The 72,089-nt window shown below is 37.4% G+C and overlaps 1 protein-coding gene across 1 annotated transcript; it reads left to right on the top strand.

Annotated features, from left to right (window-relative positions):
- Positions 1-4,035: 4,035 nt before the first annotated feature.
- On the top strand, positions 4,036-44,292 carry LOC134747030 (leucine-rich repeat-containing protein 24-like). Its single transcript, XM_063681586.1, has 2 exons — positions 4,036-4,132; positions 42,138-44,292. Exon 2 carries the CDS (start codon positions 42,164-42,166, stop codon positions 43,898-43,900), a length of 1,737 nt encoding a protein of 578 aa, XP_063537656.1. The 5' UTR covers positions 4,036-4,132; positions 42,138-42,163; the 3' UTR covers positions 43,901-44,292.
- The last annotated feature ends 27,797 nt before the right edge of the window (positions 44,293-72,089 follow it).

Raw genomic sequence — 72,089 nt, forward strand, 5'->3', positions numbered from 1 at the left:
AATGAATGTGATTCATCTTCTCTAAAGTCTGAAAGAAAGTTCTAAAGAATCGAATTTAAACTGTCGTGAGAAAGAAAATAAAATAAAAAATAAAAAAGCCATTTATACCTTAATATCGCTACAATATTATAAGAGAATTATCGGATATTAGTGCATGCATAACTTATACTTTATATTTTAAATTCAAAAAAATATACCGTATTAAATAATTATTTTTAAATTTTTTTCATTATTTTGATTTAAATATAATTTATAATTTAATTATTTTATTAAAATTTATTTTTCAATTTGGTATATAAATTATGTCTTGGATGTTAAGGACCTCTCTCGAGTATAGGCCTCATCCAACTCCTTCCATTTATCTCTAGTTTTTGCTTTTTCAATCCAGTGTTTTCCTGCTGTTTTAGTAATTTCATCTGACCACCTTTCGTATGGTTTCCCTCTGGACCCGGCCATGTTGTCACAGTCTTTGTCTACTTGTTGTCATTCATTATTTCTTATTACATGAGACATACTTATATTAAAATAATTATCGCATTGTTAGTGCTTGAGAAAGGAGACATACTCTCCGAAATATGCCGCGCGAGTGACTAAAAAAAAGCACGTGGGTCTAAACCGTAATAATTATTTTAAAGTTCGAAAGAGTTTTCTCCATACATAATTATGCCGTAGTGCATACCTCTTTGCACATTTATGCGCACTGTCTTCACAATAATTTAACCATTTTTTTTAAACCATTATGCAGTGTATGTATGGTCTGCGCCAAATTGATTTCGACAGCCAACGTTGTATCGTAACAATGTGTTGCAGTATGTTTGGCCAATTTGTTCTGTCACTTTTAATTTAATTCCGACATACGACTACTTATAATACTGTACTGTGTGTAGTATGTATTGTTATGTATGTACTGTATGTATGTTCTCTACACCGTTTGTAGTATGTACTGTTCTCTTAAATGTTTACAAAAAGATATAGGAATTCCCGGTTCTCGCCATACAAACTCAGTACCGGGAGCAAACCCTAGTTAGCTGTCTGATGCGCTAACAAATATAGATAAAACACTTTTTAAATTACTTAACTATTATAAAACTTACAATTTCATGTGCCTTTCGAATGTAGGTAGACTAGAGATGCGCTGGTTACAATAGCTCGTGCACAATACACATTACACTTATGTTCATTAGTATGGATTTACTATAGATCACAACACAATTTAAAATATTATACTTTGAATATGTAGGAAATCGATGTTTACTGATCGAAGTTTTGTATTGAACTGAAAATTATAACCAACGAAATGGATTCGAAGGAAGATTTGAATTTGAATGGCGAATTTAGGATTTGTATTGTGCCAGAAATTATAGAGAATTTGGTAATTGTATTGTGCCAATGGAGTATATAGGGTAGCCGTCGGCTACGGAGCCTACAACTTTATGCTCATTTTCTATGGTAAAGTTATGGGATAAAATAATTTTATGAGAATTATTTCCAAGGACAGTTAAAGTGCTGCCACTGTCTAAGAGACTACATAAAGTTAAATTATTTGCTTGGATGTTGACATAAGGTAGTTCATCGTATGGGTCTTGAGTGAAAAGTGCTGATGTGGTTTTATAGAAATACATAAATAATGTAATGGTGTCTAACCAATGTTCCATTCTGTAGCAGTAGTTTTATTTGTTACTTTTCTCCTTTATGCGTTTTTTGAAAAATTATTGTTTTGGGGTCCCTTGCTAAAAAATAGTAGATTGTTAACCAAGGGATGAAAGGCACTCATTTTTGCCGAGGTATTTTGGTGCTCGAACGCAATGAGAGCGCCAATAGTCCGAGGCTGAAATGATGCCTTTCACCCGAGTTAAACACTCTACTTTTCATTTCGAATACGAGGAAAGTAAAGTGCATGTGTTTTTTTTTAAACATGAATAAGTATACATTTTTATAATATTTCTTGAAGGTACTTTCAATTAACAATTAAGGCAAAAGTATCGTTATTTATGGAATGAAAAGTCAAATATCGGAATGGAAATTGTATAACAAATCCATTTAAACTCTAATTTCAATTGTTTATCGTACAAAATATTAAAAAAATCGTACTTCGAACGTAAAATGCTCTAGTGCAGACACGTATCATTTTCTGCACACCTTTTAGAACAACAATGACCCTCTTTCAGAGCATGAGAAATGAAAAATACATTATATACAGCCTAGAAGGGGAAATTAATGATAGGAATTCGGATGGGAGTGAAGGATTATTGCATACCTGTGTGTGAGGCAGACCCGGCTGAAATAAAAATATATTTTATGATTACATTATTGTGTACTATTATTGTAGTAGATCGTCAAAGACATTAAAGGATATTATCAACGGATTTACAGTCTTGGTCACACTGGGTCCCAGGAATTTTAGTAATGTCTATCCATTATAATAAATTATCGCTATACTATCAGACCTCTGAGCAAAACTAGAAATAAAGTTTAACTTTGGGCTTACCTCTCTATAGATGACCTCCATTTTCCATCTAGTTCTGAATTTTTTTCTTCTTTATTCTAAAGATAAGCGTAATACTTAAATAAAATTAATAAAACATTTATCATTTTAACAAACTCAAAAAGAAAGGAGTAAAATATACAAACGGGAGCTGGGAGGTATTGGGTCAGGTCGATCTCCAATTGAGGTGGAACAGGCTGAAATATCGAAGCGCTTAAAGTTAGGAGAGAACGAGGAAAAAGGGAAAGTTTAATACATAATTATTTTAACAAATTTTATTTTAGTATACATACATTTACGACCGGCCTGGAATGTTTGTTCTAAAAAAAAAGAAGAAAGAAGAAAACCAATTATATTAAACTAACTACCATACAAATTTCAGTAATCAAACAGTCAGTTCTGATGATCAGGGAGTGTAAGTACGTTAGGAAGATGAACGGAAAAGGGATACTTACGGCATTTTGCTTTTCATACCGCTTGATAGAAGAAATCCAGCGGCGAATATCTTTAAAAGTGTAAATTGTGCCAATTTTTTTTTACTTTTTCCTAAAAACTCTTGTTTGGCTTTATGCCGCATAATACGGTTTTTGCCCTGGGGATGATCATTATTCCATAAGATGGGAAATTAATTGTAAAGCAGTTGCTTTGCCGGGGGATTCATTTTTTTTGAGAGCAAAAAGATGAAACCATAAGAAAACTGTTGAGAAATATTTAAATGTCCAGCGGAAAACGGTTATGAAAAGTTCATAGCTACCCTATTTTGTCCCTCAGCTAGATTTCCCCTCGGGTCAACTGCAGATGCAGCTGCAAGCTGTGATACCTTATCAATGGGATCTGTTCCGACTGAGTGAAATATCTTAATCAGCCTTGCTGCGAAGGATTCTGTGGTAGGATATTGTTGGGGTTTGTACTATCGCATGTTCAATGATTTCACGATTGATAGCAAGGTTTTGAATATGGTTCTGATGGTTGGAATCTTGGCACAAACAATTCCTGGTGTATCATTGATTGTTTCGAGATCCATTACAGTCATGTAAGCCACTCCAGCTTCTTTCCCTTTCCGGACCACAAAAAACATAGGATCCAATCCTTCAGCAGTGAAGGACAGGCGTCCTACGTCAGAAATATATTCATCGTCAAGAGGGGGATGGAAGCCTTCAACAGCTGTTTGCTCCAAAAGTTGGTAAAGAACCCGAGGTTCGATGGTCCGTATCTGGGTGTAATTTTCTCCCATGATTGTTTTAGAAGTATTATAATTGAGTTTATCAAGAAGGAAGAGAGGATAGCTTATAACAATAAACATAAAGATCTAAGTTTATCGTACAAGCAGTTATTTAATATGTCTCATTCAATGCCATTCTCTTATGTCTCATTCATTTATTATGCCCGCGAAGATTTAAATGCCTCCTAAACCGGAGTAGGTTATCCCAATATGGGACTGGCAAGAAACTAGGCAAAAACAGAAACATGAAATATTTCCTTCCGGTAATCGCCGCTGAAACCAAGGCGTGACTTCTCTGCAGCCTTACAGCAGCTCAGATTGGCGCGAGACTGCGTCTCGGACGCACGCGTGTGTCGACCTGCGGCTAGTCGCGCGACTGACAGTGCAGTGTGTGTGATGTTCTGTGTTTGCATTGGATTTAGAAAGTAAGTTTTTTTTTTAAGTTTACTTACTTAGTTTTGTTTGCATTGAGTTTTCATTCAATACATTCAGTAGTTATAGTTTTGTTTCCACGAGTTTAGAATCGTAAGAAAACACTTATTAATGTGCTAATTAAATATAGTTTTATCTTTTCATTATTTTTTATCAATATGTTAATAATAAAGGTTTTAAGTAATTGAGGTATTTATGTTTCAAGCAAGGAATAATTTAATTTTTACTTTATTTCCAAATACATATCAGAAAACCACCTGTTAAAATTATTTTGAGTAAACTTGACACCTACAACTTCAAACTATAAACTGATTTAAATAAGTCTATCTATGTAATAATGGCAAGAACAAGCAAATTAAATATCAATCGTTAAATAATGTTACAAATGAAATAAAATTAATGAACCATACAAAATAAATATTAGTAAATTCAACTATTTAACATTACTTGTATGAGAAGTTGATCTGAAAAAAAAGTGTATTTATGTTTTTACAATTTTCGATTAACATTAACACACTAAAAAATATTACAATATTACAATATTACGTTAAAATTTGCATGAATTAAATTGTTAATAGATTACATGTTTAATTATGATCTTTTTATATCTACATAAAAATTTTACAACATTAACAAATGTTTAGTTAACTATGTCCTGAATTCTTATAAAAATCCCAAAGTACTTAAAACACAATAATTGACCCTTATTAAAAGAAGACCTATTAATTTTTAATGAAAAACATCGACACGTCTTTAATTAACACAATTAAAAGGGATTACGGGATAAGGCATTCTGCGAACGTTTTCCGAACACGCACTTTTCTCTGTTCCCACCAAATTTGTACCCAACCTTTGTGTAAATAGAGTTTAAAGTTGTTCAGCTTCTATTGATTGATTTTCAGGTTTTTGTGACGTTTGACATGACAGCGTAAATTGGTTGGTGGAGGAATGATTGCAGAATCAGAGGATTGAAAGTGAATGAGTTTTCATTACTGGGGAATACTGGGGCAATCATTTGTTTGCGTCTCCGTTAAATGGGATGAAGCATTTATTGCGTTCTTGTGCCTACTCTTTTATAATCAGATTACGTTTATAATGGAACCAGAATTATTTTTAAATAAATTTATTCGACTGAATTGTAAGCTGCTTTACGATTTACAGCGAAATACGAAAGAGTACCTTTTTAAATTTTACGAGTTTAAGAACAGTAACTCTGCCGTCTGCCGCATGCACCCTGAAAGGTGGGCCAAAATGGTTACCGAGTGGGATCCACGGAACACCATAGATGGTGCTGGCCGGGGTGCAGGCAGGCCGAAAAGGAGATGGCGGGACGACTTGGACGCGTTTTGTCCGAATTGGCGGGACACTACAAACGACAGGGTCGAGTGGAGGAGGCGAGGGGAGGCCTTTGCCCAGCAGCTTGGGCTAGTAAAAAAAAAGAAAAAAAAGAACAGTAACTGTCTTGCAGACTTTTGTGATTTTAAAACTAACACGGGACTTAATCGCGTTCAAACTTACGTTTATTTATGGCCTGACGTTTCGAACGTGACGTTACGTTCGTGGTCACAGGCAGACTCACTCGGAAGATGTCTTAGCGTGTTTTCATAATGGAAATCGGTTGAGGTATATTGGTACAAGACCAATTGGTGGCCAATTTACATTTTCAGACTTATGCACATGTGCTTTGCTACCTTTATATAATTAGGGATGCAATTATAGCACATTAGAGCTTATTTATAACTTATAAAAAAAAATTTTTTTTGACATGTAACGGGTATAACACAAAGAAACAGATTATGAGATACCTAACCATTGTGATCATTTGGAAGCGAGTCCTATTGTTGGATGAGGTAGATAGTCAACCTTCACCTTTTAAATAATTTTTGATTTCAGCATTAGCATACATTCTATATTTCGTAGTAATAGCCGGCTGGAAATAGTACTATACAAGTCAACTTTAATTGTTTGGAATTAAGCATCAAAGCATAGTTCATTTATGTACACAGAGATGGCGTTAGTATGCCATTATATCTCGATTCTGAAACCTGTAAAAAATACAGAACATCATGTAGCATGTTCCAAAAAATATACTGAATGTATCTGTATGTATGTGTAGTCTAAAGTATAAAAAACAACGAGCATGTTTGTACAACTTAACTGTTTACCAAATATCTCACTAGATGTCACTGTACAGCGCGCATGCTGATCCTACATGGCGATGTCAGGATTTTATATATTTTATCTTCAATTTTTGTGGTGGTGACCGAAGAAAACTTCAAAGTAAACATAAGCAGACTTTATTTATTTATTTTACTGTTACAGAAATGAATCTTGCTTGTGGCATGTTACGAGTGTGAGGTTAGGTTAGTTGGCTTTGTCCCTCCCCGGGCCTTTCTTTATCGTTTAAGCCATAACTTATTCACCCTATGCATTTGCACCAAGATTTCCCTTGGTGGGGTGAACCTCAGGGGGCAGAATTTGTAAGGATTGGTAGTCCTGAGTAACCATAGTAGGCGAATATTTGGGCGCTTTCGTGGGCTCCCAGCACTCTTCCGTGTATGTTCCGGAGATGTCTGTGCATATTTTTAGTTCTCGTGAAGTAACCACGGAACACGCACTGTTGCTAAGGTCCTTCCATTGTCCTCGGTGTGCCGGTTGTTGTGGGGCCCTGGAACATCAGCTCCATCTGCCTCCACTCCCTGGTCGTCGGAGTATTTGCCCTTACGGAATTTGGGCTCGTGAGTTCCGTTCCGGAAGATCTACCTTCCCCCGGAGACCATCCACGAGCTTCCCGAATCTTCAAATGGTTCCTCCATAGATATTCCCCGTCGTCGTTCGTTAGCTCTCCCTCCACTTCCAATGCCGGTTGAGTCTCTTCTTCTCTGGGGGAAGGAGCCGCTGCTGTTGGCTGTACAAGTTTTCGTTCCTAAAAATTTGAATACCAACAAAATAGGTGTGAATAGAATGTTTGTATGAAAAACTTCTACTCATTTTCAAAATTAAAGCGTAATTTCGATTGTATGCCGGCGGCTAGGTGACTATTCATTCTTCATTAACAGAATGGACGTTAAACAAGCTATACTATTCCCTAGTCTGATGTAAATTAACAGAAACAATGCCAACAAACTGTTTCGCCTACATTAATCACAATGACAGATCACTTAATGAGAACCGAGATTGATACCCCGCAAACAATACTTGGAGAGTTCTAATAAGTAATTAACTTAAGATATCTCTTTCAATGAAGTATCCTGCAAATGGCTCAAGAAAAGCGATTTGGATTATTGGATTGGTTGATTTAAAAAGCCTCCATTAAAAAGGTTTGCTATGATTAAACTGAATTTTAACCGAATATTCTTTCTTGAAATATGTCTAAGGAGTACCTACTTAAGTTTAAGTAACGATTGTAAGTATTAAATTACGATTGCATTAGTTGATTTAAAAAGACATGAACTGAAAAAAAAAGCAATTTTTTGACTTTTTATAATAGTTAAGTACGCTTTTAATGGAATGCTTTCTTTAAAAATGGATCTGCGGAGTGGTTGCCTACTCGAGCTTAATACGATTATATAGGTAAGTATCAAATGATTTAAAATTATACCTTTTAAACTTTTTTAAATTAAGTAGGTACTATAATGATAGATAATTCTATTATATATTATAATAAGAATATAACCGATTCGGATTACGACCAAATTAGTAACACGTCTTTTTTTATTAGCACTGGAGCCAAGAGTCTCCACAAATTTCCTACCGATTGGTGTTAGCGGCTCTCCAAAAATAGTAATAAAACATCGCATTTTTATTAACTTGCGCTCATGTATATAAAAAGTAATGAGATTGATACCAATTTAACTTTAGTTAAAATGAATAAATAATTGTGACGTCACTACCGGCCAGCCCACCTGACGAGCAGGTAAAAGCGGTCAGGCTTGGAGGGGTGATGATCTAATAAAAGGCCGGGCACCTCATTGAAGAGACGATTATTATCTGAGCAGCCATAGGAGTAAGACCTTAACAGCCTGTGCTAACAAAAGTGTCCTAAAAAGTGTATTATTGTTTTATTTTCTGTACGATAGTGCTACTAATATTACCAAAATAGCTAAAGCGCTGATAGTTAGAAAAGTGCTGTATATAGTTATAAATAAATAAACGATAAATATTAGTGTTTTACAACGAAGTTTCTTTTCTACACCGAAGATAGATAATTCTATAATATATATAATATAATTATATTATATAATTCTATAATATATATGTTAGCGCTCGGATTCCTTTAGAGCGCTATTCGTGGTAATTTGTAGTAAGGGCTAAGGTCTTCGGTGTGTCGTACGTCCATAATATAGTGTCGCAAAGCACGTCCCGGAGATCATAAAAAACATAAGTCTTAAAAGTCCTAGGTCCTAGCCCTCCGTATACCTGATATCTGACCTATGTGACCCCATTTATAACAGAGTCTCACCATAAGGGTTCCTTTTTACCTTTTTGGTACGGAATATCCAGCCTGATTCCGAGGCACAATTATACAAATTCTCTTTAAAATTCCACTAATAGTATTCTAACAATTGAACAAAAATGGAATTAAGACGATTAATTGTATCTGTTCACAGCTGAACGCGTATAAATGGCTGACGAATTTTGACGCGCTGCTGGAATTTTACCAGCAATTATTATTTAAATTAATTAAAATAGTTAAGTTCCACAATTTAAATAATTTAAAGCGTCGGTTTCTCGGAACTCTGATAATTTATGCTCTCATTTTATTATTGATTCGAATTTTTTTGACGGCGATTGCATGTCAGATATTAAATTTAATTTAATGTCTGATTCTTACAATTATTATTTCTCTAAACGAGCCTTTAAAGGGGGCCACTGACTATCAGTCCGCCGGACGATATCGGCCTGTCAGTTAGAACAAAAATTTGACAGTTCTGAACAACTGACAGGCCGATATCGTCCGGCGAACTGATAGTCAGTGGGCCCCTTAAGTCCCCGGCAAGCTCGGCCGAATTTCACCTTCCTATACAAACAGAGTTTCGTTCTCATTTTAAAACTACGTGTTGGTTAGTTTGTGTCAAATGATTTTGTCGTCATTTGCCCGAGCGTCTCGCTTGCGCGTATAATACATGTACGAAAAAGGGCTTTCCTTATTGTTTAACGTCCAATATTAAATAATTTTACGGTTTAGACTCTTGTTTTAGTCACTCGCGCGACATGTTTCGAAGAGCCTAGGTCTCCTTTCTCAAGCACTAATAGTGCGAGCAGCGTTCACGACGACCGTGTATTGCGTACTGCCGCTGCCGCGCGCCGAGAAAGCCGGTTCGGGGCGGTCTTGCGTTATCGTTAGTATGTCTCACAACAGTTTAAATTCGATAACGTCCAATGTTTGGATTTCATGTCGGTTTACTACGAAATTATGTAAAACACAACGTGCTATAATGGTTTCTGTGGCAAAGGTGAAAGACACATTAATGGTTGAAACAATACCCTCCCCACTTGTTACCTCAAGATATCACATCGTGTGAGCGAAGCGAGGTTGAACCATGTTGAACGGTATGGTTGTCGTCTTTCTTGTTTGGTTGTCAGGGTTGTCTGTCGTGAACTGGTCTTAGTTTTTGTCTTGTATTGTCAGGTCGATCCATTCCATTCGATCCATATCTAATCCAGATCGAATTCTAATCCTATAATTAAAATACGCAAGTCTGTCTGTATGTCTGTCTGTCTATCCGTCTGTCTGTCACCAGCCTGTATCTCATGAACCGTGATAGCTAGACAGTTGAAATTTTCACAGATGATGTATTTCTGTTGCCGCTATAACAACAAATACTAAAAACAGAATAAAATAAATATTTAATTGGGGCTCCCATACAACAAACGTGATTTTTTTGCCGTTTTTGCGTAATGGTATGGAACCGTTAATGCGCGAGTCCGACTCGCACTTGACCGGTTTTTACATTCTTTTATGCAATTCATAACCTCGGGTGTCGTGATTAATAACGGCATAAGAAAAATTGCGATTATAAAAAATGACATATTTATCAGTACGGTTTTTACTCACTATTATTTTTAGTCGCTTTTGGCGACATGTTTCGGATTCTTTGGGAATCCATCCTCAGGCACGAGTGTCCGCGGCGGTTGTACGTGCACAAAAAATAATAGTGAGTAAAAACCGTACTGATAAATATTTTGAAATATGTCTCACGGTAGTTTAAGTGCAAAAAATGACATATTAATTATGAACCAATTTAAAAATAACAAATTTATTTCAAGAACCCATCTAGTTAATTTCATGAAAGCAATAAATCTTCCCTAAATTCGAAACACCTGGCTTTAAAATTTGTATATTAAAGTGACAGACGATTATCTACGTCGTTAACCAAATAAATTACAATTTTAGGTTTCAAATAGCATTAAAATATTTGTGCAAAATATAACACAAGTGAAATAGACTTTAATAAATCCTGTGCGATGCCGCGTCGGCCAACTTGGCGATAAATTATTCGTTTTAGGCTCGCATTTAGGTTCTTAGAAAAACTCTTTCCTATTTTAGAAAAATATATTTTTTTTCCATTTCAAGTCGGAATCACGAGTAAATAGTGCCTACTATTGATAATAATAAAATAACCGTGAATTTTTCTTTTTTAGGAAATAAGTTTTTTTGCCATTTTTATCCAGGTTTTCAGAAAAAAATGGTACCATTTACTTTTTTTGAAAAACCAACAACTTTTAGGTTATTTAGACTCAGAATCACGAATACTATGATGTCCCTAGTTTTTCATACAAATTTTAGGTGTCAGTTTTGTAACGGTCCATACAAAATGTATGTGAAAAATGAAATGCGTAAACTGACATTTTTTGGGGACATTTTTTTTCCTTTTTAAATCGATAGTCCTCGTGATTCTGAGTAGAAATAACCCAAAAGTTTATGGATTTTCGAAAAAAGTAAGTAGTACACTTTTAAGTGATAATGCCCAGGTACAGTCAAAGCATTGAATTACAGTAAGTGCCATTTCGTACCGTGTCACAGTGACAATCAATATGAAAGTATCTAGGGACCTCATACTATTATAGTCACGGTGACTAAGTACGAAATGAGGGGGGATTTAAATCTTCTCGAGGCAGTGGTGTAAAGTTAGAGACATTCATAAGCGCATTGTAATATGCCTACTTCAATAATAAAATATGTTTATCTTTATCTTATCTTTATCTTTATCTTATCTTTATCTTATCTTTATCTTATCTTTATCTTATCTTTATCTTATCTTTATCTTATCTTTATCTTATCTTTATCTTTATCTTATCTTTATCTTATCTTTATCTTATCTTTATCTTATCTTTATCTTTGATGGTACTGAAATTAAGTCCTTGAACGTACTATGGATGAAGAATTAAAAACACTTGTGAATGTACATTTATCAGTGAGTTTGTCAAATAGGTACAGAAAAGACATTATGCAAAATTTGTACTGTAATTTAAAGACAATGGATTAACATATATATTGAATTTTTCTTAAACAATAAACATTGGAGTGTTTTCGTTTAGTTTAGTTTATAAGAGGAACGCAACAAGTAAACAATGTCTAGACTTCACCATTATTCATGACCTGCCAGACTAAATACAAAGTCCAGACGTTGTAAATTATGAACAGTTTACAAGCATCACATCACTCTGTTGAATTTTTCGTTGGCATGGTACGTTACACATTCAACATTATAAAAACAGTAGGCACTTATGAAGTAAATTATGAAAACGGATTATATCGCGTATATTGAATTTATAATACATCCCGTTTTCATAGTTTTATTTCATGAGTAACTATCGCGTTAACCGAAGACAATATTAAGTAGGCACTTAGTCGAATACATGACACCTATAATAAAAAATATCCAGGTGAAATTAAAGAAACCATATTATAGTTGTGTTAATAAACTTTTTATTGTTACGGTTGTCCATGGTCGTTTGTTGTCCACGAGAAAAATAACTCCTAATATCCAGGTTTTCATGTAGCTATAAGCCATTTCCACTAGGCCATCTACTAAGCATGTTGGTACAGCGTGGTATAACATTTCTTCTAACAAACTGTGCCACTATTTCTCACTTCGACAACGACGCAAAGTGAAAACACAAAAAAGTTGATCCACCCAATACTTAATTACATTTCCAGAAAACACACAATACCAATTTGTTTTAATAGTTTATTGTAGAGAGGCTGAAAATGACTGATCCAAGCGGGTCGACCTGCTGACGACGGGCGATAGGTTTTAAAGAGAAAAGACATGCACTGCCACAAATACTTGTACATCATGGGGGCAATGTTTTTGATAATTTCTAGACTGAGTTGATAAAAATATTGTTTTATTTATTATTATTTTTTATTAGAGATAAATCACAATTATGAACATTATAACCAGCGGCAACGATGATAAAAGGTCTTCATTTAGCGTTTTGAATACTCCGGATAAATTCAATCATTCCGTATGCTACTGTTTTTGCTTTTACACTGTACATCCCAAGCCTAGCCAAATGGCCGCCACTCCGGGATTAGCAAAGGCAACGACCAACGACCCTATGACATGCCTTTGTTTAGCGAGGCTGGAAAAATGCGCTTTCGTGTTGGCTCGTTGATTAGTATTATTTGAATCCTGGCACGGGACGCATTGCGGACGGCCGTTTTTGTACTCACATACAGGCTAAATACAAATTATTCGTAGCGTAGCGGTAGCACGACGTTCAATTTCCACTGGATTTAACCATCGCTGGGTTAACAAGAAATTTTTCGGAATGTAATACAGCATAATTTTCATTCATTATTCATTTAATCCATTATTATCATGTTCATCAGTACATTAAGGTCTTACATTTTAGTTTTAGTAGGTACATGATACCCTGCTAGGGCATACAATATAGGACATGTTACTTAACAACTAAACTTAATAACTAAATAAATTACAATTAAGTACAATAATTATCATGCAACACTAGGTTTATCGCGTATATATATATCTTTACTTGAAAATAATTGTAGTGTATAACTAGCCTTATGAACCGATTTTGCATGTACAACCAGCCTTAAAGTTTGTAGTCTATGATTGTTCATTATTTTAGTATGTGGGTATTTTTGCACTTTGTAATTTTTCCTCAGTCACCCGTTGACCACGAACGCTGTAAAGGGTTCGAAACGTCGGGATGTATTATAAATTCAATATACGCGATATAATCCGTTTTCATAGTTTTATTACTAGGTTTAAACTTAATTTAAACATAAGAGCAATTTGATAGGTTGTTTTATAATTATATAAGTCGTGCATGTCAATTTGTTTTATATTAAAAAAATAATAATAATAATAATAAAACCGCTCTGACAATGACAGACGTCTCGTAAATTTTTTATTGCTTTAAATATATTTTTATACGTTTTTATTGCAAACTTATTGTGTATTTTACCATCAAGTGCATGTGGAATCTACATCATAATTATATGGAATCGTGAAAGAAATGCGGCTGAAATACATAGAACGCAAATCAATACTCACGCCACTGACGTGACATTTGCATGACATAAATCATAATGTAACACGATAAATGAACGTATAAACTGTAAATAACGTACTTAATATAATGATTACGAGGAGTCGAACACGTGCAGCGGATTCGACAAGCGCACGACCACCACCCCCGCCCGCCTCGTCCAGTTCCTCGTCCACATCGTCGTCAGGCGACGAGTTTGCAACGGCACCTGACACAGACGGGTCCAGTGACGAGAGCGGGCCGCCGCCGCCGCCGCCGCCACGACCACCTGCGCGACGAGGGCGGCCACCGCTGCCGGCACGCTTGGGGCCTGCGGGACATCCTGCCCCGCCCACGGCTCCCGCTGCCGGTGGTATAGTGCGTCGCATGAGATGGTCTCAATCCATTAATGAGAATGTCATGCGCGCCTATTATGGGGCTACAGAGGGGGGAACACAGCTATCTGCGTATCGTTCAAGAATACTGCCACTCTTTCAGGTTCTTGAACCCACCATCACCGTGTCGGAGCAACGATTATCGGATCAGGTGCGCGTCATTCAGAGGCTAAAGCGTTTGGATGATGCGACACTTGATCGGCTTCGCCTGGAGGCTCTCTCTGCTCGCGCAGCCTCCGCCTCGGTGCGAGATCTGCCCGCCACGTCGCCGGATCCGGTGCCCGCACCCGACCTGGCACCGGGGGCGCCGCGGGTTGATTTTAGTACCGACGAGGGGGATTTTGCGAGTCAGAGCGTGAGTACATCTGCCAATGAGCAACTGAGGAGGACTTTGGAAGAGGCGATTACGCAGTATCGCGCCACAGCCAACTCTAGGCCACGATTACCACGTCTGCCTATAAATAGACGCAATCTAGCGCTAGTGGGAGCCCTAAGCGCTTTACTAGAGCCACATTTACGGACTAGTAAAGATTTAGATGATACGCACTCGATCATGTACTGCGGAGCCATCGCGGCGTGCCGTGTTGCTCGAGTCAAGTTTCCGGACGCTGAACGTGCACCTAGGACCGCCGGAGGTGTCCCTGCATGGCAAGCGCGGATTGAGCGACGTATCAGCTCGTTTAGGACTCTCATTGCAAAGCTGATCTGCTTTAGGGGGGGCAACAACCGCCCCCGAGTAATGCGCTTTGTGAACCAGGCGTTCGCGGGGACGGATGTCAGGCCCCGCGACTACATGGCCAATGTCACAGAGCGCATCGACTTTCTAAAGCAGAAAGTCTATGCATGGGCAAACCGTATTCGCCGCTACAGAAAGCGTGTGGATCGATTCCAGCAGAATCGTCTTTTTCAAAGTGACCAAAGGAAGGTGTACCGAAGATGGGAGGAAACCGACTCTCGTGTGTCCGACGTGCGGCTACCGGATGCTACTGCCATGACTGATTTCTGGCGTAGCATCTGGTCAGTGCCTGTGGAACACACGGAGGGCGGTTGGATAGACGTTGTCGAACGTGAGTGCGAGAACATCGAACCTATGGGGGCTATCACCATTAGCCCCGACGACGTAAGTTGTGCCATCCGTACGGCCCAGAACTGGAAAAGTCCTGGACCTGACGGATTGCACAACTTCTGGCTAAAATGGTTTCGATGCTCGCACGCACGGTTGGCAACGCAGTTCCAACAAGCCCTAGAGCTCGGTTCCCTCCCACCTTCCCTAACAACTGGTGTAACCTTCCTGCTCCACAAGTCCGGTAGTACCACGGAAGCGAAGAACTACAGACCCATCACGTGCTTGCCTACACTTTACAAGCTCCTTACATCCATTTTGAGAGCAAAAATTAACGCGCACATTGTCGCTAACAACATTTTGGCCTCCGCTCAAAATGGATGTAGGGTTGGGTCCCGTGGTACTAAAGAGCTCCTCCTCATAGACATGACCATATGCCAGCAAGTTCGGCGGAACAGGGGGGCCCTCTCGGCCGCCTGGATTGACTATAAGAAGGCCTATGATTCGGTGCCTCACTCATGGCTGAGAAGGGTATTGGAGCTGTATAAACTTGATGCAGCTTTAATATCCTTCCTAAGTGCGTGTATGAGGCAGTGGATTACAGTCCTTCGTCAACCAGGAGGTGGGGATGACCGCCCTGGCCCGCAGGACTTTATAAGGATCGAGCGAGGAATATTTCAGGGTGACAGTCTGAGTCCCCTGTGGTTCTGCCTAGCTCTGAATCCCCTCAGCACCCTGCTGAAGGATTCAGGGTTAGGTTGCCAGCTTCGGAGAGAGGGTGAAGTCATTTCTCACCTACTGTACATGGATGACCTCAAGCTATTTGCGCCAAATAACCAAGACTTGATGGTGCTATTGAAAACCACAGAAGTTTTCAGTACCGCCATCAGAATGGAGTTTGGTGTCGATAAGTGTGCGGTTATGCATGTACAGCTGGGGGAGGTTGTAAATTCAACAAATTTACAACTTTCTGAGACAATGTCTTTCAGATCTATCTCTGAATCAGAAACCTATAAATACCTTGGTATGTCACAGTCGTTAGGTATTGAGGGCGAGGGTATTAGACGGTCGGTGAAGGAGCGCTTTTTCAGTCGGCTCACAAAAGTCCTTAACAGTTTTTTGTCAGGAGGCAACAAAGTGCGCGCCTTCAACGCCTGGGTAATGCCCTTACTCATATACTCCTTTGGCATACTAAGGTGGACTCAGACCGAGCTGGACGCCCTGGATCGGAGGGTCCGTCTAATGCTCACCACACACCGTATGCTACACCCACGCTCGTCAGTTATGAGATTGTACATCTCACGGAAGTGTGGAGGTCGAGGCTTCCTTAACGCCAAAGATCTCCACAACCGCGAGGTGTGCAATCTCAGGAATTATTTCCTTAACAACGAGTGTGGTGTGCATCGTGATGTGGTGGCAGTGGACAGGAACTTCACGCCGCTCTCCTTGGCAAACGAGAACTGGCACAAACCTGTGGTACAAAGTGCTGCGGGCCGCAGGGCGATATGGGAAAGTAAGGTGCTACACGGGCGGTTCTACAAGGCCCTCATGGGACCTGATGTAGACCTGCTCGCGTCGGTGAACTGGTTACGATTCGGGGACCTCTTCGGAGAAACCGAGGGTTTTGCCTGTGCAATTGCGGACGAAGTTATGATGACGAACAACTATCGGAAATATATCCTGAAGGACGGTACGGTCGACATTTGTCGGGCATGCCGCCGTCCCGGAGAGTCACTCAGGCATATCATTTCCGGTTGTTCTCATCTTGCTAACGGCGAGTACTTGCACAGACATAATCTCGTAGCCAGGATTATTCATCAGCAGCTTGCTCTTCTATACGGCCTTGTGGACCGCGAAGTACCGTACTACAAGTATTTACCTGTGCCAGTTCTCGAGAATGGTCGTGCCACGCTCTATTGGGATCGATCTATCATCACTGACAGGACTATTGTAGCCAATAAGCCTGACATTGTGATAATAGATCGATCGCAGCGCCGGGCCGTGCTCGTCGACATCACCATCCCCCATGATGAAAATCTCGTGAAAGCCGAGAAGGACAAGTCCAGTAAGTACCTAGACTTGGCTCACGAGATAACCGCCATGTGGGATGTTGATTCGACGATCATTGTCCCGATAGTCGTTTCAGCGAACGGTCTCATAGCGAAGAGTCTCGACCAACACCTTGAGAGACTCTCGCTAGGTGGTTGGATCAAGGGTCAGATGCAGAAGGCGGTGATCTTGGACACGGCGCGGATAGTCCGCCGGTTCCTCTCTCTGCGGCCCTGACCACCGGCAGCTTGGGCCCTGCCCCGCTGCTGGCGGCACCCTAGGTTAGGTTTTTTATAATTTGTTTATATGTATTTTGTATTGTTTTGTAAGTGTTTTTATATTTTACTTTTATATGCATATTATAAAAAACCTAACATGAGAAAAATAATAAATAAAGAGAATAATAATAAATTCATTCTAATCCTCATCATTATGTCATGTTCGCTAAATATTGATCCTCAAAAAATTCATCTATGGTATAATAACATTTTATCTTTACCAATCGCTTCTTGGTTAATGAAGACATTGTGAGGAAACTCGACAGGCCTCAACGAGGTCTAGTTTCTTTCCCTATGTTCACCAGCTATTTAAATCACATATTAAATCACATTTACAATCGGGTCTATCGCGAATTTATTTTGTTACCTTTATTTACCGACTTTTCGACACAGGTTTCACTGGTCGTGGTCGCGTTTGTGTGATGTGTCACAAACCTCTGTTTTGACATTTTGCTGGGACGTCAGTTAGCCGCAACTACGACCAGGAGACTTCCGGTTCGAACGCCATCTTGATAGTAGCCTCGTGATTAATTCCTTTCTTTGTTGCTCATTAAAATTGTTTAAAGTGTAATATCGATAGCTTTATTATACAGTAATATAATTTGGTAGTGTGCAGTGAATGGAGAATTAATCTCAAAGCGTGTTTAACCAACATTTTGGAGTCAACGGCCGGTAGTCCACGTGCTTCTCGTAAAATCCAGCTATCGGTTTTACGAGACAATAACAACAATAACTACCGAACAACGTCGTGCTCTAAGAGCATTTGGTATTTCTACCTCTAACCGTGTCTGGCTAGAGCCCTAGAGGCCCATAATTTTATTTACCGTACACTGGCTGAAGAAAATCAAGAAATATTAATTCGATCCCACGTGGATCCTACTTTGACGTTGGCGAAATCATCGACAGTATCGATGGAGCCATACTACTTAAAGATTGATTGATTGATTGATTGAACTACGACCAGTGAAACCTGTATCGAAACGTCGGTAAATAAAGGTAACAAAATAAATTCGCGATAGACCCGATTGTAAATGTGATTTAATATGTGTTCAAAAAACAATACATTAAAATTGATGTCATATAAAAGCACAGATATAAAAGTTACGAAGCCCTCCATGACGACGAAGTTTTTAGCTATCGCGGCTAACGCTTAATTTTTTTTGTAGTTTTACATGTATGTAAAATGTATAATTATTGGTGCAATAAAGAATATTTACTTACTAGACTTATATTGACCGGGATATAGACCGTGATTACCTTTTGTATTATTTGTGAGCTCCCGATATTTTACCCCGCACAGGAAAATTGCACAATTTCTGCGGTCGCCCAAAGACAATTTTCCCCTGGAAAAACCTGGTGTATACAAAGTTGAGTGCAGCCGCGGTAGTTCGTACATTGGGCAGACCAAACGCACTATTGCCTGCAGAATTAAAGAACACATTGCTGCGGTCAAGAACAATGACGTTCGCAAGTCAGCTATTGCTCAGCATCTCCTTGAGTCGGGTACAAATCACTGGATCGAGTTGCATAGTCCCAAGGTCATTTCGACAGAACGCCACTATATACCAAGATTGGTAAGAGAAGCCGATGAAATTCACAAATACAAAAATTTTAATCGTAAAGATGGGTTTAAACTGTCAAATGTGTGGAATCCTGTGATTTGTTTGTGTAAAAAACCAGTGATATCCGAATCAAACACGCGTAGTGACACCGTGAGTGTAGTGTGTTTGGACAGACCAACGAGTGTGAACGCGACCGGACCAACAAGTGTGAATGCGACCGTTGGTAACGTTGAAAGTGAACGCAGCCGACGCGCAAGAATGAGGGTAGACAGAGCGCTGTCTACACAACTTTGACACCCACCCGCTATCTTCAGTCACCCGTGAACATGATGCATGTAACTGCGTCGAAATATCGGGAGCTCACAAATAATACAAAAAGTAATCACGGTCTATATCCCGGTCAATATAAGTCTAGTGAAACTAACCGTGAATCATTCAAAACTCTAATATTTACTTACTTACTAACACCATGAACTCCTAGACCACCTCGCCACGGCGGAACCTGCCCCAATTTCTAGAAATACTAGGCGTCTGTGAACAACTCTTAAAGGCGTAAGGGCGAGCAGTACGTGCTTGCACCTCCTATACAAATTCCTTATGAGATTAGCGAAATTATACACAAATCTTGTTTCTCGCGCATGCTTTTGTAAGAAAAACTCCAGCTTTCATAACAACAATATATTTCTTGATCACAATATTCCATTACAGTTCAACATCCAATCACCTCTCTTCACAATCGTCCACCCTTCACCTCTGCCCGTAACCGAATGCCCGTTAACCGCCATGCCAGTCGCATTTTTCTTTTCTTTAAACTACCTTCCATTTACAAATGTTAACAATCAGTAACTTTACTTTTAAATTTAATTAATTATAGATTGACAATGATTATTCAACTCTTTATTTCATGAAGTCTTTTCCGAATAATTAGTAATTTTAAAGAATCTTACACTCGCCCATCCTGACATTGTGCATGTCCTCATGCACAGTCATACTAATCACGTTTATCATCTAATCTTACACTCGGCATGTTAAATCATCGGGCATTCAGAAAGAAAATTATAAATACTTCATTACTCATATAATACAATTGCTTTGTCTATCTATATATACATATTTTCTTGTTATCTATTGAATTAATCTATATATTCATATAATTATTTCAAATCGAATGTATCCATCCAAATACATAGTTTTTTTTTAATATAAATCCGACATCACATTCCTTTTTATTTTTATTGTATTAAATATAGTTTTTTTGTTGCATCATTACTTCACATACATCATCATACTTAACATATTCCATTTCAAACTTTTTTTTTTACTCATTTTAGGTGTAGCACATTATTTCTCATGTTTTTCATTCAGTTTTTTTTCTAATGTGCTATTTACATAATCACTCTCTTGACACAAACGTGTCTCATCACATTTTTATTCATTTCCGTTTTTTTGACTCATTTTAACTGTAGCACATAATTTCTCGTTTTGTTTTTCATTCAGTTTTTTTTTTATGTGCTACTTATCAGTCTCATATAACTAATCACAATACTGGAGCCCCCTTCATGTCTCCAATACTGCCTCATATAACTAATCACAATACTGGAGCCCCCTTCATGTCTCCAATACTGCCTCATATAACTAATTACAATACTGGAGCTCCCTTCACGTCTCCAATACTGCCTCGTATAACTAATCACAATACTGGAGCCCCCTTCATGTCTCCAATACTGCCTCATATAACTCAAAGCTTCAATAGTTAAATAACTCAAAGATTCAGTTACCTGTTCAATAACTCAAATATTCAATATCTCAGATTTAAGAATTCAATAACTCAAAGATTTAATAATTCACTCAAAGATTTAATAATTCAATTACTAGGTTCAATATTTCAATAACTCAAATAATTCTATAACAAATTATTCAATAACTCAATAACCCAACGATTCAGTTATTCCATAACTCAGATTCAATAACTCAATAACTAAAAAGTTCAATATTTCAATTACTCAAATAATTCAATAACTCAGATTCAATAATCCCATAACTTAAAGATTCAATAATTCAATCGCTCAAAGATTCAATAATTCAGTAACTCAAATAGTATCGAGTATCGAGTATCGAGCATCGAGTGTCGAGCATCGAGTGTCGAGTGTCTAGTGTCTAGTGTCTAGTGTCTAGTGTCGAGTATCGAGTATTCAGTATTATTGAATTATTTGAGTTATTGAATAGGGTAGTTGACACATGTTGAATAGATAGAAAATGAGGAATTTGTCACAATAAATTGGAAACTTTAAAAAAAAATTAACGCAATAATAAAAAGTACAAGCCCTGTTAAAAAAAAAACAACTACCCAATTATTCGACTTATTGAATTATTTGAGTTATTGAATTATTTGAGTTATTGAATTATTTGAGTTATTGAATTATTAAATCTTTAAATTATTGCATTATTTGAGCTATTTGATTATTGAATTATTTGAGTTATTGGATTATTTGGGTTGTTAAAATATTTGAACCTTTGAGTTATTGAATTATTGAATCTTTGAGTTACTGAATTTTGAGTTATTGAATTCTAAAATTTTTGAGTTACTGAATCTTTGAGTTATTGAATTATTGAATCTTTAAGTTATTGAATCTTTGTTATTGAATAATTGAATTATTGAGTTATTGAATTATTAGAGTTTTGGAATTATAAGCGTTATGGAATTATTTGCGTTATTGAAATATTGAACCTTTGAGTTATTGAATTATTGAATCTTTGAGTTATTGAATTCTTAAATCTTTGACTTAAAGAATGATTGAATCCTTGAGCTGTTGACTAATTTGATCTGAGTTATTGAATTATTGAATCTTTGTTATTGAATCATTTAAGTTATGGAATTAAAAGTCATTGAATTATTTGAATTATTTCAGTTATTGAATTATGTTTACGCTCTGAAATGTTCAATGTGATGAAGATCTTACATTGCTTAACAATGAAAGTCCATATAGCTATTTATATATATAAGCTATTTAAACTCTATGGCGTGTAGTTGTGAAAGTACAGGTTTAAAAAAAGGAAAAAACAACTATTCCTGTTTGAACAAAGTAAAACGATTAATCAACTTCTTAGCAAAGCAAGTATCTGCAAACCTTAAGTCATATTACCTATCCATTTTTAATATATATTACATCTATCCAAACAATTCATTACTTACATACAAAAGGGAGTTTAGCTAAGTTTTTGACTGTTGTCACACAATAATTATGACTTATTTTCATAAAACAATAAACGTTCGTGAGTTACGTTAGTTTCGTGACTAATATGACGTCAGTTCTATGAAACATTAATAGCACCAATTAAAAGCATAGCTTTAGCACTTAATGATGTCAAATATGGGTGTTATCAGAAAAGTTAAACTGTTTTAATGAGGGAAAAAATAACAAACATATTTTTTTCTATTACAATTGTATTAGCTCAACAGCATGCAATTTTTACATTAGTTGTGTAGTGTCATAATTATGTTAGCTGAATTTAGTTAGGTAACAGTAACATGCGAAATTTGACAAAAATTTGTCACTTTTCATTTCGAATAAAACGTCATCTCGACTGATATTAGAGTAGAGGCATAATCAAATTTCTTTTAGGCATAATTAAGTCAGAGTTTTGAATGATTCACGGTTAGTTTCACTAGACTTATATTGACAGAGCGCTGTCTACACAACTTTGACACCCACCCGCTATCTTCAGTCACCCGTGAACATGATGCATGTAACTGCGTCGAAATATCGGGAGCTCACAAATAATACAAAAGGTAATCACGGTCCCGGTCAATATAAGTCTAGTGTAATTAAGTTATCGATTATCGATAACGTAAAGTTTAAAATTACGATGCACCCACAGATACAGGTTTGTTAATATAGGCCGTTAGTTTATCGTTTCTGAATATATTATAGGGAGGTTATAATATTGATGTAGATAGAATACATTATTGTCAGTAATAGCAAACAATTTTGGATCATGCTTCTGAGTTTATACGCAGCTGTTCAAGATAAAGCCCTCTTATAACGGTACTATTTCCACACAATCAAACCTTCATTCCTATTGACCAGACCCAAACTACTTTGAACAAAACTAACAATCCTCTTACTTAAGTTAACTCCTCAAAACTTTACGGTCACTCGTGTAAGACAAATTGACGAGTGATCGGAAGTTATTGTACTAAGCTAACCGTACTCTTAACTGAACCTCGTTGGGTCTTTAGGATAAATAAAAATAAAATAAAAATATAATAGTCTTTATTACTGAGTGAACAATCATTTTCAGCAGTCAAAATAAATGTTTATATATATATATAGCTCCTTGCATGGGCTTACCGTGGGACTTAGTCAATCTGTGTAAGAATGTCTTATAATATTTATTTATTTATTATTATTTATTTATATATATGTTTGTGTAGATGTAGACGATGTAGTCTTGTACGTATTCTAATGATTTGTCGTTGGCAGTTATGCTTTCCTGTATGCTATTAGTTAAGAGCTTTGTTTTATTGCTATTATTTTATAGCCGTTTTCCATTTATGGGATGTTGTGCCAAATTTAGGTATTATTGTGGACGAGGTTATTACCTTTGCCTATCAGTACTAAGCTTTCATATGTGTGTGGTGGTCGAAAATCGTGGGTTCAAGTCTTGGTATATAGAGCAGAAAACTCTTTCTCGACAAAAATGCAAAAAAAAATATATAAAAATTCGGTCAAGATCCTTATCATACCCAGACTAACCTCTCACATAACCTATCAAGCGTTATCATTTTTTATTATTATTATAAATTGATAGTACAGTATTCATTATTTCTCTCGGTCCTTTTACAAGCGCTGAATTTCTTTTGGCTGATATCATCATGATTGGTGGGTAAATGTTATTCAGTAAATCTTGCTTTTGTCCTTATGTTCGTGTAGGTAGTAGAGTATCTATCTTACTCTTAAACTTAATATGAAAAATAGTTGTAAGGAAGCCTATACATAAAATAAGATTGGGTTAAAAAAGTCGAGAAAAATCAAATGTGTGGGTAACCCACTGTATGCCACTCTAGGGGCTACACATGATGATAACGTGACTGGCAATAAAGGACTATTGCCATGGAGACTATATAAAGGAGCCAAATCTCTATGTATGAAAAGTGTCCATCAAAAACAGTAATTAGGCGGCGCCACCATACACCGAAATACTGCCAAAAACAACCTACGTAATTTGGTCGGGTTATTTGTTGCCTTATATGGTTCATGCTATACTCATATCCCAGAGCCTAACTAGCGCCACCGGAGAAATTAGGAACTATTATTTATTTTAAAGCTGAAAGCGGTCACTTTTGCAACAATTCTGCCATAAGAGATTGGTATCCTTTCTATACCATCCATAACTTGCAAAAAAAAGAAATTCGAATAAAGGATGTGTTTATGTCAATCGCTCTTGTTTTATTGGATTGACAGGGGCAGTCAATTTTCGAATTTCGATGTCACGGTAGCCTTCTGTGCGGAGTGTCCGACTACAAGGTCACATTGGAATAGGGAATATTACGCGAAACTGCGAAGGGGGCGCCGCTACCACAATCTGAGGGTCTATCGGGAAACAAGAAAATCGAAATTTCGTTATGTAACATCTCTGTCACTTGCATATTCGAGCGATAAAGAGGCAGATAGCGAAATTTCGGATTCGCGTTTCCCGGTAGGTCCTCTGTAAACAAACCGCCTTGATGCATCAATGTCATATTTAATTATCTCTGAAAACTTGTCAAAAACCTGTTAAAGGTACAGTACGTATGTTATTGTATGGTTTACTAAAAAGGCTTGTGCTACACTCTGGTGACAGAACATTGCAGTAATAGCCCCTATTCTATCTGTGAAAAAAGTTGCCGAGGCCAGGTCAAAGTGCGCGCTACAGTTTGAAAATGGAGTATAGAAGCTATTTAACAGTAAGGCCTGATCGAATTTAACCTTGCAGATTTACTAAAGATTCGTCAATTGAACCGTGAAATCTATTTGTTTTAACTCAAATTAAAATATATTTAAATACAAATAAGCATGACTAACATAGTTGACGAGTAAACAGGCTGTTATAAAATCAAATGAATTTGCATTACAAATAAATCAATCAATCCCCTGGCTTTTATCCCTATTCGGGGTCAGCCCTCCTGATACTTTTTCGCCAAACTTGGCGGTTTTGCGTCATTTCTGGCGTTAAGCCCGTCGTCAGCAAGTCTTTTTGGACTGTCTGTATCCAGGTGGTTGGTGGGCGGCCTCTACCTCTTTTGCCTTCTTCTATGGCCAGTACCTCTCGAGTCATGTGGTCTTCATTTCGGCACATTACGTGGCCGAACCAGCGCAGGCGGTTTTCTTGCATTTTATGCGGTATTTCGGCCACTTTGAACGACCCCCGGATGTATCTATTTTGGATCCTGTCTAGTCTGGTCACACCCCCAGCCCATCGAAGCATTTTCATTTGGTGACATGCATTTTTGCATTACAAATATTAAAATCAAAATCTAATCTGCTATGTACCTACAAAATACATAAAACTTAAATGTTACTGTGGAAAAATCAACTGAGGTGCTTACGAAAAAGAACACATCATGAAACTACTTTGGCTCACAATATAAGGAATATTAACAATGATGAACGTATAAATGTGCTATTGAAGCCTATTTACTAAACAAACAATCGATTGATTTTGAAGGAATTGTCGAAAACAAATATAATAAAAAAATCTATAGGTATCGTATTGAAACTTAAAAAACACTGCACTTCCCTTTATATACGGTTCGAAGGACCATGAATAAAATGTGTTTTTTCTTCGTGTATTTGGTACTAATTTAAATAATAATCCGAAAATTCTATAAAAGAGCTACTTATTTTATTTCCATGATAGATGTGTGTGATTAATGCATGACACAATTCTTTTTAGCTATTCAAATTCAAAATTATGTCATTATCAAATATGCACATTAAAATGTAAAAAGGTTGCACTCTGAACACGTATTTTTAAAATAGGTGAAAGAAGATACTATTAGCTACCATTTTCGATTTGATGGTACGACCTCGCGTCGCATTTTTAGCTCTAAATCCTACTATGACTAACATATATACCACTATGGCAAATGCTACTCTCGGAAAATCCCTGGGAAATGGTCCTTTTGCTAAAAAGTTGGCACAGCGGATCGCACAAGTTTTGATACGATCTGCTTTGACGTAGCTACTAGCTACCAACCTTTGCTTTGTAGGGTTCCGTACCCAAAGGGTAAAAACGGGACCCTATTACTAAGACTCCGCTGTCCGTCTGTCCGTCCGTCTGTCTGTCTGTCACCAGGCTGTATCTCATGACCGTGATAGCTAGACAGTTGAAATTTTCACAGATGATGTATTTCTGTTGCCGCTATAAAAACAAATACTAAAAACAGAATAATATAAATATTTAAATGGGGCTCCCATACAACGGGATTTTTTTGCTGTTTTTTTCCGTAATGGTACGGAACCCTTCGTGCGTGAGTCCGACTCGCACTTGGCCGGTTTTTAGTTTAGCCACTTTGTAGACAATTAGACGAGATGTTTTGAAAAAAGTTTCTAACACATTTCACTGCAAAGCCGAGGTTGATGATTCTAAAAGGTTTTAGATTTTATTTTAAATAGTTTACATTTAATAATATAAAAGGCGACAATCTTATAAAAAGTTGGCTGTAATGTAAGCCGAGCCTGTTATAGTATTTAGTTGAATTTTTATTTAAATATAAAGCCACCAGACCACCACCAGAGATCCTAGAGCTGGCTCATTCCTTGGCCAAATTATCGGAATTGCCATTCAGCGGGGGAATGTAGCCAGCATTATGGGCACCCTTCTGCAGGGATCAGATCTGGGGGACTTTTTTAGTTAGTTCTAATTTATTTTATAAGGTTTTAGTTTTATTTTAATTGAAGATTAGTTATTGTATTTTAAATGTAGTTTGTATGTGATGTAATTGTTATTGTGGAAATTAAACATTCATTATATAATATATATATATATATATATATAAAGCATAAAATATATTGTTTAAAAGACAACGCAAAAGAACTTGGTCTGGTGCAGGATTCGGCAGATTCCTACAAAACCGCCGAAATATCTATACTTCGTAGAGGATAATACACTTTAGAGCAAAAACTATTCCACTCCACTGACTTTCCGAGAGCAGAGTATACTTTTTGTTACCCATTAGGCCCACGTGTAACGCTTATTTATCCTTATAAATATGCTCAAGTAACAAAGGCATGTCGTTATTATATCCCGAATTCTTGCCCAACTTTTTCAAAACAGTGGAATATAAAAGAAAACTTCTACCTTACCTACTCGTTTGGGATTCTTCGCGCAAAATAGCTGTTACTTTTATAAACTTTGTAAATAATATGCCGAGTTTTGTGGCAACTTATGAAATATGCCGTTGGCTTTAAACCTCGGGAAATGGGTGTTTTTGGGCTTATCTTTGGTTCGTTTACGTAAATGGTGCGTTTTGATTGCTCTCTTGCGAGCATGTTTCTTTGCGTTAGTGTTTAAATAAGATAAAATGTATAATAATGCAGCAATACTTAGGTACTCATATAATTTTTATATACCTAGTCTGTCACTAAGTTCTGTTACTAGGTTTTCAACTGATTAAATATAAAATAAAGCTTAAAATAAAAAAAGTTTAGGCACAGTTTAATAGCTTAGTTTGTAATGATCAAAACATGATGATATAATAATATAAAATTCAGGTGGAGAATTTATGGGAATCCTTAGAAAGCTCCAGATTGCCTGAAACATAAACACGCGGTCAATTTATGATACAATCTTGCAACTTTGCCAGAAGGTTTAATTGCTTGTTTCAATGAGGCCTCTATAAGTATTACCGCAAATTTTGTGACCACCATTTTTTTTACTAGTTTATACCTAAGATATTACCCTCCAAACATTGCATATTCTTCAGTTTTGCACGAAAACATATATATTTAGACAATTGTGCAGGTGGCAGGCTTGGAAAACTCTGTAGACTGTATTTAATCAAAGAAACCCACGTAAATTATAAGTATATTATATAAAATATGAGTGATCAAGCTATCGAATTGTGCAAGGCTAATACATCCTTAATATGATTAGAAATAAATAGCGTTTAAAAACGACATGAACAGGGAGAGTACTTTTGTCGTGTTTTTTTACGCCATTTTTCCGTGTGCTATAAGGAATTCTGCAAAACCAGAACAACAATTAATTTTTAACAAGCAGAAACGTCTGCGATCGATGCTATTAAGCTTAGAATAAATTTAAAAGTGGAAAAATTACTGCCTAGGGTGAGACTTGAACTCACGGCCTCTGGGTCGATACTCCAGCGCTCTGCCAACTGAGCCACCAAGACCCGACACCAAGACACTCCGGTGGCCGTTTAAGAAGTGTAACACTCTTACGGTAGATGTCGCTAGGGTCCCCTAGACCCATATAGTGGGAAGATTTGCTGACTATGGATGAGGTCTTGGTGGCTCAGTTGGCAGAGCGCTGGAGTATCGATCCAGAGGCCGTGAGTTCAAGTCTCACCCAAGGCAGTAATTTTTCCACTTTTAAATTTATTCTAAGCAGAACAACAATGTTTATTAGGTTGTTTTGTAAGTTTATCAACATTACAGCTACATATGCAACTAGCGCCAACGGTAGCTACACGAACTAAAGGCAACACGCACACACACACACACACACACTACACTTACACTTCTTACTGCACAAGTTCATGGCCCCGACGGAAGATCACCATTTCGTGGCTTATATTATTTATGTTGTGTTACCTACGTGTTTTCTTCTTTTTTTTGCCTCGAATAAACGCTATCTATCTATCAATATTTATACAGGCTACAACTAGGTGCAATATAAATATCCTTACACGGAAAAGTGGGAAACCATAAGAGGGATAGGTACATTTATTCCAAGCATTTTTTGCACCGGGAATGAAGTCAGACAAGTCAGACAACTAGGAAAATGTTCAAATACTTACACACCTATCATGCACCTAAGACAGAAAACGTTCAGAAATTCAAACCTCAAATATCAGCTCAATCTTACGTAATATTTGTCCCCACGCCACGTAGAATAAAAGTTTCGAAGTGCAATTTTCTCCATAAAATCGCTTTGGCGTCTGGCTGTGTCTTACTTGCTTTTAGAGGTATGACGAGTCGATCGTTTAGATCACACTGACGTTCAGAGCCGTTAAGACTTATATTCAGCACATGAGTTCCAAGGAATCGTAAAGGTTTTGCATACCACCTTAGTATTACCTACACACTAAATAACAGCAAATGGACCTGTCTTTGCAATAAGATTAACGATTCCAATATATTATCAAGCAGATGTCTGCGAACGGTTCTAAAAATTTTTATATTAAAGTAAAGCGCTGGTGGCTTAGCGTTAAGAGCGTGCGACTTTTAATCCTTATGTACTAAATATCATTTGATATTTACTAGTCGCTTTTCGGTGAAGGAAAACATCTTGAGGAAACCGAACTTATCCTAATAAGGTCTAGTTTACCCTCTGGGTTGGAAGGTCAGGTGGTAGTCGCTTTCGTAAAAACTAGTGCCTACGGAATTCTCGGGATTAGTTGCCATGCGGACCCCAAGCTCCCATGAGCCGTGACAAAATGCCAAAAACACGCAAATCCTTCCATTACTTCCTTCATATACGAGCTTATACCTAATATAATTTCTCATTTCGAGGTGAAATCCTTTATTTGACTAGGTTATACATTAGTTTTTTATCCGGTTTTCCTAAGCTTTGGACTCGCCTGCACTCCACACTCCTATAACGTCCTGTAAGCAGCCCGTCGATTTCAGTCACACGAGCTATTTCTCAACTACATACATACGATGGTTGAAAAGTATTCGATAATGCCGTCCTTATCGCACGTGTGACGGTGGCTTTGAAAATAGTTTTCCTTTCACGTAAGGGGCTTGGACTGAGAATTCGTTGAAAGAATTGTAGTTCCAGAACAAAGGAAAACTTGCCGTATATGAATATTATTTTAGGATATTTTTCATAGTTGATCACGGATAATTTAAATCTAGGTACAGAATAATAAAAATAATAAAAACTGTTTCTTTGCTATGTGATCAAATATAAAAACTGAGATGTTTAATTTTCTTTACTAGCGAGTAATTACAGCGGAGTATCTCAGACCGTTTTTTTTTTCACAAAGAATTCTACTGAAATCAAAACTTTGCCACATAGATTTTACATCATAAAGTTTATTTCCTTTCGGCCGCGTACGTATGTACCTTTAAGTACTAGTACGAGTAATCCAAACCAAATAAAAAAAAAAGCTGCAACTCAATTCTTTACTCCATTTGTTCTCTAAAACATTTTAATTTTTCTAAAACTCCCAGCACTACAATCAGAGCGTAATGCGGCACGATTTGGTTTCGGACTTACACACTAGTATAGTATAGTATTTATTTAGTTTTTAGTAGTAGTGTAGTATTTTATATATTGTATATATGCTTGTATAAATATATATTATATATATATATATATATATATTGTATTGTATATTTATTTGTGTGTTAGGTTTCGTTTTAATACTTATATGTATAAGTAGTAATTGTAGTATGTGTGTTTGTGTTTAATAGTCTCCATATTTAAGCTCTTTGCACTACCTGTTGACTTTTGTATGAGTTCTACATTTCCTGCTACCCAAAGGTTGTCTGGAAGAGATCGCTTTTTAGCGATAAGACCGCCTGTTGTTACCTGGTTCTATTTTTTCTTTAAATATTTCTTTGTAGTTTTACATGTATGTAAAATGTATAATTTTGGTGCAATAAAGAATATTTACTTACTTACTTACTAGTCAAGGCGTTCGGACGTTTATATGATACACTGCTATACATGGTGGAAAAAATTAATGGACCCTGGACGGAAAGTGCCTAAAAACCTTTTTAAGTTAGCTCATTTTACTTAAAGGAAACATTATTTTATATAAAAAAAGAAACAAAACGGCATTCAAAGATTTCCTTTAAGCAAAATGAGCTAATGGTTTTAAGGCACTTTCCCTCCAGAACCCATTAATTTTTTCCACACTGGTATACAGTATGACCTGTTCGAAATCCACCTATAGCTTACGTTAATAAAATCCATTCGAGTTACCGGTACCAACAGAGTTCTGTTACCTTTTTAAATATTATTTCAACAAGAAAATAAAATGGGGGAATAAGTATTTTTTTTTAATTCAACGTGAAAGCGGTTGACAGTTTTTAACGACATGCGTAGGTACTAAATCGCGGAAGGAAATTTGTAGTACGATATAATTATAATATTATACGACCTATATTTATTCAGTTCATTTTACAATAATTACAGATTATTAAATCTTCAAATTAAATATTACACAATACTTAAAAAATATCTATAAAAAAAAACCTTACCTATAAATAAAACTAACCTATAAAAAACTACTCGAATAACCCACCCCGCATCGTTCCCGATGCAAAGGTGCCCATCGCGCTCGCTGCGTTTCCGCGTTGAACCGCAATTGATAACCTCTGCGCCAGAAACGACCCGGAGCGGGGGTCGTGGCCCCTCTCCTGCAGGCGGCGCCCCAGTTCCCCGAGAAAAGATTTTGCCTCCGCGCACGTATTATACGATATATTTCGGTATCTTTAGATTTCGGTCACGCTACCGATATCATCCTGTAGGAACAACGCGGCCTAGATTGCCCAGACACGTACTCTCAGAACTTTCTCGTTTTTGGAGGCTAGTTAGTCCCGTCCAATCATATCAGAAGGAATTGGTTGGATTTTTCATCGCATATTGGGCATGTAACTTGCAGTTTAGTTACATTGGTCCGAATTTTCTAGCTTGTTTTGTCATAGTGTGTCGATGCATTTGAAATCAGCTGTGGTCCGTGGAATGTTGACGGAAATAGAGTTGGGGGAAATGGGACAAACGGTGAACTAAGGTGACGTCCCAGTTTTAGTATGATTTTCATAATAAAGGTTCAGTACTTACTTTTAAGTTGTCGCCATATGAATTAAACTTTCATGTGTTCGTTTGGTCCGGCTACGGTCCGGGGTGGCACCATAGCCTAGTTTAATTTAGTGGTTAAGATAGAATAGAATAGAATTGTTTTATTGCATATCACATTACAAACATGGATGGAATAGAACATAAAGGTATACATGTGACACCCTGCAAGGGCACAGCAATATATGAGGGCTACAAGTAGGTAGGTGATAGGTGAAAACATCCACTAATCAAAAATAATTTCAGCCGTTTTTTAAATTGGCCTAGATTTTCCAGATCTTTTGATTGACAAAGCCTGTTGCGGATAACATCATTTGTAAGTAGATGACGAAGCCTGTTGCTTATTTGCTTTTGTGTCCACTTGACGAAGTCTGCGTTGCTGATCACGAACTATGCATGAACTTTCTATTAAGCTTTGCAAAAAGTTATTGAAAACTCCAAATCCTTTTAAGAAAGTTAAAAATAAAATAGATCACCTATGCATAATTTATGGGTTTAAAGAGCACGACGAGAAAATTCTTAGACATTACTTAGTAAATTCAAAAATTTATACCAAACCTAAGGTTTTCCGAACACTTTTATTACTTCCTAGGCTTAAGGTTGTTTCAGTGACCCAATTACAGAACATTCTGCCACTAGCAATTTTATCTTCATTTAAAAAAAGGCGTTTTTCCTATCACAATCCTACAAAAGTCCGTCCTTTTAAAACAGCGCGGGCTATTTCGTGAACACTATCAAAATGGGGTGTAGATTGAAAAAGACCCTATTCGTATTTGGATTTAGTGTGGATATAGGATGTTTTGGTGTTGTTAAAGTGAAACCCCGCGAGCTCACATGTCTCAGTCGTGACATTTATTAGAATTAATGGTCGGTTCGATTCAATTCCGTCGAAAAGCGCGGTGTCGCCATGATACGGCTGTGATAGTGATAGTACAGATTACATAAGGTCGAGTTTGATAAGTCCGGACAACTTTTACTATGGTGACAACCCTGAGCGAATTTTATATGTCGATGTTTTCAATGCAACAGAAGTTTTTTTTACAAAACATAAACTTTCGCGTTGAATTGGCTTAGTAAAAAAATCGATAGAATATGTATTTACCGCATTTAAAAAAAATATAAATAAATAAATATTAGGGGACATCTTACACAGATCAACCTAGCCCCAAACTAAGCAAAGCTTGTACTGTGGGTGCTAGGCGACGATATACATAGTTATATAGATAAATACGTACTTATACTATACATAAAAAAACACCCATGACTCATCAGGAACAAATAAATGCCCTTACCAGGATTCGAACCCAGGACCATCGGCTCCACAGGCAGGGTCACTACCCACTAGGCCAGACCGGCCGTCATTGTTACATTTCTGAATAAATGAATTTCTGAATGAACTTCAAAAAAATATCTACAAAAATTTAATGTGACAGCTACTCCACATAAAAGTGGACTATAGGGATCACCATTCGAACGAGATGTGAAACTAAATCATTATATGTATTATACACCTTGTAAACATTGTTTTTACAACGCAGATACTAAAAATAACTGTTGGATTGCCCCAATTCATCTATGATTTTGTTACAAACTTGATACAAATTGATTGGGTGATAAATTGGCCCACGGAATAACACATTACCTAGAAGCGGTAAGTATTTTAGTCGGAATTTCACGTTTCATCACAACGTCAGGTTTGCTGAACCTATTTAGTAGATAATTGTTAATTACTTTCGTATCTAATTAAATAAGAGTGGCGTATCTTCTTCAACTTCCAGTGTAGTCTGTACAAAGGTTGTTGTCTAACGAGGTCATTGAACTTCCCAATTGTCATTTACCTACAATAGGGAAAAGGAACAAAAGACAACACGGGGTACAAAAATGAAATGGCGACATAGGATGAACCGCGCGTATTTTATGAGGATTTTTTTTTTGTGATAGCCTAATATAAGTGCGGGCTCAATAAAATAGGCATGCGAGCATTGACGTACCTTTATGCGGCACTTACTTGGGGCACCCCTGGGTGACAATGAAAAATAAAAAGTATCTAAACAAACGAAGTCACATTTATTTATTTAAAAATTTAAATCAGGCAACAGGGCCCATATTACAAATACCTTACAGAATAACATATATATGCATTTTATAAACTTAAAAACTAAACACTATTTAGGCGACAAAACGGCATGACTCCGTTGAATCGTCTGGTCTTGTGTCGGATTCGGCAGTTTGCCCCTGAACCTGCGAATCACGACACCCTTCGGCCAGAACGGCGCACTCGATGGTCCCCTGCAGCGGCACGTAGTGGCGCGATCGAAGCTGGAACACCCTCAGAGTGTAGCCGGTCTTCAGGTGTACATACTCCACCACTTCAGCAGCCGTAGCGGTGTAATGCAGGCGCGACACATACAGCGCCTTACATACATACATTACATTACACGTTACGCGCGCGCATACGTACGTATTGCGCGCTACATTTGTGTACACTATTTACTTTTCGATCAGCAACTTCACTATTGTCACCTCGAGGACCCCCAAGTCCCATATTTCCTGTCTTGATTATAAACTGGGAGCCCTGAAACTGAAATGAAGTGAAAGTCGTGCCTCAGATGCGCGCCATTCGCCAATTACCAAGACGATTCATTAGGGTCGTATCAAGACCAGTTCAAACCCATAACAAATTGTTAAATTAGAATCCACCTGGTAAACAAGACATTAGCGGATAGCATACATAGGATAACTAAACTACGAGTTGTGTCTCATCATCATCATCATCATGTCAGCCGATAGACGTCCACTGCTGGACATAGGCCTCCCCCAAGGCTCGCCACTCCGACCGATCCTGTGCCGCTCGCAACCACCGAATTCCCGCGACCTTCACCAGGTCTTCGCTCCATCTTGTTGGAGGCCTACCGGCAGTTCGTCTTCCGGTACGCGGACGCCACTCCAGAACCTTCCGACCCCACCGGCCATCAGTTCTGCGAGCAATGTGCCCCGCCCACTGCCACTTAAGGTTTGCAATTCTGCGAGCTACGAGCGAGTTGTGTCTACGAGCGGCAAAACGCTCCCTGCTGGTCGATCGTGAGACACAAACTATTGGCTCAATGTGGTCCTTTGACACGGAACCCTAATTATAAAACAAAACAAGCCCACTGACTAAAAGCGTACCTGACTTTTAATTTGTTCCACCACCTTCCCGTACAACTGAAAACTCCAACAATGACCGTCAGGCATTCGCCTCACGTACCTATACGAAGCCAATGCAATGGCTCTAAAACAATATTAATGTGAACGCCCGTCTCTTCAAATCCAGAAGGGTATATATGCCGTACAAATAACATGAAGTTAAGTTCTTTTAATTCAATACCAGGTCAGGTCACTTGGCGTTTTGCCAGGCGCAGTGCTGTTGTGCCTGATTTAATTTAGCTCGATTTTCCGAAAGAGCTTTAATAAAGCGTAATGAAACGAAAAAGCATGCTTTTTGCTGGAGTTTACGGTTGTTAGTAAGTTTAGCAATAACTTAGGCTATAGAGCGGCAATTGTTTTTACGAGAGTTTACAAGGAACTTTTCTTTTTCATTCTTTATAGCGGTTTCTTACTACAACGAATTCTCTTAGTATTCTGTAGGGTAGGACAAGGATGTTTGAAACACTTTGTTTAACCGTCTGTGACTATTTTATTTTTAAAGTTAGGGGGTATGTGCCTGTATTATTAAATGTTATTTATTTAGTTTTTAAATAAAATGTATTTGAAAAGCCTATCGCCCATGGTTACGTAATGATAGGGAGCGAGCTAAAAGCCAGACCACCTGTGGCCATACGTTACAATTATGTCGGACGGGTGCTGACCTGCAGCGAGTGTGGTCGCACATTCGCTGCAAAAATTGCCTATGTCAGTCACCTGAGAGCGCACCAGCGACGCTCTCAGTGGTAAAACGCAGTCGCTGTGGCCGAAATCGGCTAGGAGATGATGATGAATGATAGGGAATTAAAGAGAATGTGCATAGTATAATGGTATACTCCGCCTGGTACTCCCTTCCGAGACTCGCGAACCACGTGACAAGACTACATCATCGTGAACCTGTGAACAGCACGATGCAAAGGCTTGTGTCAGTCACTACTAGCCTGAGTATTGCGTCACATGCAATGTATTGTTTTTTTTATACTACGTCGGTGGCAAACAAGCATACGGCCCGCCTGATGTTAAGCAGTCTCCGTAGCCTATGTACGCCTGCAACTCCAGAGGAGTTACATGCGCGTTGCCGACCCTAACACTCCTCTCCCTCGAGCTCTGGCAACCTTACTCACCGGCAGGAACACAACACTATTAGTAGGGTCTAGTGTTATTTGGCTGCGGTTTTCTGTAAGGTGGAGGTACCTCCCCAGTTGGGCTCTGCTCTAGATCTGGAATGACATCCGCTGTCCTGTGCCCTACCATACAAAGCGAGATGTCATTCACAGTGCCCATACCTCTCTTTTGGACGTAGTTTAAGGACATACCCGGGTCCGAGATTTGTAATTTTCAAGAAATTTGACGTTTCAAAGAGGTTTTCAGGTGAGTTTTATACGAAGGAACCGAAGTCCAGTTTTTTTTATCTAGCTAATACAGATCATATTCATTACGAATAGTGTGGCATAAAGACAAGTGGACTGGCATTATGTTAACCCAAAAGAAACTAACTTGGCTTACCAGTATGGTTTCGGGTCTACTGCTGGCAGAGGCCTCTGCTGGTGGTGGCACTGGTGGCTGCTTTCTGGTTCTTTCTTTATTGGAACACTTTAAATAAGGTTCGTTCACAACGTGTCCCGTCCCGCACTATGCTGTCCCGCACACTCCGCTGGCTCCACAGAAAACCAGCGCCGTTGACCACGCTAGTCGTGCCAGCTGCATTGCTGAGTGGAGACCATTTCGGCTTCAAATCTCTATTCCTACTGTTTTGTTTATCTTTGTCTTGTATTTGCTATATATGTGTTGTATTGATGCGTTGTCTGAATAAATGATTTCTATTCTATTCTATTTGTATTCGTGCTGGTTTTATTCGCGTTTGTAATGACACTGACGTATTATAGTTATTATTTTATAAAGACCTTTTTTGTGTCACCGGCCAGTAGCCGCGCTACTTCAAATGAGTTTGTATAGAATCTAGGTAGAATACTAAACAAATAGATATCAAGAAATTAATAGGGCTCCGGGCATGGATGTAAGTAAAGGGAGGTAGATATGGTACCAGGCGCACGATCGTGAGCCATCAAATATAGGTTCCGGAACCTATATTGAGTTAGTCGTACAGGTGACGCCGATGTGTCAACATTGTCACAACCATCTAGAAAATTATACGAAAAAATGCCGTGTTGCGCCTTTTTCGACTGTTTTAATAGCTCGAAACATAAAAACAAATCTCACGGAATCACTTTCCATTCGTAAGTACTATTATAACATTTAAAAACATTACCCATGTGAGAAACACGTTTATCCGAGTGTCAAAACTGTCAACTAGGCATGCCCGCTTCAGGAATAAGCTGCAATTGTATAATCTCTTCCCAAGCGTGTCTTTTCGGTCGAACCATTTCAAGTGAAACCTCGAGATCCCTACTGCCTATGCGTAACCAGAGATCATATCTTTATACTGGTTTTTTTGCGGCGATACGTTAGTTTAACATGGCGAATACTTGACCAGGGTTTCAGAAGTATAAAACGAGGGTCAATTTCATGCTTTAAAATATGATACTCAATGATTCGATATTAATCTCAGTGCAACTCGCTCGCTCATATATTTGCGTGAGAGAGACGGACTAAGATTAGATAATATCAAATCGAGATATTTTAAAAAAATCTAAATAACTTAATGTCACCTTAAGACGACAATGTACGAAGTATGTAAGTCTCGCCTACACATCTGTATGTGTTATAAGTTTATCTCTATTGCACCTCGAGCAATACGTAAAATATAGGGGTCTCGCTTGCACAGTTGTGTTAACTGTATTCTGTTATCCCTGTTGCTCGTTGTGCATATATACATTATAACGGTGTGTAGTATTTGCAAATGTGTGGGTGCTGGACCAGATTTTAGTTTTGTCAACTATTAACGTCACATATACCTACTTCTATGGCTCCGGGCTATAAACGTTTTTTGCTATATAGCGTGAAAACTCTGCTACGAGCTACGATGCCGTAGCTAACGCGGCGTAGCATGATAATTGATAATTTCCGCTGCGTTCAGATCTCGCTAACGGTTAGTTCCACTAGACTGTCTGCATGTGTCTACAAGAATGTCTACAAACTTATATTGACCGGGATATGGGCCGTGATAACCTTTTTATATTGTTTTCGAGCTCCCGATATTTCGACGCAGTTACATGCATCTTGTTCACGGGTATCTGAGGTACCAGGTGGGTATCAAAGTTGTTTAGACCGCGCTCGGTCTACCCTCATTCGTGCGCGTCGGCTGTTGCTAAATACTTTTTTTTTTCATATATTTTGTGTTGTAACAGTTTGATTGACTCCATTTGTCCAACCGATATATAGTATAAAGGGTAACTGTCATGGTAAATTTTGTGGTCACAGAAAATACTGCCATCTATCGACACACGATTAGAACTGAAAATAAAAATGTATAAAACCTGAGACACCCCAACAGATTTTTTTATTTTGAACTCATCTTGAGTATTTATTTTTTAATGCGATAAATATTTAAAAAAATATTATTTGTTTAGTTTTCTTAACAATTCTATTTGACTGGTAATTGTACACAAGATACTTCGCCGTTTGAGTGACGTCAAACAATTGCTAGTTACCATCGTAAACACTGTTAACTGACCATTTGCATACCTTACTGCAACAAGATAAGGTTTACCAATGGCCAGTTAAAGGTGAATTGACAAATAACGTGTCAAATGCTAGTTACTGATATTGTTGCATTACAAACTTGTAGACTTGGCATGTAAAAATAATAAAAAAATATAAAAATATTACCCCCATTAAAATATAGCGCAATCGATTCTGAACAAACTGTTTTTAGGTTTTCATTGGGTCACGAAACACCGTGTATATATGGATAAATGTTTTTTTATTTGTATTTATTATTTTTATATTATTTCGACACATCTTCTTGCGCAGAAATATTGCGATAAATGGTACCTATAAGTCCATTGACTTACTAGAACATTGCATATATTTAGTTTATTATTTCTACTCGGAATCATGAGCTGTTTACATCCTATTGGAGAAAACCATGTGTCTTATGTTTTTAGGGTTCCATACCCAAAGGGTAAAAACGGGAGCCTATTACTAAGACTCCGCTGTCTGTCAAACATCAAACATCAAACGTTTATTCAGCAAATAGGCCACAGGGGCACTTTTACATGTCAATTTTTACATACAATAAAATGAACCCAAAATTACAAAAAACAATTACATAAATATAAACGTCAAATTACACAAAAAAAAACTAATAAAAAATATACAAACAACAGAAGTACTAAAATTGTTTAGAGATGTAAAAGTCTCTAGGTGTCAGAGATAAAATGTATATAATAATAAAAAAGATCATCAAATTATCCAGAGATGTAACGGGTCTCCAAGACTTGAATTGTTATATAATTAATAAAAAGACAAGATATTAAATCAGACAGAGAAGAACCGAATGAAGTGCCTCACGTTAATGCCACTCAAAAGTAAAGTTACATAGGTAAAATGAAGCCCGTGTAAACTTAAACAGACCGGTCTCCACAAACAGCACCCGTTCACGAGTATGACGCGTATCTCAGCCATCGTCCCCCTCAACCTTCATTCGGAAAAGTGGCAACCCGATCAACGACGTCACCGTAAGCAAAGACTTTTAAGCGGGCATGACATGTTCAAGTTGCTGGTCTGTATTAATATATATAAAGTAAATTAATTCAGTGAGATACAACATTTGTGCTCATATGTTACATTAAAGACGGCATAGCGCCACATAATCACAACATAATTCGTAAAAAGTATACCTACCTATAAATAACTAAATTACAAATTTAAATGTACCTGTCAGAATCATTAAAAATATAGGTATTATTACATATAAAATAAATTTAAAACAAAATAAAATCTTAGAGGTGTATAAGGTCTCTAAGTGTCCAAAACTAAAATTAACTAAAACAATACAATCAAGCGAGAGCATGATGGTCTCTTGAGTCACTGTCTGTCTGTATGTCTGTCTGTCTGTCTATCCGTCTCTCACCAGGCTGTATCTCATGAACCGTGATAGCTTGACAGTTGAAATTTTCACAGATGATGTATTTCTGTTGCCGCTATAACAACAAATACTAAAAACAGAATAAAATAAATACCTATTTTAGTGGGGTTCCTATACAACAAACGTGTTTTTTTTGCCGTTTTTTTGCGTAATGGCACGGAACCCTTAGTGCGCGAGTCCGACTCTCACTTGGCCGGTTTTTTTTTTTCAATCCATTACCTACTCCCTACTCATCTTCCTCGCGTTGTCCCGGCATTTTGCCACGGCTCATTTTGCCAGGCATTAGTTTTTACGAAAGCGACTGTAAACTGTGTTATTGGGATTAGTCCGGTTTCCTCACGATGTTTTCCTTTAGAAAAGCGACTGATAAAATATCAAATGATATTTCGTACATAAGTTCCGAATAATTTATTGGTATGAGCCAGGGTTTGAACCCGCGACCTCCGGATTGCAAGTCGCACCATTTCCATTCCATTTACTAATTTTAATAGTACTGTATGATGACGATAATGAAATGGCCCATTACCGTCATACGTTTCTAGAAATTCATCGTTTTTAGAAATATATAAATAAAAAAAAGTAATTAATAAATGTCACCAAAGAGAAATGAATTTAAAATTTCATCTGAGAGGTCTTCTATGGCATTAGCGTCGAGCAGGCATGCGCGTTTTACTCAATTTCAACACGTAAACTAATCTCGTGGGTGGACGTTTAATAATATTCCGGCATAAATTTCTCCTCCGGTCAAATACCCCAATTAATCCTGGCTGCGGTTTATTAGTCTAGGTAATCTAGGTGCCTTGTGCATTAGGGCTAAAACCTAGGGACCAATGACGTGAATATTTAAAGAAGGCTTTTAAAGCTGATCCTTTCTTCAGTTTCAATTTGTTAAATCACGTTAAATAGAATTAGATTTGCATTGAAAAGTATCTTTAAAATCAGGTTTTGTTATTTGTGACATCTAAACTGGATTCTGGATCAAGAATATTTTTTTAGCATTACCTACTAGTCCTACTACTAGACTTAAAATAATGTTTTTGATTAATATTTCAATTCAATAATATTGACTAATATATTATGTTTTTTTATAATGTAAAATCTAAAAATCATACTAAAATGGATAGATTTAAATGTAATCAGATATTTAAGTTACTGATAGATTCACATTTTCAACCTGTTTGTTAAACATTAATAGGTATTTTATATCGCGTATATTGAATTTATAATACATCCTGACGTTTCGAACTAATAGGTATTTTATTTTTAAAGGTGAGCAAGGTACAAATAGTCTAATTAAAATGAACAGCGATGTGTGAACCTACACATCATATCAAACACTGTAAAGGTTCCCATCTAATATGAATTATTTAATAGGTATTCAAAAACAAGTGTAGGTTTACACTGAAATATTATATTAGAATATTCTGCTTAACAAACAACCACATGAGAATGTGTTTATTTTAATAAGTTGCGAATTATATTATTTTACACTACAGCGCACATTGTCGAAACCCGGTATAATTTCATTAGAGAGTAAATATGTCCCGAGGCCCCGAAACCGTATCGGATACAAACAAGCAACTAATGAGAGTGATGCAATAACAAACCTCAAAACCCTTTGAACCGTATTCGAAACATAGACGTCTCAACTCCTTTGTTGTTCTCGCTTCAATCATAATTAAATACATAAATCACATAGGTTTTCATTAGTCTAGATAGGTCAGTATGTTACGCCACGGTGACTATTAATTACCGTGTATAATCAAGGGCCTTTGAAACTCCCCCTGCGCAAAAGGCCCTCAAAGCCGAAGGCCAATTACTACGTGAAGAGAGCACACTTGATCGACCCTCACTAAAAGCTTTCGTTTTGTTACAGGTGAACGTCAAAGGTTCTGCTATGAAATGGGCATTCGGGCATTATGGCAGGGGTTCTGGATCCTCATGCTCATAAACCAGGCTGGAAGCGACTGGCTCAACTGCGCTTACATCGCGCAGTGCCACTGCAAATGGTCGTCCGGAAAGAAGACCGCCTCCTGCATAACCGCCGGCCTCGAGAAAATACCCCATCTAGCGGCGGACATCCAAGTACTCGATCTGCACGGAAACCCATTAAAAGTGCTCGGACAAGATGCATTTGCGAGCATAGAATTGTTAAACTTGCAACGTTTGAATCTAAGTTCGACGAACCTACGCTCCGTGAGTCCAAACGCTTTCAGAGAGCTCCGTATTTTAGTCGAACTAGACTTATCTCAAAATGAATTGTTACAATTGTCACCTGACACGTTCCGGGGAAACGTCCGCTTGAGACTTCTGGTGCTTAACGACAACCCTTTGAGCTCACTAATTGCGGAGCAATTTCCGCCGCTGCTACATTTGAAGAAACTAGAACTTTCTAGATGCCGCTTGCGCAGTATACACCAGTTTGCTTTGGTGAATTTGCGGGCGTTAGAAACTGTGCATGTGCATCAAAATTTACTAACTTATGTACAAGAAAATACATTCAACCTCCCCGTTTTGAAAACTTTGACGCTCTCAGAGAATCCTTGGTATTGTGATTGTAGATTAAGACGATTTCATGAATGGTTTCTGAACAGTAATCTTGGGAACGAAGAAGTGATCTGTAGTGGTCCAGGGAGTATTTCTCAAGTGTCATGGCGTTCTATCAAAGGGGAAGAAATGGTTTGTCCGCCTATTGCTGTGTCGAGTCCAAGAGTTATTAGAACAGAGTCCGGTGCTGACATACGGTTTGGGTGCTTCAGTCGTGGCGATCCCGAACCCACAGTAGCGTGGTACTTGCACGACACAGAAGTCCAAAACGACACGATAAATCATAGTGAGATTGTTATAAATAGATATCAAAGTAATTATTTTAATGAGTTTAGTGACGATATCATGAACAAAAGTGCGCAGTGGGTCAACGTGACCATAACTAATGTGACGAGTGAACTTTCGGGTGAGTGGAAATGTAGTGCAAAAAGTTCAGCAGGGGAAGCCACTGCTTATCTGACTTTAGTGTTACCTAAAGCGCGGACAGCCACTGCTCGCGTTGCCCCAGACTACTCAACGCTCTTCATGGTGGCCGGATCCATGGTAGGCATGCTGGCATTAGGATTCGTAGCAGCTTGTGTTTGTTGGAATACCAAACGCCAAAGAATGCCGCCGAGTAGGAGTTTCACAGACCAAGAGAAAAAGCTTCTCGATACATCACTAGCCGTCAGCTGCGACCGAACAAGCGGTGGAGGCTCATCATACGGGTTTGAGATGTTGGACCGATCTATGTCGATGGAAAGCGAGGATACGCGGTGTTTAGAGCCCGTTCAGATAACTATTGAAGGCCCGCCTGGTTCGTTCCCGCCTCCGCCGGCTGAGTTTGCGCTGCCCGCGCCATATGGAAACATTTTTATATCCGTGCAAGTCTCGGGTCATAACGATGAGTATCCCGACTTGCTCGGTGGCGGAGCGACGCTGCCTCGAAGGAGCCGCACGTGTTTCTTAAAGTCGGCCTACGACAACATGGGACCGAGGATCACGGCTGCAGGCAGCTCCACTTGGTCCCTCCCTGGTGCCAATGTAGATAGTAAGGATACCCCCGCGCCCTTACCCCTTTCGACCTTTTCCACAGAATTTACCGCTCTATAAACTAGTTAGTAAGTTTGAACCATCATCATTGTTTATTTTGCATATTTTATCCGAGAGTTTGTTGTTGAGATAGTATTATAAAGCCTGTTGTTTAAGTTACTTTGATAATTAACACTGTTTAATAACATATCACTGTTGTAGATGTTAATTTTACTAATGTTTTTAACAAGTGTCATTTTATTGTAAGTGAAATAGGACTGAGCACATAGCTAATAGTATACGAACGACGACCTCTTTTTTTATCCGCGTTATTTTAAGAACTGTCTAAAGCTACTTTTACTATACAATATTGTAAATGTAAAGCTACACCCTAAGCTATATTTGTAAGAATTTTTGATCGAAAACTGTTGCTTTAAATCGGATGAGAGAATAAAAAAGATTGAACTAAAAAAGTGGTTGCATAATTTCCTTTTCTCTCTGCCAGGAATCAAATTTGGTTTAAATAATTCAATGTCAAATAAAGTTTAATATTAGTGGTATATTTCATTCGCAAATATTTTGACCGAGAATTAGGTATATGCAGAAACGTAGAGTAGGCTACAGTACTATTACAACAAATACATTAAAACTCTAGATGGCATTTTCAGAAAATAAATATAAAATAACACGTAATTTTACTCGAATATCGCACGACCATTTCTGAATCTATCACGCAGAGAAACCCCGAGCATAGCTCTCTCCATTGCCCTTTGCGTGACTTTGAGCCTTCTTATGAGGCCCATTGTTAGCGCCCACGTCTCAGATCCGTATGCCATCACTGGCAACACACACTGGTCAAAGACTTTTGACTTAAGACACTGCGGCAATTTGGACGAAATGATACTGTGGAGCTTCCCGAACGCTGCCCAACCGAGTCGGATTCGACGAGTGACCTCTTTCTCGAAGTTGGACCTACCTAACTGGACTGTTTGTCCTAGGTATACTTAATCGTCAACAACTTCGAGCGCAGAGCCTCCGATTAATACGGGAGTTGGCACAACATGGACGTTAGACATGATCTTCGTCTTGTCCATGTTCATTTTCAGACCAACTCGTTCAGATACGGAAGGTTCTGGAGTGGCGTCCGCGTACCGGAAGACGAACTGCCGGTAGGCCTCCAACAAGATGGAGCGACGACCTGGTGAAGGTCGCGGGAATTCGGTGGTTGCGAGCGGCACAGGATCGGTCAGAGTGGCGAGCCTTGGGGGAGGCCTATGTCCAGCAGTGGACGTCTATCGGCTGACATGATGATGATGATGATTATCGCAAGACCTGTTTTACAGACGTTCCTCGAAATGGATCGAAGCATGTCGAGCGATATTCTACTAAAATTACGTGAGTATAGGTAACAAAAAAATCATTTATTGTCGCAGTATTGAGCTTGCGGACCCGAGATATTATTCTCCTTCTGAGGTAGACATTGTGTTGGGATCGAAAGTTTACTGGGGCATGGTTATACCTGAGGTTATAAACTTAGGCAAAGATAAACCTATTTTGCAGAATACTCAGTTAGGGTGGTGAGTCTATTCGTCTAATTCGTCTTTCGTAATATGAGTCTCGCGGGAGTTTAACAGTTAAAGATGAATACATAGTAATTTAGATTGATATTCATGTAGAAGCTATTACCGTGAAATATGTATTCCCTTAACAGAAACGGCTCCATAAAATGTGTGCGAGGACAGAGGACAACCCACACAATACCTACTAAAACTTTATTTTTTCTTCAGTTTACATTGATGCACCAGAAACATATATGCATTACATTAAGATAAACTAAATATATCTTATCCGATACACAAAAACGACTTTCACCACATCGAGGAAAATTGCTGCTACGGGGTACATACGGCGTGCTAAATAGCGTAAGTATTGGAACGGGTTATTTATTGACCATATAATAGCAGAATACTAATAAACGAAGGAGTAAAATGGGCATATTCAATCGTCTTGGAAATTATGGAAATCCTTTTGAAATAACGAATTAAAGACAAAAGTTTCGAGAAATTAAATAAAAAAAGATATCAAGTTTGTTGATTTTACGTCAAACTTTAAAAAAAAAATATTACCACAAAATAATATGTTTAGGTTAAACTTGGGTTAACAAGAATATTCATGTAGCGTCTTGTGTGCCTAGCAAAAAATAATCTTAGTGCTTATACTTATTACACTATGCCAGTTGTTTCGAAGTCCATTCATTGATATCAATATAGGGACCGTTTCGTGATAGGTTGTTACTTGCAATATTTTTTGGGTTTAAACATTTATTAAAAGAACCTTCAATTAAGTATCTCTTCAACTTCGTTGTTTTTTAAAGCCACTATTGGGTTCTATTTTGACGTATTAAAAGAACGCTATTGCATGAATCCCAATAGCTGGACAAAGTTGGATGAAGAAAACACAAAACAGAACACATTGGAAAAAGTTGGAGGAAGCCTATACCCAGAATGGGTCCTTAAATTAGAAAAGAAATATAAGCAAAATGAATTGTAACTACATGTATACTTAAGGAATAAAAGGCTCTATTGAAATAAAACTATGAAAACGGATTATATCGCGTATATTGAATTTATAATACATCCCGACGTTTCGAACTCTTTACAGCGTTCGTGGTCAACGGGTGTCACCCGTTCCGTTCCGTATCCGTTTTCATAGTTTTATTTCATGAGTAACTATCGCGGTAACCGAAGACAATATTAAAAGGCTCTATTATTATTTTATTATATTGCATGAAACAAGACAGTTTTTCGAACACAAAACATTTCTCCAATAACGGTTAATTTTTCAATCCATATCCATGTCCAATTTCATCAATCTTGTACATTGCCCGTGTCCGATATCACAACACAGTTTTAACTAAAGAAACATATTTCCCTTACGTCAGTTGCAATATAATCTGTGACGTGATCGCGAATGGACGTCTAACAGAAAGGAAATAGAGGAAAAGCTTATTTTTATAGTGCACGGTAAATCGAATCCAAACAGTTCGCCCCTAATAAACGGTTTGCGGAGTTTTTTTATCCTAATATTGGAAAGTTATTTATACGTATTGCAGTATTTAAGTTATTCTACTAAGTCGTTGCGAAGTTTGCTTTGGAAAGACTAATTAGTAGGTATGTATTTGGGAAGAAAAATACAGTTCGTTGATTCAGTCAATTATTTCATTCCTTGAGTACCTAACAGTAGCATTAAACTTTGATTTGTGCCTTTTTTATGATGAACTAGCTTTTGCCCGCGACTTCGTCTGTGTGGATTCAGTAACAGCAGCTAGAGTAAGTTTAGCGCCTGGATAAAATGTAATAGCAATCATTCAATTTGAGCATAAGCTTAATTGCTTGACATCAATTATCAGGCAATTCATTAAATTTCTCAATTTCACCCCCCTTTTCACTCTCTTTAGGAATGATTTCTGAAATAAAAACTATCCTATGTCCTTCCATGGGACTCAAAATATCGCTATGCAAAATTTCAACTAAATCGGTTCAGCGGTTTAAGCGTGAAGAGGTAACACACAGACAGACAAACAGACAGACTTTCGCATTCATAATATTATAAAGTATATATATATATAGTATGGATTATCTATCCGTTGAGATGAGGGTATTTGTGGCAAGTGGAGTATTGTGACCATAATGATGTGAGGCATATGCTTTGCAGCTTGCAGCCTTTTAATTGGAAAATTACCTAGCAAAATCGCAATAATTATGTGTATCACAGTATCACATAGATCCCTACTTATAATATAATAAATGCGAAAGTAACTGTCTGTATGTTACCTCTTCACGCTTAAACGGCTGGACCGATTTAGAAGAAAACTGGTTTAGAGATAATTTGAGGCCAGAGAAAGGACCTAGGATAGTTTTTACCAATCATCATCATCATTTCACGCAGACAAAATCGCGGGCAGAAGCTAATTCATATATAAGTAGGTAATTTCAGGTTCCCACGACACAAACGTACTCACATACACACATAAACTGCTAAAATCACATCCCTTCCAGTAGTCGAAAAAATGGCTTTAAGAACGAGACACTTCGAGATAATTAAATGATGAGAAATTTCCCTGGCAGCCTCCCTTTAATATTACTAAAAATACGACACTTCTAAAGGAAAATAAGTAATTCAATTTCGTCCGAGCTCTAAAAGATTTCACTCTATAAAGAGACATTCTTTCCCAATCCACCAATATTGTCTCTGACAAAAAACAGGACTAAGTAAGAAATCACGGTCTATGAAACGAAAGGACGAGGCTTTTAAACAGTGAGGAAACGTCCGTTTAATAGCCGTGAAGATGGTCACCCTAGTGTTTTTGCCCGAGTGAGGAAGTTGGGCACTCTAGCGGTGAGGACACTTTGACATTATTCTTGTAAAGAGCTTTTGTATTTATAAGGATGGGTGTTGTAATGGTTATTAGTTAGGTAGGTGCTGTAATATTATGTTATGTTAAGATAAAATTGGAATAAACTTGTAGCAATAAGTCCCCGGCAAGCTCGGCCTAATTTCACCTTCCCATACAAACGGAGTTTCGTTCTCATTAACTACGTGTGTGATTGTAATGAAACTTTGCATAGTTTATATAGCTCCAGTTTATAAAACAAACGAAATAGAGCAATAACAAGTTTTGTATGAAAAAGTTAAATTCGTTGTATTTTATTTGCTATGGTATCTGAAGACCTAGATATACCTTATCCTATTGTAAGTACAAAGTTTCAGAGCAATCTAGCTAGTCGTTTTATGAGAGCGTAACTACGTTTGTATGGAGAACCGAGCTTGCCGGGGACTTAAAAATAGTACTTAAATATATATTTTGTCTTGCTAACTAAACGGTGTTACTAACAGGCTAGTTAATATGGTAAGTATTTCGTTATACCTAACATTCCAGCTAAATACGTACAAATATCTAAACATCGTTTAAAATTCTGCTTTATATCTTCCTAGCTATATAGGTATTACTATATTGAAATTCTGCCCTAAAACTAGTGTAATAGAAGCAGTGATAGCTAACGGTGGACTGTATAATTAAATGAGAATGAGATGATAGAAACACGTGTGATAAGTAAATTAATACTTTTAATTATATTATTGACAAGAAAATACGGCACAATATTTATCGGTGACAAGACAGACTGAAATAGGACATAGAACAAGAATGAAGAGAAATAAGATTTTACAAAATAACATGTATGAAAGAGGTCGCATGCCAGCCAGTCGCCAACAAGCAGTAACCAACAATATTAAGTATTTCCTGCTACTGTGAAATTATTTAAATGAAACATAATTTAGTGCACACTTGGAACTGCAACCCTCTGTTCAACCCTTCCTCATGTTTTCCATAACAACATGTTTGAATAAAATTATATGCTAATTTTCACTTGACACAAAGGGCAGGGTATTAGCCAGACCAATTTAAATTCTCGGCTGATTTATACCTTATTAGCTTTATTTCTAATGGTAGATTGAGCTAATTATTTTGTATTTAAATTGAAGACTGTTAATAATCTTGTTGGAGACAACTAAAAGGAAAAGCAAATGTTGTGTCTTACAGGTACCTAAATAGAACCGCGAAGATTGGCGTCTACTGCACCGTCAAGAGCCAGGCTCTTAAATTATGATGATGATGTTGATTATTCTCTCTGATCTAAGCAATGATGCAGTGTACTCTATTCTTATGTTATCACGACATTATGCCTAAGCGGCCTATATTGCTCCGGGTTCCCCTACTTCGTTTTTTTAGCATTAGAAAAAGGGTAAACAATCTTGACGTGGCTCTATTGAAAAACGCTTTTAAAAATATATCTAGTACTTATGAAACCAAAATAATGTAAATGATCATATATAAGTGTTACATATTTGATGTAACTTATTTTTCAAATGTGCTTTTCAATAAAAAGACACTTCAAGAATGTATACCTTTTTAGGGTTCCGTACCCAAAGGGTACAAACGGGACCCTATTACTAAGACTCCACAGCACTGTCCGTCTGTCCGTCTGTCTGTCTGTCTGTCACCAGGCTACATATATCTCATGAACCGTGATAGCTAGGCAGTTGAAATTTTCACAGATTATGTATTTCTGTTGCCGCTATAACAACAAATACTAAAAAGTACGGTACCCTCGTTGGACGAGTCCGACTCGCACTTATCCGGTTTTTTCTAAGGCTAAGAAATCGAAGTATAATATTATAGACAACTTCGTCTGCGTGGGACGATGACAGTGATTGATTAAATCTTATCCTTGGCCTTTCTCGGGCCACAAACTATCTCTACATCAAATTTCATCTAAATCGGTTTAACCGAATTTAAACTGTCGTAAGACATACAACATTAAGCTAATACGTGTTTTTACTCAATAGCGCGACATGTTTCGGAGAGCTTAGGTTTCAATTTTCAAGCACTAACAGTGTATAGAAACCCGTGAGTTAAAAAGTAAAATTAGCTTAAATCGGTGGTTATTTAAGCGTGAAGAGGTAACAAACATAGTTACTTTCGCATTTATAATATTAGTAGGGATGTGAAAGTAATGTTATCTAACTGCCAGAGCAAGTTTGCAACATTTGCAACATAGGCAATTAACTCTTCAACTAATTAATTATCAACCCGCCTCCATTAATCAAACTGTAAGCAACTGAGCGTAAATGCCACATGAACGATCTTGGACGGTCATTGGCAAACCATCCCTAGGTTGCTCATGCATCGCAAATTCTGAATTAAGACGCAATGGTCAGTAATTTCCTAATTATTAGTAAATCATAGACATATATATTACTTCGTAAAGACCGGCCTTACATTGAAGTCAAAATCGCATTTAGTTACACCAGCGCACTCAGTCGTGTGGCTAATTGCGCAGTGGAAAGGCGTCACCATTGGTGTAAACAAAGCATAAGCGTATGCATACAATTCCGACCGAACACCGACGCCTGGTGTAACTAAATGTGATTTTGACTCCATTGTATCGGCCCCATTCGTAGGGCTCGTAAGGCCGGTCTTTACGAAGTAATATATATGTCTATGTAGGTACCGTAGAGTAGATCTTGCAATTACTGTTGTTGTTGCTATCATCAGTAAGGCCATACCCTATTACTGTTCAATGAAGGAAAACATCGAAAAGAAACGGGATAAGTCCCAAATAAAGCATATTCAAATCAAATCCAATATTCAATTCTGAACTAAGACGTAACAGCCAGTAATTTACTAATTACTAGTAAATGTCACAGTGTATAAAATACTAATACCACTAATTGCCGTTAGAATTTTTGGCGTATTCAAGGAGTGCGGCTTTCGAATGGAAGTTCGCGGGTTTTTTGACCCAGGTTCGTACCGATAAGCTTCTTAGAACTTATTTAAGAAATGTCTTTTGATATTTACCCATCACTGCTGAAGATAAACATCGTAAAGAAACTGAACTCCAAATGGACTAACCTTGTTGTTAAAATATATCATATTTTTCAATTTATAATGAAACTGGACTAGTAGAAATAGAATAGTAGAAATAAGGCCTAATTTCTCTTCCCGGTTAGAAGGCCAAATTGCAATCGCTTTGTAGTCTTCTTCTTCAATTTAAGAGGTATCCTCTTGTCGGTGGAGTATTTTCCATTTCTCCCTCTCGTGTGCCATATCCTTGACCTCTTGATACGACACGACACCAGCTTTTTCTTTTATTTCGTCTACGTAGCTACGTCTTGGACTGCCTCTGCCTCTCTTTCCTTTTGACTTCTATGGTGGTTTTAAAGAAGTTGTCGTGCCGTATCAAATGTCCAATAATTCTTCCCCGTCTATTGTAAGTTTTGTCCTTCGCTGTCTGAGACACAGGAACTCCTAGTTCAGGCATTTGTAACCCACTTTCCTCTACTAACAACTCTTAGTCTTTAAGATGAACCTCTGTGCAATACTTTTTTCAATAAATTATTTGTATTTGTATTTGTATTGTATTTGTTGTTTATGGTGTTCAGTATCATCCTCTTCTCTTTCACTACGTATAACCTCTTCGTTATGTAGTACGTGTACCTATTATTATTATTTTTATTCATGTATTTATTTAGGGACTTTTAATCTTAAGATTACGCCAGTCCCATCGTACCTTAATCTAAATTACACTCATCTACGGCCTGTCAGTATACTGAGTAATATAATTATACACAAATAAATATATCTCCTTTGCCTCTTCTGAGATTGGTGCCGCCAAGATGCTTTGAAAAGCGCCTACATCTAACCTATTAATATTTAGTGACTTCATCAACAATTGTCTTTTACCTTCGTTCCGTACACATTCCACCAGTATATGTTGAACATCCTCTACAATATTGCAAGCTTCGCAGTTCGGGGATGGCTCTTTTTTCATCATAAAAGCGAACTTCTTTAGAGGAATGTGTCCTGAACGAAGTACCTATTTACTACGTAGTTGTCGTGGCATCAATGAATGGAAAACCAATGCTGCTTCATTATGCTGAATTGGGTCCATGTCGTGATGCGCACTTAAGGTTTCCTGTGCTTTTGTTGCTTGTACATGTTCGTACATATTTTTTTTTATTTTTACTTGTAACGCTGGCGTAGAAGTGGGGCAAAACTAAAAGCTCCGGGTGTAAAACAGCTTCTCGGGAATCAAAAGTCCGTTTGAAATCGAAGTGCATAAATATCGAAGTGCACCTGTGACCACGGTTTTTTCAATCGCATTTGTAGTCACACTATCCAGCTACACACCTATCACATATAGGTGTAGATGGTGAAAAATAGCAGAGCAGTGGAGCATAGGCAGAGATAAAAAACCAACTTTTCACGTGATAGGATTATAACCCCAATAAAGGAATGAGTTTAGTTTTTTTAGGGAAAAACGGGACCCTATTACTAAGACTCCGCTGTCCGTCTATCCGTCTGTCCGTCACCAGGCTGTATCTCATGAACCGTGATAGCTAAACAGCTGAAATTTTCACAGATGATGTATTTCTGTTGCCGCTATAACAGCAAATACTAAAAACAGAATAAAATAAATATTTAAGTGGGGCTCCCATAACGTGACTTTTTTGGTGTTTTATGCGTAATAGTACGGAACCCTTCGTGCGCGAGTCCGACTCGCACTTGGCCAGTTTTTTTAGCCTACTGTTACTGACAATATTGGTTTGCCATATTTGTCTTGACATCTAAACCACCACTTTGTAAAATTATCAATCATTCGGTTTGGAAAGTGTATCTCTTATGAATATCAGAACTACCACCCGTTAGTAAAGCAAACCTTATGCTGGCGCAAGAAACAGCGCGATATTTCATTACCAATTTTAAAAATTAATAATATTATTTGAAGAAAAAACTGTTTATTATAATAAAAAATTACAAATTTCACAGACAGACTTAGCCTAATCTACATTCTAATAGATAGTTAGCTATGAAGTCTTATTTTTAATAACATCATCATTATTACTATTTATATAATATAATATATATAATAATTATAATGTGTATCTAATTTTGCTAAACAAATGCTGAATAGAGAGTCAGCTTTTACATTTTGTTAAATTTACTTGTTCCTGAAAACGCCCACCGAAATAGGTCAACCCACATTTACATTGCGATTACAATTGCGCGAAGAAACGTACTGTGCCCAAACCGGACTGTGACAAAATGAACCCGCTGACATTTCAATTTTGTATAAAATAATAGGCACCATTGCGATTCGGGGCCCGTCCGACATTGTGCCCCGCATACTGAGTACGACCAATTTGCGTACCAAGGAGGTGTGTCGAATAAATATATTTTACGTGTCGAAGCTGTGTCGAAATGTTAGTGGGGGTTGAAATTATCCTACGAGTTTAGTACGGTTATGTGTACGGGGCCACAGATTACAAACGTATAGATGTCGGTAGACTACTTACGTACACACACAGCTTTAGCAGTGAATGAAAAAATTCTTGAATGTAATTTAAGTCCCCGGCAAGCTCTGTTCTCCATACAAACGTAGTTACGATCTCATTTTAAACGACTAGCTAGATTGCTCTGAAACTTTGTATATACCTACAATAGGATAAGGTATATCTAGGTCTATAATTAGTTTATGTAGCTTCAGATACCATAGTAAAAAATACAGCTAATTTAAGTTTTTCATACAAGACCTGTTTTAGCTTTGTTTAGTTTGTTTTACAAACTGGAGCTATATTAACTAATTACAGATCTTATGTCATTGTATATGCAAAGTTTCATTATAATCACATACGTAGTTTTAAAATGAGAACGAAACTCCGTTTGTATGTAAAGGTGAAATTCGGCCGAGCTTGCCGGGGACTTAAGTGCTCGATATATAAACCCCGACAAAACTTTTTTAAGCAATATTTCAGTTGGCACCTATGAAAAAAAACTAGCCAAGTGCGAGTCGAACTCGCCCACCGAGGGTTCCGTACTTTTTAGTATTTGTTGTTATAGCGGCAACAGAAATTATCACGGTTCATGAGATACAGCCTGCTGACAGACAGAAGGACAGACGGGCAGTCGGACAGCGGAGTCTTAGTAATAGGGTCCCGTTTTTACCCTTTGTATACGGAACCCAAAAAAAGAGCAGTGGTAATAAATTCTAAATCAAGCTGACATTCTTAGCATATAGCATGTTGTGTGCATGACCTCAGAGTTCCTCGGTTCGCCGGGGTCTCTCCCAGAAGTCGTCGGCAACATCAAGGGTCTGCTAGGCTTGTTGAAAGAGTTGGGTTGGCAAGAGTAGTGCCGGCAACTCATCACGCAAAATAGGCGCAATATATGACGTCGAGTTGCGGAAACCAAGCCCGCGAAAACCTATAACCTATGACCTCAGAGTTACATTGCCTAAGAGTTACCTTTTTACTCCATGGGACCATCTACGTTCAGAAAAATAGTACATTTCGATGCTAGTGCAGAAAGTATGTCATTACTCCACGAGTACCGAGATATCGGGACGAGTGAAGAATGACATTTCCGCACGTGTATCGAACGACGTTTTTTAATACAGTTGCGAAAAAATAAGAAAAGCAACAAGTAAGGAATGGAATTCGAAACTTTTATATTATTAATTCTGTGACATCATTGACATTGACATTATGAAGAAGTGTTTTTCTAGCTTTTATTCGACTTGAATAGATTTTGTTATTATTATTGAACCCACTTCAATGAAAGTTTTTTTTTTCAAATGCATGTTCTATAAGACAGAAACAATTGTAAATATTAAAACATTGTACTATTATTACCTAAATATCGTTATTTATGATTATTTGTGTATCGTATATTTATAAAATCAATATCGAATGTTGCCTTTGGAAACTATAAAACATTCTTGCAGTAAGAAAATACGCCTCTTCTTTGACAGGCGTTCCGTTCCATTCAGACAAGTTATTAAGAACGGTTTTACAACATTAAAAAATAAACGTGTTAATACTTATAATGATGAAGAGGTAAGTAATAAAATATGAAATATGCATATTTTTCGTATTCTTACATTAACAGTAGGTTTTTATGTTGATTACGACGTTTAAAGGAAACTAATATTAACACTCATCAATAAGTAGTCATGAATTGGAACAAGTAAAAATTTAAAACAATTGGAAAAGTAAAAAGCACTAGTTCGCAAAAACCAACATTCCGCACGCTAAACAGCCACGAAAAGTAGCACTTTTTTAAGCAACTGTATTAAAAAATAACTTTTCGCACACATCTGGCGGAAACGCAGCCTAAGGCAGAACTGTAGACAACTACAATTATTTACCACAAACTAAATAAGTCTTATTTCCTTTTCCCACGGATATTTAAAGGAAAAAAGCACGCTCCATATATTGCAGTATCCTCAGTCCACTCACGTAATAACTCACTGTCCGACGCTGGCACGGTAATCCCGGCGGCCAATGTTTGACGAATGTTGGTCCGATGCCAGCTTCCATATTATAGTGGACCTTCTGTTAAAATGTACTCTGTGGTACTCATCTTGCTATTTCCAAATAAGAAATATTTATTTATTTATTTAATTGCTTAAAATTTAAATAAAAAAAAAAATATAAATTTCTAATTAAAATTCGTTTATCAGATAACGTTAGGTCCATACAATGTTAGTTACATCTCATCTTAGAAAAATTGAAAGTTGTATTATACAGGGTGGCTAAAAAATAAGTGTAGTCCCGTTGCCAGGCAGGTTTTTGGATTATACTGAGCAACTTTTAATATGGGACCAACCACGAAATCGCGAACAGGAAATGGACCAGCCAAAATGTATAAAACAGCCAATTTTTTTCGCGATTTCGGGGTTGGTCCCATAGTAAAAGTTGCTCAGAATAATCCCAAAACCTCCCTAGCAACGGGAATGCACTTATTTTTTAGCCACCGTGTCCATTTAGTAAATTTTAAAGGAGTCTGTGGTCCGCTAAGGTAACCTGGTCTAAAACCCCGGGCACTTGTTTTTACGAAAGCGACTGTAATTCGACCTTCTAGCCAAGAAGAGAAAGTAGGTAGACCTTATTTCAAATGACTCGTCTGGTTTCTTAACGATGTTTTCCTTTAACAAAAAGAGATGGGAAAAATTTTAATAATGTATTAATGATCCTTCAAAAAAAATAACTAACTTATAAAACCGATAGTACATGCAAAGAATGCGAGATACTAACCCAGGACCCAGGATTTACATAAAAAAGTCTGAACGTTTCGATGTCATTTTAAGCGGCTTATATTTCAGTCTAGAATTTAAGTCTAAATTGCAATAACTCTGCCTCAGAGAATGGAAAATGATTCCTATTAGCTGACAGTGAATCGACCATGGACTCTCATGGACTTTGGCGTTTGAAAAGGCTTGGTTACACAATGAGCAAATAATTGAGATTGAGATCTTTTCTTGATAAAATTATTATAATTTTACATGTCACACATTACATATAAGATTATAACTAAGTAATATAGGTAGGTACATATCACAGATTTATTAAGTATTAGATTTTATTGCTAGTTACAATTTAGCGGATTAGGTACATTAGTATAGGTTTAAATTAGCACATTTTTTGTTTAATCTTATTTTAATTTGCGTTAAATTAAATATTATTAATAAAATACTTAAAACTAAACTATACAGCCCCGCTTAAGTCTGCGCAGTGCCTTGTTTATAAGTTCCATTTAGCTAATTTTGATAATATTAATAGTGAAATATCTGATACAGATTGGGACACATGTTTTAAAGGATTAAACGTTGAAGACTGTGTAAATAAATTTTATAGCCTACTACATAACTTATTAGATAAACACGTACCTCGTTTTCCCTCTAAAAATTCGAGCACAGCTCCACTATGGCATAGCAGAGCTCTGAAAAAAATCTTAAAGGAAAAAAGAAAGTATCATAAATTATGGAAATGTTTCCGAAATCCACTAGATTATGAAACTTTTAAGAAGTTAAGAAAAAGAGCTGAAATGGTTGAGAAAGTCTGTTACAAGAATTACATACAATTCTCCGAAGATCAAATTAGGTCTCGCTCAAAGTATTTATGGAATTTTATTAAGTCCACTACTTCAAATAAAGGTATACCGCAAACAATGTATTGTGGCGGTGCCTCGGTTTCTGACGGTCCAAGCATTTGTAACATGTTTAATGATCATTTTCAATCAGTATTCGAAACCCCTAATTTGCCGCCTTTGGACGTTAGCTGCTTAGAACCTTCGTTAAGCCGAGTCTTTAACATCAGCACTATTAATTTATCAAGTGACTTAGTTTTAAAATATTTAAAGTCAGTTGATGTAAACAAAGGAGCTGGACCCGATGAAATACATCCTTTATTAATAAGGAAATGCGCGAATACATTAGTAGTTCCCCTTACAAGAATTTTCGTGCAATCAATTAATGAGGGGCGTTTTCCACAAATCTGGAAAAGGGCGTGGATTACACCTATCCCCAAAGGTAACATAAGCCAACATATAGAAAAATATAGACCTATTTCCAAATTGTGCCAGTTTGGCAAAATATTGGAAAAAATTGTTACTGACCAGCTCTCCCATGCCGTGCGCCGTCATATCAACCCAAACCAGCATGGGTTCTACAAAGGTCGTGGCGTTGAAAGCAATCTCTTGTCCTTTACCGAGGTCATACGTCATGCCATGGATAATAAATATCAAGTTGATGCTGTATATACAGATTTTGCAAAAGCATTCGATAAAATTTCTCATAATACGCTTTTATTAAAAATATGGAACCTGGGTATACACGGTGATCTCTTTCGATGGATTAAGTCTTACGTAGAAAATAGGACACAAGCTGTAGTATTGGGAGGCTTTACATCAGCTTTCAAACAAGCCACGTCGGGCGTCCCACAGGGATCTCACCTGGGTCCTCTGTTATTTATTTTATACATTAATGATATAACGGAGTGTTTATCTAACTCGGAAGCCCTTCTCTATGCCGATGACACCAAAATATTCCGAGTCATTAAGACCCCCGCAGACTGTTCTATGTTGCAAGAGGATTTACTTAAATTTGAGGATTACTGCACTAGAAGTAGTTTGTTTTTAAACAATAGCAAATGCTCCGTTATTACATTTGGCCGTAAAAAAAATCCTATATTATACAATTATAAATTATGTGGCAGTACTCTAACGCGTCAGGATAGTATACGTGATTTGGGTGTATTAATTGACACAAAACTAACCTTCATCCCTCATATCGACAACATTTTAAATAAGGCTTATAAACAATTAGGGTTTATACTTCGCATTGCTAAACCTTTTCGTAGACCGTTAACTTACAGGATACTTTATAATAGCTACGTCAGAAGCCGCTTGGAATTCGCTTCGGTGGTATGGAATCCCTGCTATGATGTACATAAAAAGAGAATAGAAAGGGTGCAAAAAATATTTATTAAAGCTCTCGAATTCCGAATAAGGGGTAACTACGAAAATTACGCCTCCTCAATTTCAAGACACAACCTTCAACCTCTGTCATTAAGGCGTTCATGTAATGATCTGATATTTTTATTTAAAATAATAAATAATCTTGTAGATGCCCCTGAACTTCTACATAATATAGGTTTTCGAGTGCCTCGTAGAACAGAACGTGGTTGTCGGAGCAAAATGCTGTTCAGTGTTGCGACATGTCGCACTAAATATGCACAGCAATCATATATTAAACGCGCATGCAGGTTGTATAATGAAAAGTGTATGAACGCGGATATATTTGGCAGTTCGTTAGGGTTATTTAAGAAGAAAGTTTATTCTCTATTAAATTAGTATTAAAGCTAGGTTAAGTTATCTCATTATTTGTTAATTTCACTGTTGTCTCAGATAGCTTTTCATAGTATTAAGTTTTATTAATAATTTACATACAGGAAACTATAGGTCTACATTGTAATAAATTCTAGCTGTCAGCTTATTTACCTACATGTTTTATAAGACTGTTTGTTTCTAAATAAATTAAAAAAAAAAAAAAAAAAAAATACCTTTTTGCCATCAAATCATTTCTAATACGGTCAATGAGTAAGTAGCGTTTTACTCAGGGACCGGACAACCCTTTCCGCGATAAAACCCTTTCAATGGGCGACACTTAAACACGGCTAACACATTGAAAGACTTTCCCTTTTGAGCTGCAAGCCCATTCATACCCTTACCTTTGACTAACCCTTACCGAAAAGCTAACCAAAAATAAGGCTAGCTCTTAATAAGGGTTACCCTTATCTTTAAGCGCTTTTTATAAAGGTTTCCCTTTGCGTGAAAGAGACAGGATTAGTATATATCTACGGTAGTGTATGAAAAGGAAAGAAAATACTTGCCTAGTCAAAGAACGCCGCCGTCGCCGCCGACGATCGCTCTGATTCGAAGTAATGTGTGCTTTACGAACAAGGTAGACGACTTAAATTAGCACGCTTATATGCTAAAAGGGAAGCCCTTTATAAGGCTAACCCTTATAAGCAATATGCAAGGTGTTGGTGAGCGGATGATAAGGGTTTTGTAAGGGTATTTGGGCTACCGATTGTCAAATGTGGTAGCTTTATATAAGGGTTTTTAAAACCAAAACAAAGGGTTTCGTCTGGCAAAGGGTATGGTGAGTTAAGCCTTATGCAATACCCTTATAAAACCCCGATAAGGGATAGCGGGCCGGTCCCTGGTTTTACTACCGTATTGCATTGAGGCATCTAGGGTAGTATTCCATGTTATATTTAAATATTTCATTTAATAATAAGAAAAGAATTTACTAATAATTAAAAGTGGTAATAAATGTAATATTTGTTAAATAGTTGCTACGCCAAGAATGTACATGAAAAGGATTGTTTTTGGCGGGCAATATAGCGTCGCCTGTATCTACTTAACAAGTAGATACAAGTGTGATATTGTGGTTAAAAATACATTAATATTCAAAACAGTGACTAGTTTTATTATTCTTTCAAGCTATTTTGCCTCTACATATTCTAACGATACAGAAGTAAATAAACCAACCGAGCGACATGAGATCCTTAACAATTGCAGTGCATTCGGAGTATGCACTTATGTCAGGTGAGTCTTCGATTGCTCGTTCTCGAATCTCGGTAAACGATTGAAATGAAACCTCTGGAATGCTCGATCCGGATTACAGATTACCTACTTACAAGATGGAGCATTTAGAATACCTGCCACGAGAATGGAACTGCTCGTTTAAGATGAATTGTACTCACATGTTAGCTGATGATATTAACTTGTAATACTTAACAAGTAGATACAAGTGACTTTACCAATATTAAAGTTGACTTTTAGGGGTAAAAACTGCTGCAATAGTATCTGATTGAGCAAACAAATAAGTTGGTTGCAGCAAAAACACTTTTTGTGGACAACAATGATTTCTTCAACAGTTAAATATTTTATTTATATCAACTACTAGTTGAAATATATAATAATAATTACCTATTAATACAACCATCGTAACCCTGTAACGTTATATGCTAACAAAATCTGTCAGATTTGTTTAGGTACATTATTTGCCATTTCTACTGAACTCCACCGAAGCTATTGGATTTTACATGTGAATGATGTGAACAAAATAAACGAGACCATCACTAGACTTATATTGACCGGGATATAGACCGTGATTACATTTTGTTTTGTTGCATGTAACTGAGTCAAAATATCGGGAGCTCATAAACAATACAAAAGGTAATCACGGTCTATATCCCGGTCAATATAAGTCTAGTGAAACTAACCGTGAATCATTCAAAACTCTTAAACGTGACCATCATTCGTCAATTCCATAATGCGGAATCTGAGAAGATAGTCTGGGTTCCGGACTGTCCTTGTACTTGTACCTAAACAAATCTATCAGATTTGTTTAGGTACATTATTTGCCATTTCTACTGAACTCCACTTTACAACCGAAGCTATTGGATTTTACATGTGAATGATGTGAACAAAATAAACGCGACAATCACTAGACTTATATTGACCGGGATATAGACCGTGATTACATTTGTTTTGTTGCATGTAACTGAGTCAAAATATCGGGAGCTCATAAACAATACAAAAGGTAATGACGGTCTATATCCCGGTCAATATAAGTCTAGTGAAACTAACCGTGAATCATTCAAAACTCTTAAACGTGACCATCATTCGTCAATTCCATAATGCGGAATCTGAGAAGATAGTCTGGGTTCCGGACTGTCCTTGTGCAAAGCAAACAGTGGACAAACAATCAGGTGAATGTGATACCAAGTGTCGACAAAAGTTAGAAATAGAACCCATTTGAGTCTTTCTTTTGTTTTTTCCTCGTTTAACCAACAGAGAAGAATTAGCGGCGAGATGTGAAGAAAACCGAAATGATGACCAGGACAAGAGACAATGAAGAAGAGACTACTTTTACACGTACACTTAATAACTTCTTTATAAATAAGCTTGAAAATCTTTATAGTAAGTATTTATATTATCTGTATTTTTATATTGTTAGGTTTAAGATATTGGGGGTAGATAAGATTTTCTCGTCAGCCGGTTGCACCCGGCAACAGGCCTGTCAGTCGGAATATAGCCATACGATAAACGACCGTGTCTCATTTCTCGGCACCCTTTTCCCTCCAAAATAACAGTGGCGACGATTTAACGGACTTTACGCGTGTGTTGGTTTCATTCAGTGTTACGTAATCATGGCTAAAATGTCTGTTGGATTTTTGAGTGTGTTCAATCACGAAGAACAGGAGTGGCTATTATACTTTTCTATAATCAGCTGTTTGTTGAGAGTAGCAGAGTAATCCGTACACAACCGAATGCTACCGTCCTGTTTCAATACGGGAACAATGGGGCTCGCGAAATCTGAGGAGCTAAAAATGAAAATACACGAATTTTTGTTTCAGTACCGAAATTCTAAACATTCATCCACGAACCGATCACCGGCGGAGGTTTTATTCGGTAGGAACCTACGATGTAGATTGGACTTAAGGTATCCATTACCCCGGGATTCATCCGATGCAGCATTGTGTGAAACAGTTCGTAAAAATCAGTGTTCGCAGATGCAGCAGTACCGTGGCAATAGGAACATTATTTTTAAGCCGAATGACGTTGTTATAGTGAAAGTGTACCAGGGACAAAGAGCGTTTTGGTCTAAAGCGTTGGTGAAGAAACAATTAGGGAGATCAACGTATTTAGTTCAATGTGAAAAATCGGACCGCTTAATAAAACGACATAAAAATCAAATACACAAGTATAGGGGGGAGGAAGATGCCATAGGGCAAACTGAACCGGAAAACCAAGATGTTGCCCGACCGGGGCAAAAACCCTTCACCCCCGATAACATGCCAGCTATAGTTATAGAGGCTGCTCCAGCAAATACTCCTCAAGTGTTAGCGGTACCATCGGCTGTGGCGGCCCCAACGGCGCTCTGTAACCTGCCCGCTCCGGCTACGACACCAGCGTCATCGACCACGACAGAGTTAGAGGAACCTTGTAATAATGATTCTGCCAAGGCCCATACGCCGCCACTACCGGCATCGGAGACGGTGCCTAATGAACCCGCGGGACAAAACGCGGCCCCGCGAGAGACCAAACGCGCACGAAACCTGGTGGATTATAAACCATTTTTCTAATTTGTTCTTTTGGTTGTTTAAAACTATAGGTGGAGGGATGTTAGGTTTAAGATATTGGGGGTAGATAAGATTTTCTCGTCAGCCGGTTGCACCCGGCAACAGGCCTGTCAGTCGGAATATAGCCATACGATAAACGACCGTGTCTCATTTCTCGGCACCCTTTTCCCTCCAAAATAACATATATTTATCCCAAATAATAGTTCTAAGCTACCCTCCGGCCCGGGGTGCCACAGAAAACCAGCGCTGTGGTATTTATATATACCAGAGCATATGCTGAGTGGCGCCCTTTTGTAGCCACTATAGCGGCGCCAAAATTTATGTTGTAATTAGTTACCTTACTCCTTATTCTTCTCTTTTTCACTCCTCTGGTGGACCTGTCTATTTTTGTGTAACATTTACTTTAATAATTACCATGTACCTAGCTTTAAGTGTTTAGTGAGTAAGTTCTGTTTTTTTTTTGTAACTGAAGTGGCGCTGTTTGTAGAAGGTTTTTACAATAAATGTCTTTTCTTTCTTTCAAAATTAGCTCCGATTTTTTGGAGACAGCATTCTCCTCGTGCTTGCAAAGAAAGTGTCTTTAAAAATTACGTACAGTAATACCCCGCTTTACGCGAGGGATACGTTTCGCAAAATATCGCGTTAAGTGAAATTCGCGTATATCGGTGTTGACTTGGAATCCCCTAATCTTAAATTTATCGAAACAGAATGGGCAGAAAAAGCGGGGATTTCCGCAACCAGACAAGTAAATGACTGCATATTTTTAAGTATACTCTGGGGAACCCACTTTGTGAGTAGAAAAAGGCGCGAAATTCGAATTTTCTACGGGTTCAACCTTTCGCATCTACATTTTTTAAATTTGCAGCCTTTTTTCACCGGCGGAAATCGCTTGCCAAACATAACAAAATAAGCAATTCGCGTAATGCGAGACATTATAGCGCGAAATTTTAAACCGCGCGTAACGGGGTCGCATAAAGCGGGGTTTTACTGTCTGTCTCAGGATTATATCAAGTTGTGTTGTGTTTTTAAGATTTTCTTTATAAATAAAATTATTAATATTAGTTGTGTTAGTAGACAAGTAAATTCAGTAGAATAGAAATTAATAATTAATATATTTCAAGGTACCAGGTTAGAAAATACCCTTCAAAGTCCTTAAATGCCAACAGTTGGAATAACGTCCACGTGCCCCCCGTATTTACTAAAAAACAATAACTATAAGGGAATTTGTAAACGGAAATTAACGTTTCAGGGCAATACATGACCGTAGTACATCCGCGTAGTTTATTAGTTTATGTTGTGTTTAAGTCACGAGTCCCAGAAGGGGTTAAGGGGTATTTTGTGTAGAATAGTAAATTGATGCTTGCGGTAGCTATCGCTTAGTTCCGCGGTGCGGCAACAAATTTATAATCATAAATCATTTAATTTCGTGATTACATACAAATGTAACATTATAAGGAAATTTAAGTTTGACATATTTTCTTTTTTTTGTTTACATATTAGACTTATATTGACCGGGATATGGACCGTGATCTCCTTTTGCATTGTTTTCGAGCTCCCGATATTTCGACGCAGTTACATGCATCCTGTTCAAGGGTAACTGAAGATAGCGTAGACGTAGAGACGTCCCAAGACTTTGACTTGAGATGAAAGATTACTTCTTTCCTTACACTCTGTTTCTATTCATCGGTTAATAAATCGTCTTGATTTCCCCTGGCCGCTCAGCTCATTATGAATGTTTTCTCATGAGATCGGGACCAAATCGTGTACCACGTTAAGACTTATTGTACCACCGTGCGTTAATCAGCTTCTTAGCGTATGATTGAGAATGTTTGGATTACTACCAAGATCTTTGTACTGTACTCAAGGGGTAAAAACGGGGCCCTATTACTAAGACTCTGCTGTCCGTCTGTCCGTCTGTCTGTCTGTCACCAGGCTGTATCTCATGAACCGTGATAGCTAGACAGTTGAAATTTTCACAGATGATGTATTTCTGTTGCCGCAGCGCTATAACAACAAATACTAAAAAGTACCGAACCCTCGGTGCGGGAGTCCGACTCGCACTTGGCCAGTTTTTTTAACAAGCAGAAACGTCTGCGAACGATGCTATTAAGCTTAGAATATATTTAAAAGTGGAAAAATACTGCCTTGGGTTAGACTTGAAATCACGGCATTCGGATTTGAGTCTACTATTAAATTTTATCCAAGGCCTTGCATTTAAAGTCTATCACAGATAATACAACTCCGGGATACCAGCACACCTCTCTACCTCTACTCTACATTTCCATTATGTCCTAAATATTGTATTTATTTTTAAATATCGTCTCTGCTTAATACTAAATTCATTTTATTTGAGATAGGGTCACGAAAAGAACTATAAAGTATAAACAACCGTCAAAGTTTTCAAAAACCTAACCAAGCACAAGCCAAACAAATATTTAAAGAGAAAATTATCGCACTTTACGCAAACGGTTCGCCTACCGAAAAGAAAAACGACCGAACATATCGAAAGGTGATTCATTATTTTTTCGCGATTACGCTCCAACAATTTACATTGCTGCGTGATTTATCTAAAAAGATGAGCGAAAAGGAGGCCGATTTTCTTTTAACAATTTGGTATGGTTTTAACTTATTTTGATACGACCAATCAGCGTAAGCCGCTAACGATGGGTCCTCACAAATATTGCCTACATGAATAAAGTATATTTGAACGTTGAACATTTGAACATCACGAAATTAAAATACAATTTAAATTTAAAAAAATAGAGTAACACGAAATACAATCAAGAATCATGTTATGCATCTCGCTCACACTTACCAGTGCGCGTGATAAGCCTGATGACATGACTCAAGGTATGTAAGGTAAGGTATGAGAATAAGATGAGAATTATAGAATTTTCCTCAAGGTATTTTTTTGCAATTCCCTCAACGACCCATTTCGAGGTATATTGCATTATTCAAATTGTCATTAAACGTGTTTGCAGAGCCGTAGAGAATTTCATTTTGGAAGAAATTCAAAATAAGTGCAGTCTGTTTGAAGGTAACTTTTGGACTGAATTTCTTTGGCTGTTTAGGAGGGATTTTGTTACACCGAATAGACGATAATTAATTATGCATTAAAATTGGGTTTATTTTTAAATATGCGTTCCACGTATGCTGGATTACAGGCTGAAAGATATCACATCCATGTTTAGTTTTGTATTTGCAGTACATATTTTAAACTTGTATTATAAAATAAAATATCCCGATTCCGATTTTGATCTTTAGATCTTAGATATTTTTGCGTTTCTTGTGGCCGTTATAAAAAAAACCGGCCAAGTACGAGTCGGACTCGCGCACCGAGGGTTCCGTACTTTTTAGTATTTGTTGTTATAGCGGCAACAGCAATACATCATCTGTGAAAATTTCAACTCTCTAGCTATCACGGTTAATGAGATACAGCCTGATGACAGACAGACACACGGACGGAGAGACGGACAGCGGAGTCTTAGTAATAGGGTCCCGTTTTACCCTTTGGGTACGGAACCCTAAAAACTAAATCTTGCCAAACATGTACTTAAACTTGAGAGATACTTGAGATTTTCTTATACTAATCCTAGACTACAATCATTCGGTCTAGTCGAGTAACATTAGAATTCAGACCACGGTGTAACAGCCTCTGAGATTCAATTGTCGGCAACTGTCGGCTTTTAAATTCAGTTTAAAATACTTTAGCAGCTCGATTAATCCTTCTAACTGCGACGTCACGGTCGGATAAATAAGCTAGTTGCTGGCTTATTTTACTGGGCTAGAGACGAAAGCACATTATAGTATTCAAATTAGTTAATGGACTGGGTGAGGAGTTACAGCTTGGAAAATTTAACAGTTTTCAATCTTGAACACTGATCTTTAAAGTATAGAAATCAAATCGACAACATTTTAGGTTTGTGACTGTGTGTGCTCAGTTTCTAATCTATATCTATTCCCTGACGATCCTAATTAGGAGATAAAATATTATATTATATGATGGTTTTATGGAATTCTTGCATGTTAGTTTTTAGTTTTTGACGATCGTGATGTGAATTCTTATAATTTTGGCTTAGGCAAAGTTGTACTGTAATTTATTTAATGAAATAAATAATCTAATCTAATCTATAATTTTTAATGAAATAAAACTATGGAAACGGATTATATCGCGTATATTGAATTTATAATACAACCCGACGTTTCGAACCCTTTACAGCGTTCGTGGTCAACTGTTCGTGGTGACTGAGGAAAAACTACAAAGTGCAAAAATACCCACATACTAAAAATAATGAACCATCATAGACTATAAACTTTAAGGCTGGTTGTACATGCAAAATCGGTTCATAAGGCTAATTATACAATACAACTATATTCAAGTAGAGAAATATATATATATATATATATATATATGTATATATATATATATACGCTGTAAAGGGTTCGAAACGTCGGGATGTATTATAAATTCAATATACGCGATATAATCCGTTTTCATAGTTTTTTTTTCATGAGTAACTATCGCGGTAACCGAAGATAATACTATAATTTTTAAGTTGAGTGGGAAAGAAAAAAGAGAGTATACACTTTTCATGTAACTATTATGACAAAATTATATAATCTCATGCTGAATGATATTGTTGACATTCAGTAGATGTCAAGCGACCGAGTCACGTGGTTTTTGGTTTTCATTTTTTAAAGATCCAAATGGAAAAGACGATAGAATGCAGTTACATCATGTCTGGGCACATCGCACCTATGTATATTAGCACCAGTAAACTTTTTTTACTGCTCATGTACGAATTTTATTTAAAATATTTTACTTTTGCACATCAAATTTAAACTGGTGTAAGACATACTAACATTATTCTCCGAAACATGTCGCGCGAGTGACTAAAACAAGTGAGTCTAAACCGTGAAATTATTTAATGTTTTGCACTTATATTCTGCAAATTGGGAATGGTAATATTTCTGTATTCACAGAAAGAAGTAGAATACTATTCTGTCACATTTATTACCATGGAATTTTTTTTGACTCGTTCTCATCTCTTAGCAACATTTGAAAATGGTAATAAAGTTAAATGAGAAATTTTCTTGTGACGTGAATACTTTTAAGTTTAAGTACCATAAATATTTTATTCATCACCATTAGGAGACATCTTAGCACATGAATCGTCATTAAAATCCCTGTTAGAGCAAGTCTGCGATTTTTAGATCTTTTCAGCGTTAATGTCTATTTGCAGGGAGTCCCAAGTGTCTCTTGGTCCCTCTGGGGCAGCATCTGAACTTTGCAGTGCTGATCCTGATTTGATGTTCATTTTGATTGGTAAAACCAGCAGTCTGCACCAATGTGATCTTCAATAAACGAGCGTATCTATTCAAACGTCGCGGCCACGCATTTGTAACCCATCTGGTGTTCCAGGTAACTGTGACGTTTTCAACCAAAAGGTACCTTGTCGCTTGTTGATAAGGTTGATTTCTAATTGAAGCTATATGGAAATAGCGCCTTACTGACAAGCGACAATAAGTACCCTTTCGGTTGAAAATGGCACAATTGCATGCTTACCATCAGGCAGTCTGCTCGTTTGCCTCCTGTAATAAAAAAGTGAACGGATGAATGACAGAATGTGATCGATGCGGACGATGAAAAATACATTTAAGAATTTTTTTGGTTAATCTTGTTGCGATGCCTAAGAAAAGAGAACACCTCTACATATGTCAAAATCCCACCATCTAGATGACATAAATTGACATAAACTTTCGCGGTTTGAACACATATTAAATCACATTTACAAACGGGTCTATCGCGAATTTATTTTGTTACCTTTATTTACCGACGTTTCGACACAGGTTTCACTGGTCGTGGTCGCGGCTAACTGACGTCCCAGCAAAATGTCAAAACAGAGATTTGTGTTTGTGTGTGAGATGACATATTGTTGTGTGTGTGACCTGACCTCTGGTGCCGATACCATATCAGACCTATATGAAATTGAGATAATATTTTTGATATCCAAATGCTGTTCCAAGGTTCGTTGTGATTTAAGAGATCATTCCTTTGCAAGCTGCTAAGTGACGGGCTAGCTTGCACTTTCCTAGACTTTTAGCGGTCTTTGGACGTTTTTAGTAAGTTTAAAGTTCGTATTTAAACTGCCTTTAGTCATACTAATATTTAATTAGTTTTACATTTAAATGTTTTAGTCACTCGCGCGGCTTAGAAACATGTTTCGGAGAGCTTAGGTTTAATCGAATTTAAACTGTTGTGAGACTCTAAATAATTTCACGGTTTAGACTCACTTGTCTTATGACTTGTTTGTGTTATGACTTGTTTGTGTGAAATTATTTAATGTTAAGCTTAGGTTTAGGTACATTTTAAAGCAGTAAGTGTCGAGGGCCCATTGAAGTTGACAAAGCGCGCGAATTTGTATCGGTCTACCACTTAATCTCGGGCGTTTCTAAAAAAGTTGCACATTAATTTTATAGTAGAAGGCAGCTGAATTTTAGGACTAAAACTAGTTTTTAAATTACATTTTTACTTTACATAAAGCAAGTCAACTTCATGTAACTAAAACTTAACAACCAGTCCATAGCTGACCATTATAACCTCTTCTGCATCAAGCACCCGCCTTTGCAATTTACTTGCAAATGTGCTTACTTGTTATGTATGTATGTAGGTACGGGTCACATCTTGCAAGTTAAATTTGACCCACTTCCCGACTTCCAATGAAGCTGAAAATTTGCATACATAATGTAAGTCGGGTGACAATACAATATTATGATACCATCGAGCTGATCTGATGATGGAGACAGGAGGTGGCCATAGGAACTCTGTGATAAAACAATGAAATCTAATTGTGTTTGGGGTTTTTAGAATTGTTTCGAAGAGTATTAGTTACCTCAGGTAACTTACCTGTGAAAAGAAAAGTACAGTCAGCGATAAAAGCTTGTACCAAAAATGATTTTTTTGCCAAAAAATAAAAACTATGACAACGGATTATATCGCGTATATTGAATTTATTGGTGGAATATATTCTAATATATTCGACGTTTCTTTTGTGGTCAACCGCCGTTGTCATAGTAATCCGTTTTCATCGTTTTATTTTATGAGTAACTATCGCGGTAACCGAAGACAATATTTTGCCAAAAACTTATTTAAGAATAGGAATAGGATAAGAATAATTTATTTAACAGAAACATGGTATAAGTTGCACAAATGCTGCTGTCCTGTGTGTCCCAAACTAGGCTGAGCCCACGCTGAGCCTGTATCTTGGGACGCAACGAGTCGGTTTTACATGAACATTTTACCCATGAAAACATGATATCTACATTATGAAGTTACATTACAAACAACAAAAAACAATAAAACACAAAAATAAAACAATAAAACACAAAAAATAGTCATTTAACGTTGATTGAATTAAGTAGGTACCTATTTTTACATGCTACTCAATTCAAGTAACTCGGATAAAACTTTTTTTTTCTGAAATGAAATATATCTAATTAATTAATTAGATTTATATTCCTGATTAAATGACAAAAGCCCGTCACATTTATATTAGTCACTGGTCTAGCAAAACTAATTTTAGCTAAAAACACTAAAACGGACCCACAAATGAAACTTCAGAATTTCAAGAACTAACATTGCATTAAATCTAACTTCGTGAGTCAAAACTTGTGAAACTTCTTAGCTGTGAATACCTATTCAATATAAGCGAAACCTAAATCAACTAACTCATAATGAAACAGCCTTAAAATCTAACTACTCAAACATTTAAAACTTTCGCGTTCTGAACACATATTAAATCACATTTACAATCGGGTCTATCGCGAATTTATTTTGTTACCTTTATTTACCGACGTTTCGACACAGGTTTCACTGGTCGTGGTCGCGGCTAACTGATGTCCCAGCAAAATGTGTGAGCAGATTTGTGTGACTACCCGACGAAAAGTGTATTTAATGTTAATTATTTTCAATAGTTAGCCTAAGCCCCACCACAGTAAAGTTAGTTCGATAAGACTTAGTGTTGTGGGCATTACGGCAACAATATACCTATCCATACTAATATTATAAATGCGAAAGTATGTCTGTCTGTCTGTCTGTTACCTCTTCACGCTTAAGAGTCCCCGGCAAGCTCGGCCGAATTGCACCCTCCCATACAAACGTAGTTCCGCTCTCATTTTAAAACGACTAGCTTTTACCGATGTGGTTTTCTTAACATTATTTACCAATTTCAAAAGCAAGCAGCTCAAAGAGTAAACAGGTCACGGGGATCAATCACCCTTGATATGCAAATTAGAGGAAGTAAGGCCCAAAGTGGCATTTAAACTTTCAAAACCAGGTCTTGATTTGATTGATTTAATATTGCATCTAGTGGACACATATTCAGGATGATTTTTAACTTAATTTCGATCAAAAACTAAAACTCTTCGTTTGATCATTAACATTGGGTTTTCGATAGTTGATGAATGTCTGAAAATTCGCTAATCGACAAATATTAGAAGTATCTTTTTTATTTTACTAGTATTTGGTCGAAAGACGAGGAATCAACCTCTAATGCACTCAAATTTGGCCAAACTCCATTGCAATTGTGCCTATACGTTTGTCCTACTGAAAGGACATAGACAGCCGTTATATATGTAGTATATAGTTCAAATTAAAAATACGAGTAGGCAGGAGGTTAAAGGAATTCTTCGAATAAGCACCTATCGATGTACGTGATTCCCAGTCATCACTTACTTATGGATGATTGCCTGTCCTCAACTGTCCAAAAACTTCCTGCCTCACACAGCTAAACTGTGGAATGAGCTGTTGTTGCAGGTGTCCTCCTTGGACGACGGTATTTGCTTATCATCAGGCGAGTCATATGCTCGTTTGCCTCTTATATCATTAAAATAATACGTATAGGTATATTGATACAGCTTCAGGACTCAGACTAACGAAGCAGTCCCTAACTCCCTTTTTTTATACAGGGGAAATGCGTTACGCATACCAACCGGGTGCGGGGATGTACCCGGGATGGTTATGTGGGACTCACCACGTAAGTCCAGTATACCCACTAAAACCACCTGTCTGTCGCCTCGGTGCTGTAAGGCGAGGCCATGGGAACGCCAGTGCACTCTACCATGACAGTCCCTAACTCCCTACCTAAATACAATGCGAAAGTAGCTATATGTTTGTCTGTTACCTCTTTACGATGAAAGCGCTGAACCAATCTAG

This window comes from Cydia strobilella, chromosome 14, assembly GCF_947568885.1.
Source record: "Cydia strobilella chromosome 14, ilCydStro3.1, whole genome shotgun sequence".
Taxonomy (NCBI): domain Eukaryota; kingdom Metazoa; phylum Arthropoda; class Insecta; order Lepidoptera; family Tortricidae; genus Cydia; species Cydia strobilella.

Excerpts from the sequence above, each read along its gene's own strand:
- LOC134747030 (XM_063681586.1), top strand. The coding sequence starts at position 42,164 with ATGGGCATTCGGGCATTATGGCAGGGGTTCTGGATCCTCATGCTCATA.